The sequence below is a fragment of the Bufo gargarizans genome, chromosome 6 (genome assembly GCF_014858855.1).
Source record: "Bufo gargarizans isolate SCDJY-AF-19 chromosome 6, ASM1485885v1, whole genome shotgun sequence".
Taxonomy (NCBI): domain Eukaryota; kingdom Metazoa; phylum Chordata; class Amphibia; order Anura; family Bufonidae; genus Bufo; species Bufo gargarizans.
Genome location: NC_058085.1, coordinates 254002655 through 254074743, shown reverse-complemented (window position 1 = coordinate 254074743; position 72089 = coordinate 254002655). Strand labels below are relative to the sequence as shown.

The 72089-nt window shown below is 45.7% G+C and overlaps 1 protein-coding gene across 1 annotated transcript; it reads left to right on the top strand.

The window, feature by feature from the left end:
* Nucleotides 1–33397: 33397 nt before the first annotated feature.
* On the top strand, nt 33398–61108 carry PARD6B (par-6 family cell polarity regulator beta). The gene is made up of 3 exons (XM_044297529.1): nt 33398–33547; nt 42216–42438; nt 58119–61108. The coding sequence occupies exons 1-3, from the start codon at nt 33479–33481 to the stop codon at nt 58949–58951; spliced, it is 1125 nt and encodes a 374-aa protein (XP_044153464.1). The 5' UTR covers nt 33398–33478; the 3' UTR covers nt 58952–61108.
* The last annotated feature ends 10981 nt before the right edge of the window (nt 61109–72089 follow it).

The following is a 72089-nucleotide window of genomic DNA, read 5'->3' as shown; positions in this document are numbered from 1 at the left end:
CAATTGAAAATGGGGAGGCGAGCACATGGATGTCTGCAAGCTCCATTCAGGTGAATGGAACGGATTTTCAGACATAATAATATTTGTTAGGTTTAGTAATAGTGACTGTAATAAGCAGCTAAACACCAATGTGTTTCACAAAACGACACTGCACACTATATTATGGGACCTCACACACCTAAATGATGGAACTAGCATCAGGACAATAGGGGTCCTTTACAGCAGTATGCCGGTTTTGGGCATAAAAGAGGTTGTAAGACCCCAATATTTTGTCGTACAGTGGCGTCCTCAAACTGCTGATCGGGGTGCTTGGAGTCGGACCTTGATATTAATGACCTATATTAAAATCTTGAAGAAAAAAAAAAATGTAATAGTGCTGCCTTTGCGCTTGCCCCTAAAAGAAAAAAAACAGCCACTGACATATTCTGGTGTCTTGTAGGCCGCAGGCCTTAACCAGCTTGTGGCCTACTACAGTATATGGCAGAGCATGGAGCCAACGGCTATATGGGCCCCCAGGGTTTTATCTGTACTTGCATCCTGAAAATGCAGATACAGTTGAACCTGGCGCTCTGAGACATGGACCCATGTGTCTCATGCAGCTCAGACCCCTCCATAGATGTAATGGCGCCTGTTGGCGCCATTACATCTGTGAAGTGATATTATGAGGACTACACAGAATTTGAATAACCAAATGAACTGTCATTGTCCCCCAAGTTTAGAATGATGCTGACCCCGTCTCTAACCCAGGGGCGTAGCTAAAGGCTCATGGGCCCTGGTGCAAGAGTTCAGCTTGGGCCCCCCTTCCCTCAGTGCTTTTTGGCCAGGGACAGGGAAACATATAGCTTTTGTGTGCCTGAGACAAAAATTGAAAACGGGACTTCCCCATGCCAAATTCTTGACCTAACCCCTTCCTTCCAGCCAGAGGTGTAACTTGAACAGCATGCACTTTCTATAATACTGGTGTCTTATGTGGCACAAGGGTCTTTGGGCCCCCTCAGGCTACTGGGCCCGGTAGCGACTGCTACCTCTGCACCCCCTATAGCTACGCCCCTGCTCTAACCTCTCCCTCTGCAGTGTTGTTGATCTGTCTGTCACATCTCCCTCTGCAGTGCTGTTGACCCCCATCTATCACCTCTCCCTCTGCAGTGCTGCTGTCCCCGTCTATCACCTCTTCCTCTGCAGTGCTGCTGACCCCATCTATCACCTCTCCTCTGCAGTGTTGTTAATCTGTCTATCACCTCTCCCTCGGCAGTCCTGCTGACCCCATCTATCCCCTCTCCCTCAGCAGTGCTGGTAATCCAGTCTATCACCTCTCCTCTGCAGTGCTGCTGACCCCGTCTATCACCTCTCCTCTGCAGTGTTGTTGATCTGTCTATCACCTCTCCTCTGCAGTGCTACTGACCCCATCTATTACCTATCCCTCTGCAGTGCTGCTGTCCCCGTCTATCACCTCTTCCTCTGCAGTGCTGCTGTCCCTGTCTATCACCTCTCCTCTGCAGTCCTGCTGACCCCATCTATCACCTCTCCCTCAGCAGTGCTGGTAATCCAGTCTATCACCTCTCCTCTGCAGTGCTGCTGACCCCGTCTATCACCTCTCCTCTGCAGTGTTGTTGATCTGTCTATCACCTCTCCTCTGCAGTGCTACTGACCCCATCTATTACCTATCCCTCTGCAGTGCTGCTGACCCCGTCTATCACCTCTCACTCTGCAGTGCTGCTGACCCCGTCTATCACCTCTCCTCTGCAGTGTTGTTGATCTGTCTATCACCTCTCCTCTGCAGTGCTACTGACCCCATCTATTACCTATCCCTCTGCAGTGCTGCTGACCCCGTCTATCACTTCTACTTCTGCACTACTGCTGACCCCCCAGCTATCACCTCTCCCTCTGAAGTGCTGCTGTCCCCGTCTATCACCTCTTCCTCTGCAGTGCTGCTGACCCCATCTATCACCTCTCCTTCGGCAGTGCTGCTGCCCCATCTATCACCTCTCACTCTGCAGTGCTGCTGACCCCGTCTATCACTTCTACTTCTGCAGTGCTGCTGACCCTGTCTACCACCTCTCCCTCTGCAGTGTTGCTGACCCCGTCTATCACTTCTCCTCTGCACTATTGTTTATCTGTCTATCACCTCTCCCTCTGCAGTGCTGCTGATCCAGTCTATCACCTCTCCTCTGCAGTGCTGTTGACCCCGTCTATCACCTCTCCTCTGCAGTGCTACTGACCCCGTCTATCACCTCTTCCTCTTCAGTGCTGCTGACCACGTCTATCACCTCTCCCTCTGCAGTGCTGCTGAACCCATCTATCACTTCAACTTTTGCAGTGCTGCTGACCCCGTCTATCACCTTTTCCTCTGCAGTGCTGATGACCCCGTCTATCACCTCTCCACTGGAGTGCTGCTGACCCCCATCTATCACCTCTCCCTCTGCAGTGCTGCTGACCCCGTCTATCACCTCTCCCTCTGCAGTGCTGATGACCCTGTCTATCACCTCTCCCTCTGCAATGCTGCTGTCTTCGTCTATTACCTCTCCCTCTGCAGTGCTGGTAATCCAGTCTATCACCTCTCCTCTGCAGTGCTGCTGACCCCGTCTATCACCTCTCACTCTGCAGTGCTGCTGACCCCATCTATCACCTCTCCTCTGCAGTGTTGTTGATCTGTCTATCACCTCTCCCTCTGAAGTTTTGTTGATCTGTCTATCACCTCTTCCTCGGCAGTGCTGCTGACCCCATCTATCCCCTCTCCCTCAGCAGTGCTGGTAATCCAGTCTATCACCTCTCCTCTGCAGTGCTGCTGACCCCGTCTATCACCTCTTCTTCTGCAGTGCTGCTGACCCCGTCTATCACCTCTCCTCTGCAGTGTTGTTGATCTGTCTACCACCTCTCCCTGCGCAGTGCTGCTGACGCCATCTATCACCTCTCCCTCTGCAGTGCTGCTGACCCCGTCTATCAAATTTCCTCTGCAGTGCTGCTGACCCCATCTATTACCTTTCACTTTGCAGTGCTGCTGACCCCGTCTATCACTTCTACTTCTGCAGAGCTGCTGACCCCGTCTATCACCTCTTCCTCTGCAGTGATGCTGAACCGTTCTATCACTTCTACTTCTGCAGTGCTGCTGACCTTGTCTATCACCTCTCCTCTACAGTGCTGCTGACCCCGTCTATCACCTCTCCTCTGCAGTACTGCTGACCCCGTGTATCACCTCTTCCTCTGCAGTGCTGCTGACCCCGTGTATCACCTCTTCCTCTGCAGTGCTGCTGACCCCATCTATCATTTCTACTTCTGCAGTGCTGCTGACCCCATCTATCAACTCTCCAGCTGCAGTGATGCTGACCCCGTCTATCACCTCTTCCTCTGCAGTGCTGCTGACCCCATCTATCACTTCTACTTCTGTAGTGCTGCTGACCCTGTCTATCACCTCTCCTCTGCAGTGCTGCTGACCCCGTGTATCACCTCTTCCTCTGCAGTGCTGCTGACCCCGTGTATCAACTCTCCTCTGCAGTGCTGCTGACCCCGTGTATCAACTCTCCTCTGCAGTGCTGCTGACCCCGTGTATCACCTCTTTCTCTGCAGTGCTGCTGACCCCATCTATCATTTCTACTTCTGCAGTGCTGCTGACCCCATCTATCAACTCTCCAGCTGCAGTGATGCTGACACCGTCTATCACCTCTTCCTCTGCAGTGCTGCTGACCCCATCTATCACTTCTACTTCTGCAGTGCTGCTGACCCCGATCTATCACTTCTACTTCTGTAGTGCTGCTGAACCCGTCTATCACCTCTCCCTCTGCAGTGCTGCTGACCCCGTCTATCACCTTTCCTCTGCAGTGCTGCTGACCCCGTCTATCACCTCTCCATCTGCAGTGCTGCTGACCCCGTCTATCACCTCTCCCTCTGCAGTTCTTCTGACCCCCATCTATCACCTCTTTCTCTGCAGTGCTGCTGACCCCGTCTATCACGTCTACTTCTGCAGTGCTGCTGACCCCATCTATTACTTCTACTTCTGCAGTGCTGCTGACCCTGTCTTTCTCCTCTCCATCTGCAGTGCTGATGTTTCCGTCTATCGCCTCTCCCTCTGCAATGCTGCTGTCTTCGTCTATCACCTCTCCTCTGCAGTGCTGCTGACCCCGTCTATCACGTCTACTTCTGCAGTGCTGCTGACCCTGTCTACCACCTCTCCCTCTGCAATGCTGCTGACCTCGTGTATCACCTTTCCACTGCAGTGCTGCTGTCCCCGTCTATCACTTCTTCCTCTGCAGTGCTGCTGACCCCGTCTATCACCTCTCCTCTGCAGTGCTGCTGACCCCGTCTATCACCTCTCCTCTGCAGTGCTGCTGACCCCGTGTCTCACCTCTTCCTCTGCAGTGCTGCTGACCCCGTCTATCACCTCTCCCTCTGCAGTTCTTCTGACCCCCATCTATCACCTCTTTCTCTGCAGTGCTGCTGACCCCGTCTATCACCTCTCCCTCTGCAGTTCTTCTGACCCCCATCTATCACCTCTTTCTCTGCAGTGCTGCTGACCCCGGCTATCACCTCTCCTCTGCAGTGCTGCTGTCCCCGTGTATCACCTCTTCCTCTGCAGTGCTGCTGACCCCGTCTATCACCTCTCCTCTGCAGTGCTGCTGACCCCGTCTATCACCTCTCCTCTGCAGTGCTGCTGACCCCGTCTATCACTTCTTCCTCTGCAGTGCTGCTGACCCCGTGTATCACCTCTTCCTCTGCAGTGCTGCTGACCCCGTCTATCACCTCTCCTCTGCAGTGCTGCTGACCCCGTGTATCACCTCTTCCTCTGCAATGCTGCTGTCCCCGTCTATCACTTCTTCCTCTGTAGTGCTGCTGACCCCCATCTATCACCTCTCCATCTGCAGTACAGTTTGGCACACACTATTGCAGTCTGTTATCAGCCTTTCAGGATGGGGAGAGGCCCTTTATGACTTTATATTGAGACATGAAATGAATTATCATATTGCTGCATCTCTGCAACGTCACATAAACTCACAATTTAATTATCGCTATCAGGGAAGTGAACGCTGACACAGCAGGGGTTTTCCATTCTCTGTCCACGCATACAGATACTACACTACATTTATTTAATTAATGAGAGATGGACGCCTCCCCCACCCCACATATTTTCCCATGCACCAATGCATTAGTATTATAATCAAAACACAACATTGCCAGGCCACATGCTTTCAGGAATGAGAGGAGGGTTGTGTGGGCCCCTTCATATGTATGTCAGGGTTCACTGACTTCCTATACATGGAAGCATTTACCATACAGCTCTGTGGACTATGGCGCACATGAGGTTGTGCTTCGCAGCATTTTTCCTGGCTTAGAAATATTATGCTATGATATTTGTTAGAGTGTTAAGAATGAGCATTTCTATTCACATAGTAGAGGGAGAATTATCAAACTGGTGCAAAAGAAAACTGGTTTAGTTGCCGACAGCAACCAATCAGATTCCACCTTTTATTTTCGAAAGGAGCTCTGAAAAATATAAGGCGGAATCTGATTGGTTGCTATGGGCAACTAAACCAGTTTTTTTTATTTACACCAGTTTTGATAAATCTGCCCGTGTCTAAATACTGTGTGGTTTTGCTGGCACAATAGGCCTACTATCAAAGAGACATGGCAGAAGTACTTGGTAGGGGTGTAGGAGCTGTTTACACCAGCTGGTTGTAGTGACTGTTTGCAGATCCCAAACATAAAGGGAGAGATTTATCAAAACTGGGGTTAAGGAAAACGGGCTTAGTTTCCCAAAGCAACCAATCAGATTCCATCTTTCATTTTTCAGAGCCCCTTTGGAAAATGAAAGTTAGAATCTGATTGGTCACTATGGGCAGCTAATCCAGTTGTACTTTACACCAGTTTTGCTAAATCTTCCCCATGTTTTTTTTCTTTGATAGACAATAAAAACATATCAATTAATGGGAATGTGGGTACCCCGCCCTAAGTTATCAGATTTCTTTATCTGTAATTGAGTCTTCTGGGACACCTATCTCTAGAACGACGCTCCCAAAGTGAACAAACACGCACTGTACACGTGCGGGCACCCTCCATTCATTCATTTCTATGCGAGCACTGGCTTGGCTATTTCCAGCAGTTTCATAGAGGTAAATGGAGCGGTGGCTGTGCTTGCGCTGTGCACTCTACATTCATTTCTATGGGAACTCGGAAAATAGCCGAGCACGCCACTTGGCTACTTTCGGCCCTACCATAGGAATTAATGGAGGGCTGCCGCACGTATGCCGTGAGCTCTTGTTCACTTTGGGAGCTCTGTTCTAGAGAGGCGCACGTCCCAGAGGTGGGACCTGCACCTGTTTGACATTGTTGGCATTTCCTAGAGATATGCCACAAATGTTTGAGGTGAGACAACCCCTTTAATATATAATATTTAAAGTTTCCACAGATTCTGCCTTCACCCAAATCGACTCCTAATGGTACAACCACACAGCATGGCCGTGCTGCAGATGGTCTCTTATTAACTAACAAGGGCCGCATAGTTTAGTGGGCCTGCATTGTTAATGGCTACATGGCACCTGCACAACCGCGCGTCCATTAATAGTGAAGACCAACTAAACAGTGCAGTCCTAATTCGTTAATCAGAGGATGATGTGGCTCATACGGCACGTGGTACTCCGTCGTAACTTGGCCATGTTGTATCTGCGGCACGGCTATGCCGTCTAGTTGTTTCCTAACTCCCACTTCATAGACCTGGCCATCACGTTTGGGGTACGAACGCTACCTCTGCAGTCCCCCAGTAGATGATGTTTAATTACCCTGACGACTGTTTCCAGACAGAGAGGTATTTTGGTAAAGATGAGAGTAGGGGAATCATCCCCATTGTAGCAGAGTAAACTATTCTCCATAATAGACTCTTCCCTTCTGGTCGTCGTTTACACAATGCTATAGTAGTGACAACAGGGATCAGATTGGGGAAGCCTTGTGTCGGTTGGATCATTATGACCCTTTATGTTCGGAAACAAATCTTCTTCCTAAATGCAGGAGACCCAACGAGGGTGGCAGAAGGGACGTCTGTGCAGCACTCAGGGCTCTGTAGTCCAGGAGAAATCATGTGTCTGAGCTGCAGGCTAAGGCTTCCCACATCCGCTCTGCAGATATCACAATCATTCCTATCATTTGTTTGTAAATCAAAGTCATGATCTTGCGGATGATGTGTAGTCAGCGCTATGCAGATGCTACTCACATCAACACGTGTGCAATCATGTCTATTGCCTGACAGGTGCTGAATACAGATGAGAGAGTGTAACATTCCAGCGCTCCCTGCTGCCACTTCATCCTCTGATCTGCGCCAATCACAGCATTTTCTGAACCGGTAAAGGGCGTTTGTTTAATTATTGTATAATGAAAGGTCCTGTAACTTTTGTTTCTGTTTCTCACCATTTTCAAGATTTCTGGTTCTTATTAGTGAATAGAAACAAAATAAGAATAATAATCATAATAATAATAATTGTATCCATTACATAGTAAGTTGATTAAAAAATATCTGTTGTTATAGTTCTACAATCCTGCTCCTTTGGAATAGAATCCGGCCAACTCACACTTTCTTGCACAGGCGTCAAACCTTTGGATATTATGTATTTATTCACTCCTTGCTAGCCTACACTATCTCCCAAACAGCCATGACCAAATGGACAACTGATATCTCACAGTTAGGGCTTGTGCACACGACCGTAGCCTGTTTTGCGGTCTGCAAAACACGTATACCAGCCGTGTATGTTCCACATTTTGCGGAATGTAACTTTCAGGCCATAGGAGAACAGTCCTATCCTAGTCTGTAATGCCAACGAGAATATGACATGTTCTATTTTTTTGCGGGTGCCGTGGATAGAACATATGGAAGCGGACAGTACACGGTGTGCTGTCCGCATCTTTTGAGGCCTCATTGAAGTGAAGGGAACCGCATCCGACCCACAAAAAATGTGGATTGGAGGTGGACAAAAAATAAGTTTGTGTTCATGAGCCCCTATTGATTGTGACACTACTTACTGCTGTAGAATGTAGAGCCGAGTATCTTCCTTCTAGCAGAAACACAGAGGCGGTCTTGCGAATCTACCATAGTGCATGCCTTTCCCTCTTTGGGGATGCAAAATAAATGTGTTCCCTACAGACAAATGTTTTAAGGGTTGTATGGCCATAGACTCCACAGGGCAAATTTCCTGGGGGGCTGATGCCCACCCGGCCACCTGAGCCCTCCACATGGCCACTAGCCAGGTTAGTAAAGATTTGTCTCGCACAGAGTTAATTAACGCTTGGGACATCAAGTAGTTATGTACCTGGCCGGTGTGACCACAGGTGTCCTCCTCATTCCTGAATTCAATTGTATTGCCATCCTGAGGCAACTGGAAAAGGAGGACAGAATGTGGCGGCTGACGCTGGCCACCACAGGGGTCAGCTTTTGTGCTGCTGTCAATTTGAACCCACTTACAACATGGGGCCACTTTAATTTTTTTTCATGGCCACTGGAATGTTTTACATGCCAGTCAGACTCGGCTGACATTTATCACTGTTTCTGGAGCTGTCCACTAGTACAAGTCTTTTGGGAGAGGGTACACACCTTTACCACTACACACCTTATAAATTGTAGCTCCCTCCACAAGACTTTGCCCCATAATTGGCTATATTGATGTTGATACCCCGGGCAGTAGAAAACTACTTTACATGGTCTTGGCAGTGGAACACAAAACAATCTTGGACTCAACATTCACCCCCCCCCCCCCCCCCCCCCCCCCGGGTGAAGGCAGGGTACACCTAGCCTTTCTGCTGCATGAGGCAAAAACTGAAACGCCCCCCCCCCCTCCACGCCAATTTATTAATCTAACTCCTTTGCCAAAATGAAAGCACTCATTGCCCATGGTCCTTATGCTCCCCCCCCCCCTCTTGCCCCTACCTGGTGCTGCCTGAGGCGATCGCCTCACCTGGCCTCATTGGTGGTGCACCCCTGGGTGAAGGCTTTGACTCCATACTTGCTTCCATGAGCTTCTGATCAGTGCCTCCGTTCCATATTCAAGTGAATGGGTCCGTGATTCGGTGCGCATGTGGCCAGTGCCCGTATATTGCGGACCCACAATACGGGCATGGACCTGCTAAGGTCGTGTGCATGAGGCCTGACTGGAGACCCACCAGTTGTCTTGCAGTAGTTTTTATTTTCAATGGTCCTATGCTGTGAGGTCCCATGATCTCCCATTTTCCTACTTTCCTCTTCACTTCTGACAATGGGCAAATTACATTGCCTCATTAGTTGTAGACTGGCATCTTTCAGCATAGATTGGTATGTATTAATGCTTAAAGGGGTTGTCCGAGTTATTTTTTTGTTCTTTCTATGTTCCTAACTATGCAAATGTAACAGCTTTCCAATTAACTTACTTTATCTCCAGTGCCCGGTTTCTCAGATTTCACTGAGGGTCACATGACCTGTGATGGCAGCTTCTCTCCCTGCTCTGATAAAGGTTGTTTACAAGCCTGCGTCACTGTGGCATCACTGTGCTGCCCACCCCTTCAGCTGCACACACTGGGTAGCCACTAGCTGCAGCAGTGACAATTCTGGGCAAAGTAGCTGAAGGACTAGAGAGAGCATTGCACAAGAAGGTAGGGGGAAGATCCTGTGTGTATTAGCAGTGTCATTATACAGCTGGGACTTGTAGTCCTACACTTACAGCATGCTGCAGAGTCTCCAAGCAGGCAGACATGTCACTCAGGGCAGCTCTTGTATTCACTCCCTTAGCAGTGTCATTATACAGCTTGGACTTGTAGTCCTACACATACAACATGCTGCAGAGTCTCCCAGCAAGCAGACATGTCACTCAGGGCAGCTCTTCTATTCACTCCCTTTGCAGAGCAGAGAGGGGGGGGGGGGGGGGGGGGCAGAGATTGTTTTTATTGCATGTAAACAAAGGGCCAGAAAAGAACCAGGGAAATGAGGAAATATATATTTATTTTGCATAAAACTTGCTTAGCTTAGTTATATATTGCTGCCCATCAGGTTTTCAGTGCTATATATTTTTTTTCATAACTCGGACAACCCCGCCTCTTTCACAAGTCCATATCCATGATGATGTCCCTGTCAAGATGGTCAGTCTTTCACCTGTGAAGGGTCCGTTGATAATCTGTGTATCTGATTTTTGTCCTCTGTATCATCAGCATTCCACTTACACTGCTAGGCTGGAAAGGGATTTCCGGAGCGCCATTTATAACAGGGCTCTGTACATATGTACAGGGCCGTCTTTACCAAGGGGCAAAAGGGACAGCTGCCCCGGGCCCAGTTTCTCCTGGGGGGCCCAAGGCAGCTGCCTCTTGAGCCCTGCTAGCCACTGCCCTGGGTGTCAGGCTGTCAGCTACACAGGGGGTGCTGCCATGCCATGCCTGCCGGCACTGAGTCCAGGCATCGTACTGTTAGAGCTGTGAATGTGATCTAGGACCTTAGATGACATTATCACCATGTGACCAGTAACCTAGCAATATTACTGGTCACATGGCTATGAGGTCATCACAGGTCCTAACAGGAGTGTTGCAGTAGAAGTTTGGAGCTTTTTATTGTGAAGATTACATCAGAAAAAGGTGACAGGGGCTGTTATGCTAATATACTGTAAACTACTGTATAGTGGGGTGCTGTATACTGTGTGGGGGCCTGTATACTGTGGGGGGCTGTATACTGTGGGGGGGGGACTGTATACTGTGTGGGGCCTGTATACTGTGGGTGGCCTGTATACTGTGGGTGGCCTGTATACTGTGTGGGGCCTGTATACTGTGGGTGGGGGGTCTGTATACTGTGGGGGGTCTGTATACTGTGGGGGGCCTGTATACTGTGGGGGGCTGTATACTTGTATACTGTGGTGGGCTGTATACTGTGGGGGGGCTGTATACTGTGGGGGGGCTGTATATTGTTTGGGGCTGTATACTGTGGGGGGCCTGTATACTGTGGGGGGCCTGTATACTGTGGGGGGGGGGCTGTATACTGTGGGTGGAGTCTTCAGAACTGGAAGTATTTACAGTCATTCACTGTACTCTACCAGATGTGTGGATTTTTTGTGTGTGTGTTGTGGTGGAGGGCGTGATTGCCTGCTAAGGTGTGGGAAGGTGGGATCCAGGGGGCCCAAGTACATTTTTGCCCAGGGTCCAATCAATATTAAAGACGGCCCTGCATATGTAAAGGGTATAAATTCATAATACAAAAACAAGTACAATAAACAAACTAGTACAGAAAGAGGACGCTGCCCGTGAGGGCTTACAATCTAAGGCTTAATGCACACGGTCATTGTGCGGCCGCTCAGTGCATTTGGGACCACAACTTGCGGTCCCCAATGCACGGACAGCATCTGTGCGGCAGCCGAGATGGATCGAGACCCATTTAACTTGAATGGGTCCGTGATCCGTCTGCACAGTAAAAAAAATAGAACATGTTCTATTTTTTTGCAGTGCAGAGGCACGGACAGAAACACCATGGAAGCACTCCGTAGTGCTTCCGTGGGGGGTTCCGTTCCGCACCGCAGCTCCGGATTGCGGACTGATTCAAGTGAATGGGTCCACATCCGTGATGCGGGGAGCACACGGCCGATGCTTGAATATTGCGGACCCGCTGTTTGCGGCCCGCAATACAGCCATGGCCGGGCAACAGCCGTGTGCATGAGGCCTAAAAGGGATAGGAGAAGAAGATAGTAGGTAGGGGCAAAGCTGCTTATATGGCGGTATAGTGGCAGCACAGTTACAGTAGGTTGTAGGCTTCTCTGAAGAAGTAAGTTTTCAGATCTCTTCTGAAGGTTTCAGTGGTAGGTAAGGCTACTTTCACACCTGCGTTTGATGCGGATCCATCTTGTATCTGCACAGACGGATCCACACTGATAATGCAAACGCTTGTATCTGTTCAGAATGGATCCGTTTGAATTATTCTTTAAAAAAAAAAGTCTAAGGTAAAGCGGATCCGTCTTGACTTACATTGAAAGTCAATGGGGGACGGATCCGTTTTCAATTGCACCATTTTGTGTCAGTGAAAATGGATCCGTCCCCATTGACTTACTGTTATAACACTCAGTTTCCGGGCCGCATTATGGGTACGGGCTGCCTACGCTTCCTTCCCGACAATCACTTGCTCAATCGGCCTGTGTAATACAGGCGTTAGTTACCACAATGTACTTACCGCCTGTCATGTCTGCCTTTGTGAATATGAAGTCAGTGCCATCTGTACCACTCTACCCTTTTATTTAAAAAGTTCAGTAAAAACATTATTATATACAATATAAAAAAAACAAAACACATCCATCATGTTCAGCCTTTTAATACTCAGAAACCCATTCTGTGGCTAAAAACCTGTTCTGGACAGCTACTTGTCACAGCTGAGGGTTTGTTACAATTGTATTAGTCTAGACCAGGGGCCAGCAACCTCCGGCACTCCAGGTGTTGGGAAGCTACATCTCCCAGCATGCACACTTGCTTGACTGCTCCCTAAACTCCCACACAGGTGGAAAGAGCACGCTGGGAGTTGTAGTTGCACAGCAGCTGGAGTGCCGAAGGTTGCTGATCCCTGGTCTAGAGTAGACAATCCTCTGTAAGCTATCAGCAGCCCAAATCTCTCTGTGCCCTGAGGGTTTGGTAAAACGTATTGACTGTAGTCCAAGCTACTTAGCTCACAATAGTTTACCTATACAATTGTAAAAAAAAAACTCAACTGTTTGTACAGATTTATCACCCTCCAGATGTAATGTTACCATTTAGTGACCATTCACTGACAGCAAACAGACATAATCAAAATGGTTAACCCATTAGCACCATAAACAATTGTAATTTTTCTTTATTCTTCGCCTTTCCATAAAGCCTCCTGCACACGAATGTGTGCACCCTGTGGCGGTGCTGTGGCCCGCAAAATGGCCGTGGGGCAGCCGCAGCGGATCGCGGACCCATTCACTTTAATGGGTCCGCGATCCAGCCATTCTGCAAAAAGATAGGACATGTTCTATCTTTTTGCGGAACAGAAGTACGGGACGAAACCCCACAGAAGCACGCCGTAGTGCTTCCGTAGGGTTCTGTTCCGTGCTTTCGTTCCGCACCATTCCGCATCTCCGGATTTGTGGACCCATTGAAGTGAATGGATCTGCATCCGTGATGCGGATTGCACCCGGAACGGTGCCTGTGCAAATGCAGTCCGCAATACAGCAACGGGACACCTACGGTCGTGTGCAGGAGGCCTAACTCTTTTCCTTTTCCATCCACGTGTTTTTTTGCAGGACAAGTTGTTTTTTTTAATAATAATGCCATTTAATGTACTACCTCATGTATTTAAAAACAGGAAAATATTCTTTGTGGGCCGGGTAAGATTTAAAAAAAATTCAATCGTTTTTTTTCTACTTCAGTTTTTATGGTGTTCACTTTGATTTTTATAATTTTTTACTTCTGCTGTACCACTCAAAAAAAGGAAAGAATTTAAAAAGATGCTTTTTGTCACCATTAGAAATGAGCGAAGTTATGGAGAATGCGATTCGGCTGCTTCGCTTCATGGCAAATTACTTAGTCACAAAGAGCTTTTCTTTGTATATAGCAAGTGCAATGACGGGGAACAGCAATCGCACCGCCCTCCATCATTCGACCCCTCAGATGCCGCATTCATCACTGATCGCAGCATCTGAGGCTACCATTTATGCTTTTCAGGGCTTAATCAGGGTAAAAGTTTGATTCGCTCAACACTAGTTGCCATGTTCTGACTCTGTCTACAGAGCTGTGTATTTGTTTTGGTTACGCTGGTTACTGGTACATACACCTTTTATTAAAAAAAAATTCAGGGTGTACTGAGTCTGAGAATAAAAGAATTAGCATTTTGGTATAATGATGTTTCCTGTGACAGTATTCACTGTGCAGGTTAATAATTTAATATTTTAATACTCCAGACATTTTCAGACGCAGCAATACCAATTATGTTTTTTTTATTGTTTATTTTTATATGTAATGTTGGGAAAGGGGGCATTTGAATTATTATTTTATATATATATATATATATTTATTTATTTTTTGTCCTCCTAGGAGACTTGAATAGGAGATCATTTAATACTTATATAGATTCCAATAATTTAGTATTGTAGTCTATGCTAACTTTGACTTCTTCCTATTAAGCCCTGACATAGATTACAATGGCAGACCTGGGGGGCTTCACAAGACCATATGATGCATGACAACTGCAATTTCACTAGAGGGAAGCTAATTGGGGATCAGAGGGTGCCCCCTCCCTCTGACTAAGGGCTCAGTTAGACGATTTTATCCGTTTCGCAGTCCCCAAATTGCGGATCCACATTTTGGGGAACTGACCGTCAGACCTATGATAGAAATGCCTATTCTTGTCCACAATTGTGGACAAGAATAGGACATGTTCTATCTTTTTTGCAGGACCACTGAACGGAAGTACGGATGCGGACGGATTGAAATGAATGGGTCCATATCCATTCAGCAAAATAGAAGAACAGATGCAGACACAAATCTACAAGTCGTGTAATGTGCCCTAAGGGCCGCTTCACACGAGCGGATGCCGTGCGTGGCATCCGTTCCGTGAAAGAGTGCCAAGACCCGCTGCAGACTGCAGAGGCACGGAGCGGTAACATGACTGTTAATGCTCCGTGCCTCTCTGTGATCTCTTTACTACGAAATCACAGTGACAACTGTGATTTCGTAGTAAAGAGATCACAGAGAGGCACGGAGCATTAACAGTCATGTTACCGCTCCGTGCCTCTGCAGTCTGCAGCGGGTCTTGGCACTCTTTCACGGAGCGGATGCCACGCACGGCATCCGCTCGTGTGAAGCGGCCCTAACTACTAACTATTGACCGTGAGAGGTTAAGTCTCCGTAATTGGCGATAACTGTAATACAGCCATCATCCACTCGCTATGATGCTTGCCATACATGTATGTCATATGTCTTCAAGGGGTTAAAGCACAATGAGGCAGATGCATCATTGCTCTAAAGCCACTTTTATTGTATAAAAAAGATGAAAATATGGCGTGTGCCATGTTGGCACCGTAAAGTGTGACTATATACTTTTACCACTGTGAAAAGCAAGCAGGGGTAGCAGGAGGCAGTGTGGCAAAGTCACTAGAACTGACGGAAACCATAGTTCAGATCTCCTGTACCATAGCTCATAGCTGGTGTTAATTTAATTTTTAGGAGCACAGACCACAAACTTTTGACTAATAGTGGCGTACAAAATGTTGATCTTATTGGAAACTGCCCTAAAGTCTGTTAAAAAGTCACAGAAATGTAATTAATATGAAGATTAAACTGGAAAAGCCCTTCATTTGCACAAGTGCCTGGATGAGCCCTGGGTGTTATATATGATGTCATCAGCCTATTCTCATGCAGATGAGCCGGTTAATCTGGGGGTAAATGAATGCACATATCATCACCATAAAGGAGGGGCACCGCAGGAACACAAAACGCTGCATGCCAGGGTGGGAGAAGCGGGCAGGCAGGGTCACCCCGCTGAATGCAGTCTGTATATCATTTGTGCTTCCCACATTGCTCAGAATTCATTTCTACGGTTACTAAAGAGAATGTCCCCCTGAAATGATAAATTCCCAACAATATTCAGTTAATATGTCTATGTACAGTTGGATCCAGAAATATTTGGACAGTGACACAATTTAGCCTCTATACCCCACCACAGTGGAATTGAACCAGTATCATCAAGATATGATAGAAGTGTAGTCTTTTAGCTTTAAAGGGGTAGTGCCAAGTTTTGACGTTATCTCCTATCCAGAGGATAGGGGAGAACTATCTGATCTGTGGGGGAGACGAACCCTGTACTTGGCTATCTCCGTACAGCAGGGTGCGTGCTCGACCTGCTGCTCCATCAGATTGGGGACACGGGTGCCAGGGGTCAGACCCTCACCGATCAGTTAGTTCTCTGATGCCAGGTTAAAGGGACTTTACTGTAACATGTTTTTGTAGCACACATTAACCTTTTCCCTTTCTTATTGATCGGCATTCCAGAAGCAGCACTGTAGATAAGGTGAGCAGCCTCCAGACTCAGTATGGTGACTACAGAGAAAGTGAGGGGTCAGTCAATTACTACATCCAGGTTTAATATCAGCAGATGAGATAAAGGCGAAGCTAGAATCTATGGTGATGTCATGAAAATAATGCTAATTATTGAAAGAATAAGGAACTAAGTACAAAGGGGAGTTCAGAGGTTTACAGTTAAGTCAACTACATATTAGTATGAGGTTTCATGTCATACAAAATATGTACCGACTTTTCGGTTCCTGTTATTCAGGCCAATGAAGGGCGGGTTGATCAGTGCTCATTGAAAGGGCCTTTCACACAGCCCGATACAAAGTGCAAGGGAGACAGACGATCATTATTACCATTGTTTGTCCCCATTCACTTTGCATATTGGCGACAAGTGAGCATTTGCTTGTATGTCAGGTGATTGACGGAACCTTTACATGAGACAGTTATCAGGAACGAGTATTTGGATGAACATTCATTCCCATAAACTGGCATGATCCTAGGCACATCAGGTAGTTATGCACCCAGCCGACAGCGGCAGGTGCCCTCCTGACCTCAACTGTATTACCATACTCAGGACGTCGGTGGTACAGTTGAATACTGTGGCAAGGGCGGCAGTATTTTGTGCCTCACTGTGTTATTTGGTTCTGCTGAAGCAGAATTTTGTGCTGCACTGTGATATTTGGTTCTGCAGGGGCGGAATTTTGTGCTGCACTATGGTATGGCTGACTCCACCTACTTCTGTTGTCCCTGCCTACTTGTGTTGGGCCTCCCCATCTTCTGTCAATCCTGACCTTCCTACAACATGTGGGGCACTGTTAGGTTTTTTCCAGGGCCACTTTAAAGGGATCCTGTCACTGGGATTTTGTGTATAGAGCTGAGGACATGGGTTGCTAGATGGCCGCTAGCACATCCACAATACCTAGTCCCCATAGCTCTGTGTGCTTTTATTCTGTAAAAAAAGAATTATTTGATCCATATGCAAAATAACCTGAGATGAGTCCTGTCCCTGACTCATCTCAGGGACAGGACTCATCTCAGGTTAATTTGCATATGTATCAAATCATGTTTTTTACACAATAAAAGCACACAGAGCTATGGGGACTGGGTATTGCGGATGTGCTAGTGGCCATCTAGCAACCCATGTCCCCAGCTCTATACCAATGCCGGTGACAGGTTCCCTTTAAGTTCCCAGTCTGCCCCTGGCTGATGGCACCACCCACATCATGTCTTCACTTTGCCCCCTTTCTGGAAATAGCCAACAGTGGCAGAAAAACGACATAAAATATTGCACAAATGTAATTTAAAAAGCTGCAATCTCGAGATTTGAGACTTTTTTACACCAGAAAACTGGCGAAGGTTAAATGAGTGCCCAGCACTGGAAGCATGTAAACATCTATTAGCTATTTCATAGTCATGCTTGTCTACTAAGCTTACAGTCTTAAACCCCGAACAGCAGGATCAGCCCATGGGTGACCAGTTTATTTAGTAATCCTCAAAAATCAGTGTGGCTCGGGGTGGTCTAAAGACAGTTGTAAAAATATTCCTAGAACATGGAACTAGATCTTATATGCCCTTACAGATGCATCCACACATGGCTGAGCACAGTGGCGTACATAGAGATGTAAGGGCCCCATAGCAAGGATAAAACCAGGCCCCCCACACAGGACAGAAGGGTTTCTGCCTAAACCCTTTTCAATGACCCTTGGGGCGTTATTCCACTGCCTTATTTCCTTTAGAGGGGTAGAGTCCTGACCAAGTTTTCAACCCCCAGTAGAAGAGGAGACAATTCCAACTAAGACTGGGCCCCCTGTTGCTCTGGGCCCCATAGCAGTCGCATGATCTGCCGCTATGGTAGTTACGCCCCTGGCTGAGCAGTTCCCTGGTTTATGGGGTAAAATGTCAATTTCAGAAATGGTGTTAGAACATTAGAGAATATGGAGCTCCTCCAAGTTCACAGTTATGCCACTTACAATAACACAAGTATAATATATGTCCCCAGCTTTGAGGCTGGAGCAGCCTTATTTGTGCCGTGCATCGGTCAGCAGGGGAGAAGTGAGGTGGAGAAGATAGGAGTGGTGTTGGCTGCAGCAACAAGGGTCCATGTCTTCATGGTGGCTAAACCTGCTCCAGCGCTCCGCCAGGCTGGGTGTGCAATGAATGGAGGGGCGCAACCCTTCTTCCCCCCTGGTCACACTGTGGATTTGGGGTCTCCTGCCTGGTGGGGGTTGGTGCGCCCTTGATGTTAGACGAGCAGCAGGGTGCATGGGAGGAGACCAGGTTATCCAGGTCAGATATGCAGACACATGCACTGTCAGGCCCAGCTGGTTAAAGCAAATTATAGTCTCTCTTTTACTGAGTGGATGCTAGGTGGCACAGCACAAGTAATGGGCACAGTCCTCAGATATATCACAAGGTAGACTTTTTTCCAAAGGCTGTGTATAGGAAGTGAAAATGGTAACAGTCTCTTGCAAGGCATGCAATTTCCTTTTCAATATCTCTGCAATTTCCAACTCCAGGGTGCAATCCTTCAACAGATAGCCAATCTGTCTGAGTAGTATGTCGGGCGACAGAAGCAATATAACCCAAACCATGTGCAGTGAAGTCTAGAGCCGTATGCGTGCATTACCTTTCGTTTGACTTACTTGCCCGCACATTGTCCCTTTTAATGGCCCTAAACCTTCTATAGAAGTCTCTTCTTTCCCTCAGAGGCTGGCTTTTAGTACAGCTGCTTTTCTGGCAGCTTTTCACACACAGAGATGGTATTTCCCTGGATAAGAATTATTTTTGTCTGCTCCAGCGTCTATGGCTTACATCAGCAACTACAACACACTTCTTCTCTCTTGGCCTTCTTGCAAACAACTCACTAGCCAGGAGGACGACCATCTGGCAACTGTCTCTAAGAGCTGCCAGTTAACTATTCCCTTCCAATGCACAGCCTTTAATAAAACGTTTATAATATAGCTATATTAACCATTTATACTACTGGAAGTGCACAGTTGGTACACATTAGCCTTTTTCTCACAGTAAACATTTTGACAACTTTAGCAATGAATCACATTTAAGTATGGCGTTAAACCTTTTAGCAGTGAACCACAGAGTCACTGTATTTGCAGCCAGTGAGAACGTGCTAGAGGAGAGGACTTCACCTTGATGCTGGACGGCTCTCTGAGTCTTGGGCCCATAAATAGCAGGAATGGAGTCTACATTTACATATCGAATGACATTTTAATTTCAGAAAAACAGGATCTTCTACATTTTTGCATAACCAGCCTCCTGTACAATAAAAAGGTGAATTCCTGACTCAGCCGAGTTTCCACAGAATGTGGGGGCAAAGGTTGCATCTCTGCAGCTGTGTATTTATCAGGCCTCTGACAGCGGGCGGTTCATACTGTCGCCTTACTCTTCACGCTACTCACATGTAAGCAGGCTGGGAGCATTCCTCACTGAAACTGACCTAGACAATAAGAGGCACCAGGGCCATAGAGATGCAAAACCAATGGTAGGCTCCTATGTGATCCAGACCTCCAAGAGTTTCTGTTAGAGACGGCCTGTCAACCGTCGGATTCGTGTTGGAGCTTTCTGAACATGGCTGTGCTTAGGCTGCATGCACAGGTTGGAGCTTGAAGATTGACTTTGGAACACAATGTTATCAGTTGCCCTGAACACCATTTTCCAGTTTACTTACAGAATGAGTCTACATTGTAAGCATATTGCATTACTGATCCTGACTTACATCCTGTGTGTACATACTCCAGAGCTGTACTCGCTATGCTGCTGGTAAAGTCACTGTGTAATTCATTAAAGCCATGGCACTCTACATCTAATAAGGGGTATACATAAAATAAAAACATAAGTACAATAGGCAAGATCGTATCAACAGACTGGTACAAAGGGGGAGAGGACCCTGCCCACGAGAGCTTACAAATTGAGGGAAAGGCTAAGGGCACAGTAGTTGGGGGTAAAAGCTGCTTTTACTGAAGAGTTGGGTTTTCAGGTTGCTTCCGAAGGTTTGAATGTTAGGGTAGAGAGCAGTGATGGCCAGTTCGCCGCATTCGCCCGCGAACACATGCGGCCTGCTATCTTAAATCACAAGTCCGGCGAGGCACAGGTAAGTCCTTACCTGTGCCTGCGCCGCGAGCCGGTCTGAAACAAATGCAGTCACCAGGAGCAGGCAGTTCCGAGAACAGCCTGATGAAGGCCCCCAGCGGCTGTTCTCGGAACTGCCTGCTCCCGGTGACCGCATTTGTTTCAGATCACGGCACAGGTAAGGGCTTTTACCTCTGCCTTGCCGGACTTGTGATTTAAGATGGCAGCCCGCTGTCACGCCCATGTTCATGGTCGTGACTCCTTGGGAGCCGCATGCAGTTGCCCGCGGTCTGGGTGTTTTGTCAACCGCAGCCGGGGGCTGTTAGTAGTTTGCCTCTAGTGCGGTTGCCGCTGACAACAGGTGTTTGTTGGCAGTGTAGCAGCCTGAGCTGGCTGCTAGGCGTCTCACTGTTGATGCGTGCGGTTGCCTCTGGCTATGTTGTATGTATGTATGCACTTTCTATGTCTGGTGTGCACGGGGTTTATGTTATGTGTGCTCTGTGACACTTTCCTTCACTTGTGGTTGCCCGTGGCAACGTGTGGTGTTGTGTGCATGTTGTGGCGGTGTCTCGGCCTTATGGCTGATCCCCAGGACATGGTTGCCACACATGCCGTTGCCGGTGGTAACAGGTGAAGTGTGTGCTTCTTTCTGCTTTTCCCCTTTAAGTAGTTTCCATCCCTTGTCTGGTATTGGAAGGGTTAATTCCCTTCCTATTGTGTGAACACTGTGTGTGTGTGTGTCTGTGTGTGGGTGTGGCTACTTGGGGCTATTTAGCTCCTGCTGGATGCTAGTGTCTGGGGGGTACTTCAGCCATGGTTAGCTGGAGTCATCCTCCTGGTTATATACCATCTGCCAGTGAGGGCCACCCTTGTGGTCATAAGTTATACATGATGTTATGAAGATGTTTATATGTGATGTTAAGTTGATGTTGTTTTCCTTTTCATGTTTAATGCAGCTATGGATCTGGGTTCCTGTGTGTGTATGTGTGTAGGCTGTGTCTATTTATGTATGGTGTGGACATCAGCTTGTGAGCACAGGATCCAGTCAGCAAGGCTGTGGAAGGTAGGTTTGAACTAGAGTAGTTCACCTGCCATATCCATATGTCTGTTTATGTATCCCTTCTCCTTGCAGCTTGGCCAGTGAGACTCCTGTTCCTCCGTGCCTAGGAGGAACAGGTAGTCTTACCCTGCTCCTAGTCCAGGGTCACCCTGAGGGCTAGTAGGGACTATAGGTTCCAGTGTATGAGCCCTCCTACCATCAGGGTTGGCTCAAACGGCTAGGAGTCAGGGTCAGAATTAGGGATGTGATAGGAGGTGACCTGCTCCCTGATTCCTGTCCTGGCCTTGCAGCAACCATAATCTTCAGGGCATCGCACGGCTGAGGGTTTTCCCCATCCTCAGCCGCGACACACGCATGTGTTCGCGGGCGAACACTGCGAACTGGCTATCACTGGTAGAAAGTTCCAGAGTATGGGGGATGCACTGAGAAATCTTGTAGATGATTGTGTGAAGAACAGACAAGAGGAGAACAAGAAAGAAGGTCTTGTGAGGAGATGTCAAATATAAGGAGGGCACGGATTGTGGAAGGCCTTATATGTAGTTGTTGTATCTTGAACTGAATTCACTGGGCAGTGGGGAGCCAGAGAAGTGACTGGCAGAGCGGGGAGGCAGAGGAGAAACAGGTGGATTAACCTGGCAGCAGAGTTGAGGATATATTGGAGAGGAGCAAGAGTTCTACATGGGAGGCCACACAGGAGGATGTTGCAGTATTCCAGGTGGGAAATGAAAGGGACATGCACTAATATTCTAGGTACTTATCCTGTATCAAGCCTGAACTGCTGCTTTTCTTATGCTCCAGAGCTGCACTCACTATTCTGCTGGTGGAGTCACTCGAAACATATATTACTTATTCTTTGCTAATCCTGAGTTATATCCTTGTTTATACCCCAGAGCTGTGCTCATTATTCTGCTGGTGAAGTCATCCGATAGATATAGTACATTACTTATCCTTTGCTGATCCTGAGTTACAGCCTTGTTTATACTCCAGAGCTGCACTCAATATTCTGCTGGCGGAGTCACAGTATACATATATTACTAATCCTGAATTATCCACCAGAGCTGCACTCACACAAACGCAATATTATTTATCTAGTATTGACCCTGGGTTACATCCTGTGTTACATTCCAGAGCTGCACTCACTATACTGATGGAGAAGTCATTCTGTACATACATTACATAAGTTAGCGTGTATTGAGCCTGAGTTACTGCTTTTATTATGCTCCTTTATCTGAACTCACTGTTCTGCTGCTGGAGTCACTGTTTATATACATCACTTATCCTATACTGATCCTAAGGTACAGTCTGCATTATACTCCAGAGCTGCACTCACTATTCTGCTGGTATAATTAAAAGAAAAGACAGCACTCGTTCATATCTTGCTAATATCACTTTATTAATTGTAATCCATATAAACAGAATTGTGGTATTCGGTCTTGTGAATTCACTGTGTGTGTACATCATATTACATATCCTGTCTTCGGTTACAGCCTATATTATACTCCAGAGCTGCACTGACTACTGTGTTGGTAAAGTCACTGTATGCATACATTATTTATCCAGTATGCATTCTGAGTTACAGCCTTTATAAGAGTCAAAGTTCAAATTTCCCAGCATTCCCTGTGGGTTCTATGTCTGTGCAGAGCTTGCTCTGGGTATATACATTTTATAAAATGGCGTCTTTATACCAGGCTCTGCGTATCTGATCTGATGTCGAAAGAAAAACTCAGAAAAGCTCAGCTCAGCTGTAGGCAGTGTTGTCTATGTAGGTATCGGACCACGCTGCTGGAGTATCACCTGGAAAGGTTCCTTTCTAGTTCAGAGCCATACACAGCTTCTGATATAGGAACACGTCGATATCCTCACAAATTGCCCTTTAATCCTTGAGCTTCTCTGCGGATTAACAAATTTACAAGGTTTATTATACTCACAAAAGTAGATGAGTTTAAAACATATCATAAAAGGTGTATATCCTCTTCTTAATGCCCGACCCGGGTTTCGCTTGACGCTTCGTCAGGGGTGAATATGCTCCAGAAAGACTGCCCAAAACGTTGGAGCATGTTCGCCCCTGACGAAGCGTCAAGTGAAACCCGGGTCGGGCATGAACAAGAGGATATACACTTTTTATGATCCTTTTTATGATATGTTTAAAACTCATCTACTTTTATGAGTATAATAAACCTTTAAAATGTATTTGTGGCTGACGGTACATCACTATTTGTGCGACCCCTTTGTTAATCCGCAGAGAAGCTCAAGGATTAAAAGGCAATTTGTGAGGATATTGACGTGTTCCTATATCAGAAACTGTGTATGGCTCCGAACTAGAAAATAACCTTTCCAGGCCATACTCCAGCAGCGTGGTCCAATACCTACATAGACTTGTTGTGCGCACTTACCCACTTCACTCCTGGACCTACAGCGCACAACGAACAGGCAACATATTGTTTTATATAGGCAGTTTTGTCTGTCCAAGCTCACTGTTTCCACTAATAGCCAGCAGAATTGTGATTTCAGCTGTGGGGTATAATATAATTTGAAACTGAGGATTAGTATTGGATAAGTAATGTCATCTGAACATAACAAGAACACTTTGTACCCAAAAAAGAGTCTTATAATTAGGAATAACGATTCATACTATAAATCTAGTGATTTACTAGAATAACACTATTTTAAAAGTGTTTTCTAGTATTTTTACTACTGATAGGTCTTTCATATCTGATCGGTGGGGATCCAACACCCGGGACCCCAGCCGATCAGCTGTTCTGAGAAGGCCTTCTCTTTGCTCACCAAGCAGAGCGCCACACATAGTATAGCGGCTGTGCTTGGTATCGCGCTCAGCCCCATTCACTTCTATGGGTCTGAGCTGCTCCTAAGCCATGTGACAGAAGAATGTGTCGTCATTCGGTCTAGGGAAAGCAGAGCGAAGGTTGCAACGCTACTGCGAGCACCAGCTGATCGGTGTCGGACCCCCACCAATCAGATACTGATGACATGTCCAGGGAAAAAATCTCGGAAAACCCCTTTAAATATATCTGAATATCAACTAATGATAAAATTATGTCCCGGTGATATGGCCTTATCCCCACACAATGCACAGTAAAGAGTGCCAGGGACTCGTCCATACCCAATCCAATCAGTGGGGGCCAGTCCTCACATTGTTTGGTTTAATTGGGAAACAGGCGGTTTTTAGGGTTTCAGCTGAGTAGTCACAGTAGGGAAAGGCTTTGATGGCTGAGCCTATAATCAGAGTGATGGACTTACAATTGGTAGTAAAGGCAGAAGACAATTGTGCTGGGCTCTGTTGGTTTAAGGCTTTGTTTTGTTACTAAATTTAGAAGAGGCATTTGTGGACATTCAGGCTGGGCTGTAGAGAGTGGAACTTGTAATGAAAGTGCAGGAAATGATCATTTACACTCATTGTTTGTGCTTTTGGCTCTGGTTTACACGATTGCATGGGAGATATTGGAGGATCTAGGAGAAAGAAGAAACAATGAAGGAGAATAATCCCAATGTTCTTAAAGGGGTTGTCTGGGTTATTTTTTTGTTCTTTGTATGTTTCTAACGAGGCAAATGAAAGGACTTTACAATTCACTTACTTTACCCCCAGTTGCTGCTTTCTCATATTTCACTGAGGGTCACATCAGCCTCTCTCCCTGCTCTAAAGATGTTTAGTGCACAAGCCTGAGAGAGCAAATGTGTCTGTACAGAAGACATCGCTGTGCTGGCCACGCCCCAGTCTGCTGCTTATTGCTCTCTTCCTGGATTTTTGAGGAAAAACATTAACCCCTTCAGCTGCACAGACTCAGGGCTGAAGGCTTTACTGAGTAGCTGCAGACAGTGAGGAGACAAATGCTGGGCACAGGAGCTGACAGATGAGTTCTGAAGAGCATTGCACAAGAACAGATAGTGGGAAGATCCTGTGTGTATCAGCAGTGTCATTGTACAGCTGAGACTTGTAGTCCTACAAATACAACATGCTGCTAAGTCTCCCAGCAGGCAGCACTTGTATTCTCAGGGCAGCACTTGTAGGGGGAGGGGCAGAGACTGTTGTTATTGCAGGTAAACAAAAGGCCAGAAGAGAACCAGGGAAATTAGGAAATAGATATTTTTTTGCCTAAAACTTGCTTAGCTTAGTTATATATTGCTGCCCATCAGATTTACAGTGCTATATATTTTTTTTCATAACTCGGACAAACCCTGTAATGTCACTCTTGTAGGATCACATAGCTGGTGGATTATCAAAAATTCCAGATTATTGGACTGCTTCATTATGGAGTCACGATCTGCTCCAGACATCCATCATGAATTTCCAAGCAAACTCCCTTCAACCTCCAAGTCATACTTGGACTTCTGCCAGGACCCTAGACTCTAGTAGAGCTGAGGCTATTTTATTAGAGGTTACCACTACCAGACGTTTGGCCTAATAAAATAGAACATATAGAATATACATCTGATCCTTTCTTTTCTTTGGGCCTACCCTAGACATCCTAGACATAAGTGAGATGTTCATCCAACTCCTGAACAGGGGCGCAGCATCATTTATCTCAGGGAAATCAATGGGATTGGACAAATGGAAGTTCAACCAAACTGGTCATAGCTTGGTTTGTCAGGTTCTTTTGGGCAGCTTCTATGATGGGACCCTCTAACAAAATTCTCTTCAGTTTAATGGTCACTTGAAGGCCCTTTATTTTGTCTTCTTAAGGCTATACAGGAACAGGTCCTAACATCCAAGTGGACAATAGAGGACACCAGTGCTTTCCAGGTCCCCCTCAGAAGGCATTCCACCAGGACACCTCCAGACCTTGGTCAGTCAAAGCTAAGCAGAACGTACCAGGTGTATAAGTACTCAGTAGAGCACACAGTGATATTCATGGAATGTTCCTGTACATGCAGACTGGCCATTCCTGTTTTTGTCATGCCTGCTCCTCCTTGAGACACCTGGTTATGTAAGTGACACCTGAAGAGTCCTGGATTCCTGAGATATGAGTGGCTCGGTGGCCTGTGAAAGGTATGTGTTTACATTATTCTGTCCATCCAAATATGTCAGAAATCAGAAATTTCCTGCACAGGCTGAGCCTTTCCTGTGTGTGGTGGAACATGGAAACCTGGCTACGCCCTGCTGAGGAACGACAGATATTCTGGCTATTTCACGGAAGAACTTTGCAGCTTATCTTGTATCAATAAAGCAGATAAGAGGTTGACCTCTGCCGCCAAGAGATTCTCTGTATGGAACAGAGCCATCAATGATCCTTGATGACACCTCCACAATTATCACTGCCATAAATTCCATCTTTACATGCCATTCCCCACCTCACCTCAGCTCAGCTGTGCACCACCACAAACATGGTTGCTCAGCCCGGGCCGCTGTCATCATTAGAGAGTGCCTAAGTACATTGCACTTGATAACTCAACTCCAGGCTCTGGATGGTTGCAGACACTTTATCTCTTGATTCTCTTCTGCACTGCTGACAGTATGTAGTAGAGCTGGGCATAGTTTACAAGCCACAGAGAATTGAGGCCTGAGCTGTCGCTGCCATTTAAATAACCATGTGCTCTTAACCACTGAGCCAATAGTATGTATTGCCGTTTACCTTTACAAATAAGATATACAAGAAATGTAATGCATCCAGATTAGAAGAATTAGAGGGGATGTCCTTCCTGATAGTTGGGGGGGGGGGGGGGGGGACAAGGATCTTGTTGAAGATCATCAGGTTGTAATAGGTCATGATTTTGCAGAACCTACATGGTGTCACATGTACAGTGAATAAACACTGCTGTCCTCTCGGATGAAGCCTCTTTGTGACCACCTCCACTTTTGTGACCATGCGAGCTAAGCATACCCTAAGAGGGGAAAGCCCTCTCAACATGGGTTCCTCGTAGATTTCACTGCGTGAACTGCATAGACGACAGTGGGGGATGTCTGCATCTTACATGTAGGTGGATGTCACTATATTGGGAAAGACAAGGTGTTATATACAGGTAGATGTCACTATATGGGGTAAGCCAGGTCTTATATGCACATAGATGTCACTATGTCACTATGTGGGAAGAGACCTAGATTTATATTCATGTCTATATGTCACTATACGTGGGAAGGGGGGGGGGGGTCTCATATGCAGATAGGTGTCACTGCAAGGCTAGGACTTATATACAGGTAGATGTTCCCAGAAAATAAGGGTGCGCTCTAGTCTGTGCTGGTAGATGTCACTATATATAGGGAGGCCCTGTAATATCTGCAGATGTCAGTATATGGGGGAACATCTGCGGAAGCCACCTTGACGCCTGGTAGGTGGGCCCGACACGTATGTGCGCTAAGAGCTTCCATTATTCATGTATACTCATTTGTAGTCGGTATTGTACCACTTTTATCTAGAATGACCCCATTTCTTAGCTCTATTGTTTGTATATATAATGGTGTGCAGCCATTTTGTTTTTTTGTATATGGGGGAGCAGTTATTTTATACAGGTAATAAATGTCACTATATGGAGGGTATAAATGTGTTAGGCGTCGTATGCAAGGTAGATATCAGATCTGCAGATGCCACTATACAGGGGAAGTTGTCCCTATTTGTAGGGCAGGTGTTATATACAGGTAAATGTCACAATACAGGGTTAAGGGTTGTCTTCTATATAGATAGATGTCACTATTAGTAGACAGGTGCTATATACAGGTAACTGTCAATATACAGGGTTAAGTGTTGTCTTATATATAGATAGATGTCACTATTAGTAGACAGGTGCTATATACAGGTAACTGTCAATATACAGGGTTAAGTGTTGTCTTATATATAGATAGATGTCACTATTAGTAGACAGGTGCTATATACAGGTAACTGTCAATATACAGGGTTAAGTGTTGTCTTATATATAGATAGATGTCACTATTAGTAGACAGGTGCTATATACAGGTAAATGTCAATATACAGGGTTAAGTGTTGTCTTATATATAGATAGATGTGACTATGTATAGGACAGCTGTTATATACAGGTAAATGTCTCTATAAGGGTTAGGGGTTGTAATATATACATATATATATATATATATATATATATATATATATATAGATGGAAGTCACTATTAGTAGAGCAGGTGTTATATACAGGTAAATGTCACGATACAGGGTAGCTGTCTTCTGTATAGATAGATATCACTATTAGTAGGGCAGGTATTATATACATGTAAATGTCACTATACAGTGTTAGGGGTTGTCTTCTATATAGATAGATGTCACTATGTATAGTACAGGTGTTATATACAAGCAAATGTCACTATAAAGGGTCAGGGGTTGTCTTCTATATAGATAGATGTTACTATGTATAGACCAGGTGTTATACACAAGTAAATGTCACTATACATGGTTAGGGGTTGTCTTCTGTATAGATAGATATCACTATTAGTAGGCCAGGTGTTATACACAAGTAAATGTCACTATACATGGTTAGGGGTTGTCTTCTGTAGAGATAGATATCACTATTAGTAGGGAAGGTGTTATATACAGGTAAATGTCACAGTGTCAGGGGTTGTCTTCTATATAGATAGATGTCACTATGTATAGGAGAGTTGCTATATACAGGTAAATGTCACTATACAGGGTTAGGTGCTGTATTCTATGTGCATAGATGTCACTATGGGTAGGGTGACCCTTATATACAGGCAGATGTCACTATACAGGATTAGGGATTGTCTTCTATATGGATAGATGTCACTATGGGTAGGGTGGCTCTTATATGCAGGTAAATGTCACTATACAGTGTTAGGGGTTGTCTTCTATATAGATAGATGTCACTATGTATAGGACAGTTGCTATATACAGGTAAATGTCACTATACAGGGTTAGGGGTTGTCTTCTATATAGATAGATGTCACTATGTATAGGGCAGGTGTTATATACAGGTAAATGTCACTATACAGGGTTAGGGGTTGTCTTCTATATAGATAGATGTCACTATGTATAGGGCAGGTGTTATATACAGGTAAATGTCTCTACAAGGGTTAGGGGTTGTAATATATATATATATATATATATATATATATATATATATATGTATGTAGAAATGGACAGCACATCCAGTAGAGAAATGTATTCAAATTTTTTTATTCAGCCACAGTGGCACAAGAGGCGACGTTTCGGCTCAAAATCCTGAGCCTTTCTCAAGCATAAAGACATAAGTGAAACATATCATATAAATAGGTGACATGATTAGGGGGTGGAGTAAAACAATTCATGAGAACAATGTGATAAAAAGAGATGTGCAAACATAATTACAATAATTCATACAACCATATAGATATTGCAGATGATAATACACCACTAAATGTGATACATAATCGAACAATAAAACAGTGGGATAACATAATGTGCATATAAGTGTAAATGCCGCCGATTGCCATCAGCTGTTACATATCAACATAATTATATTAATTTAATAAATTTTTAAAAAGAGAGGGAAATGAGAGGAGCACCAGATGGGAGGGGTGACATACCGCATGTAGACCACGTACTTCACCAAGTCCGCCATAGCCAGCCTTGGCGTCTATCGCTGAGCAATGCGCAAGCGTCAGGATGCGTCTCGGCAGAATGACATCATGCTACGTTCACGTAGTTCTGAGCGGCGCATCTGAAGACCGCATCAGTCCTCCGGTGCGCATGCCCACATGAGGTCTAGTATGGAAGCGCCATTTTAGAAACTGGCAGTGTGGTCCCAAAGTAGAAAACTATTGTAATTTATTATAAATCAGGCTCATATGAGGCGAAAAAGGGAGACGGGTGCCCCTGTCAGGGGGCTCCAGTATCCATATGTTGGGCAAGCAATATAAACATGATCGGCAATGTCATGTCAATCATGTGTACCAATGCCGCCCCAATCACACCTCCTTCTAATGCCTATGAGAGAGGGATTCTCCTCACAACTATGCGGTCAACACATGCATTGTCTAAAACTCTATCGAGACACAGCCTAAAACCAGACCATCGGAAAAAATTAATCAGCTATAGTAAGGCGGACATTTGGGTACGGTGTCATCCAATACGGTAGATCAGCTCCACATCCATTTTGTTCCTCTTCATATATAACATCATATCATCTATAGAAACAGATGAAAAAATACATGAAAAAAGAAAGGTTAGAGACATGAGTTATAACATGTTGAAACACTTATGTCTAACAAACACCACCGACCCCAAGGGAAGAAGACTGGATAGACAGACATACAGGGACATTTGAAAGGCAAACCACCTCTTTATGTATAAACCCCTAGATTGTAATCTACATTGAGACCGTGGGGTCTCAAAGTATTAAGTGTATATATCCAAAAAAGTTCTTTCTTTTTTAATAACATCAACTCATGTCTCTAACCTTTCTTTTTTCATGTAGTTTTTTCATCTGTTTCTATAGATGATATGATGTTATATATGAAGAGGAACAAAATGGATGTGGAGCTGATCTACCGTATTGGATGACACCGTACCCAAATGTCCGCCTTACTATAGCTGATTAATTTTTTCCGATGGTCTGGTTTTAGGCTGTGTCTCGATAGAGTTTTAGACAATGCATGTGTTGACCGCATAGTTGTGAGGAGAATCCCTCTCTCATAGGCATTAGAAGGAGGTGTGATTGGGGCGGCATTGGTACACATGATTGACATGACATTGCCGATCATGTTTATATTGCTTGCCCAACATATGGATACTGGAGCCCCCTGACAGGGGCACCCGTCTCCCTTTTTCGCCTCATATGAGCCTGATTTATAATAAATTACAATAGTTTTCTACTTTGGGACCACACTGCCAGTTTCTAAAATGGCGCTTCCATACTAGACCTCATGTGGGCATACGCACCGGAGGACTGATGCGGTCTTCAGATGCGCCGCTCAGAACTACGTGAACGTAGCATGATGTCATTCTGCCGAGACGCATCCTGACGCTTGCGCATTGCTCAGCGATAGACGCCAAGGCTGGCTATGGCGGACTTGGTGAAGTACGTGGTCTACATGCGGTATGTCACCCCTCCCATCTGGTGCTCCTCTCATTTCCCTCTCTTTTTAAAAATTTATTAAATTAATATAATTATGTTGATATGTAACAGCTGATGGCAATCGGCGGCATTTACACTTATATGCACATTATGTTATCCCACTGTTTTATTGTTCGATTATGTATCACATTAAGGCTACTTTCACACTAGCGTTCGGGCGGATCCGTTCTGAACGGATCCGCTCATAATAATGCAGACGGAGGCTCCGTTCAGAACGGATCCGTCTGCATTATATTAGCAAAAAAAAGCTAAGTGTGAAAATAGCCTGGGACGGATCCGTCCAGACTTTCAATGTAAAGTCAATGGGGGACGGATCCGCTTGAAGATTGAGCCACATTGTGGCATCTTCAAACGGATCCGTCCCCATTGACTTACATTTAACGTCTGGACGGATCCGCACGGATCCGCACGCCTCCGAACGGCCAGGCGGACACCCGAACGCTGCAAGCAGCGTTCAGCTGTCCGCCTGTCCGTGCGGAGGCGAGCGGAGCGGAGGCTGAACGCCGCCAGACTGATGCAGTCTGAGCGGATCCGCCTCCATTCAGACTGCATCAGGGCTGGACGGCTGCGTTCGGGTCCGCTCGTGAGCTCCTTCAAACGGAGCTCACGAACGGAAACCCGAACGCTAGTGTGAAAGTAGCCTTAGTGGTGTATTATCATCTGCAATATCTATATGGTTGTATGAATTATTGTAATTATGTTTGCACATCTCTTTTTATCACATTGTTCTCATGAATTGTTTTACTCCACCCCCTAATCATGTCACCTATTTATATGATATGTTTCACTTATGTCTTTATGCTTGAGAAAGGCTCAGGATTTTGAGCCGAAACGTCGCCTCTTGTGCCACTGTGGCTGAATAAAAAATTTTGAATACATTTCTCTACTGGATGTGCTGTCCATTTCTACATACAAATGTTGGGTAAGCAGTGATAACCCTGGACATAGCACCCGCTGTACTGTTATGTTTTGGTGCTGCCACATTTTTCCATTTTTATATATATATATATATATAGAGATGGAAGTCACTATTAGTAGAGCAGGTGTTATATACAGGTGAATGTCACTATACAGGGTTAGCTGTCATCTATTATATAGATGTCACTATGTATAGGGCAGGTGTTATATACAAGTAAATGTCACTATACAGGGTTAGGGGTTGTCTTCTATATAGATAGATGTCACTATGTATTGCACAGGTGCTATATACAAGTAAATGTCACTATACAGTGTTAGGGGTTGTCTTCTATATAGATAGATGTCACTATGTATTGCACAGGTGCTATATACAAGTAAATGTCACTATACAGTGTTAGGGGTTGTCTTCTATATAGATAGATGTCACTATGTATTGCACAGGTGCTATATACAAGTAAATGTCACTATACAGTGTTAGGGGTTGTCTTCTATATAGATAGATGTCACTATGTATTGCACAGGTGCTATATACAAGTAAATGTCACTATACAGTGTTAGGGGTTGTCTTCTATATAGATAGATGTCACTATGTATTGCACAGGTGCTATATACAAGTAAATGTCACTATACAGTGTTAGGGGTTGTCTTATATATAGATAGATGTCACTATGTATAGCACAGGTGCTATATACAAGTAAATGTCACTATACAGTGGTAGGGGTTGTCTTCTATATAGATAGATGTCACTATGTATAGGAGAGTTGCTATATACAGGTAACTGTCACTATACAGGGTTAGGTGCTGTATTCTATGCGCATAGATGTCACTATGGGTAGGGTGGCCCTTATTATACAGGTAAATGTCACTATACCGGATTAGGGGTCGTCTTCTATATGGATAGATGTCACTTTTAGTAGGGCAGGTGTTATATACAGGTAAATGTCACTATACAGGGTAAGTTGTTATCTTCTATGTACATAGATGTCACTAAGTGTGGGGTGGCTCTTATATACAGGTAGATGTTCCTATATAAGGGGAGGATTTTTCCTATATTCCGATATATGTCACCTATACCTATACAAGACTCCCCTCAGTCTTGTACACACATTGCGCTCCCCTTCTACAATCACTTGGTTGTTACAATTGTTTCTGTTTCCATGGTAGCCGGCCGCGGTGACGTCATTACGCAGCGCAGCGTCCCTATACAGGTGTCCTGCTTCCCGTGTGATGGGTGTGGTCTGTGGTTGGGGCAGTAGGCGGGGTGCTGACGCAGCCGACCGGGAGGCGGGGCGATGACGTAGACGGCCCCGGTCTCCGTGTCACACGGGAATACCTTCTAGGCGCAAGGTGGACGACGAGGCAGGAGGATAGAGAGCTCAGAGCGGCAACATGAACCGGAGCCACCGGACTGTGGGCACCAGCAGCAGGTCCCTGGGCACCGTGGAGGTGAAGAGCAAGGTACGTGCTTGAGGAGAAGGAGGGTACACGGATGGGCACCTGTCGCGGGTGAGGGAGGGGAAAGAGACGGGTATATGTTGGGCACATCTGCTGGAGAAGAGGAAGGGCGTCATTGGGGCACCTGCCGGATAATGTGTGCAGGAGGGGGGTTCATATTGGGGGCACCTGCTGAAGGGGAGAGGGTCAAATGCTGGGGTATCTACCAGGAGAAGAGGGGGGCATAAAGGTGAGGGCACTGGGCATATAGTAGGGGGGCATAAAGGTGAGGTGAGGGCACTGGGCATATAGTAGGGGGGGGCATAAAGGTGAGGTGAGGGCACTGGGCATATAGTAGGGGGGGGGGGGGAATAAAGGTGAGGTGAGGGCACTGGGCATATAGTATGGGAGCCACTAGCTGAAGAGAATCCCTGTGGGCACCTGAAGGGTAGGACTGGAAATGTGACAATCACCTGCTAGGTGCAGCGGGTTTCTGATGGTGGGCACCACCTAGTGACAGGAAGGCACATTCCTGAGGCTTACCAGGGAAGGGAGGGCTTTGCCAGGGCTACTCTAGAGCAGTGGTGGGCACTGTGGTAAAGTAGGGTATGTCCTGTGGGTGGTGTGTCCTGCTCTGGAGAGAAGTGTTGATGTAGGGGATGGATATGCGGTGGAGTATTGCAGGTTGTGTATGGTATGTGGCGGGCGCCTCCCTACACCCTTTTATGCCCGTCTGGCTGTTGTGTGATTGTATACAGCGCGCCAGTCTCCTCGGTGCATGCCCCCCCCCCCGCTCCTCCTAAGTTTTATGTAGTACGCCTTGTCATCTCCTGCTCTTATCTGTACCTGTTACGTAACACCAAGCTCTAGGTGTGTGGATTGTGAGAGCTAAAAATAGAATAGAGAGCAGCGGCGCCCGTGGCTAGAAAGTCGCCCAGGGCTTGCATAATAGGGCGAGAACTGCCGTGTACACCTTGTCCGGAGGGATCTGTGCGGTGACAATGAGCCCCTGACGTCACTCCTACTGTACACAGCTAAGGGCGCATATCAGCCGCTCTGTAAATACACCTTCTGCGGCGCCTCCCGTACAGTTGCAGCGGGATGTATTGTCCACTCTCTTCCAGCTAAAATTACTGGGAAAGATGGGTGACGTCCAGTTGGGCCAGCGGCAAGATTGTAATCCAGCTTTCCAACAACATATGTGCCTACTTAGTGAAGTGGCATATCCATCTCTCTATACCGTAACTAGGCAGGTTTGCCACTCAGGAGCCTGGGAAAGCTGGCAGATCTTGCCCATGGCGATGAAGGCCATGCTGGCTGTCACCCAGTGTCAGATCTGGGTGGGCGTCCAAACTGCCTAGCGAGACACAATTATGAAATCCATCACTGCATGACTACGCAGATTTGCCATTCACGAGCCTGGCAAAGCTTTTTGTACAGGCAGCCGCTAGACCTGGATGGCAAACCCATGGTGCACGGGCGGCGATGTATCCCTATGGAAACTGCGGAAGCCATATTGGTTGTCACCCAGCTTTCCCAGAGTGATAAATCTGCTTCACAATATGAATTTGCAGATCTGGAAAGCTGGTTGACAACTTTTGTTGCGGCAGTAATGGAGGGTATATTGGTTGTCAGTCGGTTTTGTTCCCGAAGATCCTTGTTGCCCCAGCAGGTGTCCTGCAGAACCCCCCCCCCCCCCCCCCCCCCCCAAGGGTTATATTTAGTATCCGGTGTCTTGCTGTGCCCTGACCTGCTGACGTCACCTCCTGCACAGTTCTTAATCCAGTGCAGCCAGACCCAGGACTTTACTATCCCGTGTGGACATTGTACTGTATACCAGCCCTGGATCTACAGGTGGATGTCATGGACTCCGCACCTGCTGTGAAGCTGAGGGGGCTTTAGGGCATCAGCCGTGCATACATTTTTTTTGGTATTTTGTGTGGTTTCTTGCGTAGACCGCTATCGATCGTTAGGAGCATCTTTTACACTTTTCCCTACTTATAGCGAGTGAGTCTCCTCTAATATTTGTAGTAACTGTCCTTAAATCTTCTGTGCCACTGCTGCCAGACTTATCATTTGCAGCATCCCTAGCCACTTCTTCTCCAGGTGATCCCTATGGGGGGGGGTCCTGACATGAAAGCCCTAAGGCAAATTTCATATGAGCGTGTTCAGTCCGGGGGACGCCCCGTGGAATGGCTCTCTTTCTGGGCACAAACTCTCAGCATCATCATTTCTTATGGCGCACTGATTTCCTGCCTGGTCTGTACTGTACGCATGTGATGCTGTGAGTACAGTACAAGAAGCCCTGCAGTAAAGAACTCACAGCATCACAAACCACGATGAAGCTGTGCGTTCGGGTCAGAGGAGCAGCGTTTGGTCCAGGAAATTCGGCCGACACAGACAGTGCTTCCTGGACTGAACGGGGCAATGAGACACTGGCAAACGAAGGCGGACATGCGATAGAGCAGGGATGCCCAATCTGCGGCCCTCCAGCTGTTGCAAAACTACAATTCTCAGCATGCCTGCACAGCCTACAGCTATTAGGGCATGCTGGGAGTTGTAGTTTTGCGGCAGCTGTAGGGCCGCAGGTTGAGCATCCCTGCCATAGAGGCTAATGTTTGGGTCCTGGTCATGTCGGCACTTTACCCTGATTCCCCACAATCACAGCAACACTGACCAGGAGCCGAAATTGCTGGATGGGTCCATCCTACCTCGTAGACCGAGCCCGCAATCCTGCCCATAGCGCTCATCTCCCCACCATATGCAGCACCCTGTGCGGGAAGACGGGTGCTGGGGGAAAATCTCACATGTGACAGTTTTCCTGCTATGGATCGTTAGGAGCATCTTTTCCACTTTTCCCTACTTATAGCAAGTGAGTCTCCTAATATTTGTAGTAACTGTCCTTAAATCCTCTGTGCCACTGTAAGGCTACTTTCACACTAGCGTTTTATTTTTCCGGTATTGAGATCCGTCCTAGGAGCTCAATACCGGAAATAAACGCTTCAGTTTTGTCCCCATTCATTGTCAATGGGGACAAAACTGAACAGAACGTAATGCTCCAAAATGCATTCCGTTCAGTTTAGTTGCATTTCCATACCGGAGAGCAAACGGCAACATGTTGTATTTTGCTTTCCGTCCTGGGATGTGGAGCAAGACGGATCCGGCATGACCCTAATGCAAGTCAATGGGGACGGATCCGTTTTCTCTGACACAATAGGAAACGGATCCGTCCCCCATTGACTTTCAGTGGAGTTCATGACTGATCCGTCTTGGCTATGGTAAAGATAATACAACCGGATGCGTTCATAACGGATGCAGATGGTTGTATTATCAGTAACGGAAGCTTTTTTGCTTATCCCTGCCGGATCCAGTAAAAAACGCTATTGTGAAAGTAGCCTAACTGTACCACTTGGAACCGAAGCAGAGTTCGCAAAGTTTTTGTTTTTTTTGTCAGTAGAAATAAATTTTTGAAGTTATTACCCGAAGTATCGTGAGACTTTGCAAAGTAACTTGCGCCGTGTATGGTATTCTAACGAAGTCTAATGCGAATCGACTTCGCATGTTTCATCGCTCATCCCTAGTTATAATTAATGTGTTGGCTCATCCCTTGCTGCCTACTTTTTTGAAAAGCGGCAAGCGTGGCACAACCAGTCAAGAAAGTTGTACATTTTCATGCAAGTAAATTTTGCGCCCAAATCAGTGACTTTTGTGGCCCAGCTTTCTGCCATCATCCAATGCTAAATTCCGCCTCTGGCATTTTAAGACCAAGAGAATTATAAGGAACCCTACGCTATAAGAATGATTAGGGTTGGAGTTTTCTTTAGGCTTGGGAATGTTTCCATGGGGCGCACATGTTCATGTGCAAGAGGCCTAATGGCATGGAAACGCAACATCAAATCCTACAGCATCCCATAGCAGGGTCAGGGTGGATGCAGTATATCTGCGATGTAGCACAGGGCACGGGCACCGCCGTAGTGGCACCTGCTGCTGGTGGATTGGGGACGGCTTTGACTTGTATAGCAGGAGCTGCTGCCGACCATGTAGAGGCTACTAATGCTATCAGATTGTCTTCTGACCCCCAGGGCACAGGAAGAGTTTACTTTACCATAATTAAATGGGTTTCTCTGAAGGTAAACAGATTAAACCCCACGCACCACGAGTGGATTATGGGGTCCACGGGGAAAGCTCTCAATCACAGCAAATACAAATAGCTAAAGTCCGTAACATACATTCTTAGATATACTCACAGAACACGCGCCACACATTTCTAGTAACCTACACACGGCTGCTCCCAGAATCGCATGTAGAAACATGTAGGAGTAAAGCCTTATTGTAAGGGGAGAATCAGATCAATGCTGTACATATAGTACACACATCCGCAGGTAGGCGCAAGCATACACGGATGACTACGCGCACAATCGGGTACATAGATTCATAAACAGACGCACAGATAAGTACATGCATGAATACACACATGCACAGGTCCGTACGTGCAAGCATACACTGATGCTCAGGTACATGCATAACTGCGCGCATGCGCAGGTACGGCCAGGCACGGCTGCGCGCACACGCAGGTACGTACAGGTATGAATACACAGTCACGAGTACATGCATGTATGCACATACTCGTGTGTCATTATCAGCTCTGTCTGTAACAAGCGGCTCTTTTTACAGCACATTATCCATTCTAGTAAATCTCTTACAATGTGGTTTTTCCGCTCCCTCGGCAGCTCGCTTGCTCATACGATAACCAGCATGTTTCATGAGCAGCTTAGTAACCTTTGCTGCAGTCACTCGGCGCACTTCGGGAAGTCTCAGGGTTCAGCAGAGATAGGCATTAAGCCAGCAAATACCTGGTATTTTTTTAAAATTTTCCCAGATCCACTTTGGTCGCCGTTTTTGTTTTTCTCATTCCGTGCTTTTCTGCAGTGTCTAGGCTAAAGAAAGCCCCTTACGGTTTGGGCGCATTTCCAAAACGAAAGGGTTCACGCCGCATATACCTGGGAACAGTATGCTTTAAATGCTTACAGTGTGTACTGTATTAACGCAGTGTTCCCTGCCAATAATCGGGCCGCCTGTTATTACTCTGAGGAGCTGAAGGGGTTAATTAGTGCTTGCAAGCCGCATACCTGCAGTAGTGAGTGTGCAGCAGATGAGGCACAGAGAGGTATTTGGCTTAAGCCTCGGTGCATGGTGTTTATCTGCCTGACTCAGGCTCTCGGCATTGTCCTTCGCCCAGCCGCCAGAATGTGTGCGCTGACCTCTTAGTCACACATAGGTGTGTCCGATCCAAGTGGAACAAGGTTTCGGGACGCAGGCAGCTGACGACAGACCCAGGGATGTCTCCAGCAAAACAATGGGATTGTGACATTTCCACAAAAACTGAAAAACGGAGCCAACGGGATCTGTACTAGTGTTAGGTGGCCTGATTGGATACTTTTGGGGAACTGCTCTGCACCTATGCCATTTGTTACAGATGAACTGTGATTAGTTGTTGCTGGCGGCAATGTCACAGTTTTCATAAATCCCCCCCCCCCCCTCATTTTGTTGGTCCCACGAGTCTGTGAGCTGCTGAGCCTCCCCTCTGGGTGAGCAGGATTTATGACTGTGTTCATCCAGTACCTCCTGGTTCAGCCATAGAATGCCAGAAGTTGAGACTGACACTTAAAAGCGTTGCCTCACTTCAGCAAATAGCATTTATCATGTAGAGAAAGTGAATACAATGTATTATTACCCATATTGCTTCCTTTGCTGGTTTGTTTCATTTTTCCAGCACATTATGCTTATTTCCATGGTTACGACCACCCTGCAGTCCATCAGCAGTGGATGTGTTTGAACCCTATAGGAAAAGCACCAGCTTATGTGCAGTCCCATGATCCCGGCCACCAGAGAAGCCTGTGCTTTTTCCTATAGTGTGTAAGCAAGACCACCAGTGATAGACTGCAGGGTGGTCGTAACCATGGAAACAAGCAGTGTATAATGTGATGGAAAAATGAGTCAAACCAGCAAAGGAGGCAATATGGGTAATAACAATACATTAGTAAGTGGATTGTATTAAAGGGATTTTGTCACCAAGTTTTGGGCTATAGAGCCGCAATATACCTGTCCTATAGGGCTGTGTGCTTTTATTTTCTTTAAAAAAAGGATTTTAGAGATGTGTAAATGAGACTTGTAAGGTACCCAAGGGGCTGTACGAACCTTCCTGGGGCCAGCCACGCCCCCCTGTGAAGGAGCCCAGCACCGCCTATGTCCTCCGAATCTCCTCCTTTCGTCACCGATAGATTGCCGCATGCGCAGTGCCGGTATAGTATTCCTTCCCTGTGCTGGCATCAGCCTCAGGGAAAGAACTGCGCATCGCGAGATTACGGCAATCTATCGTTGATGAAAGGAGGACATGGGTGGTGCTGGGCTCCTCCACATGCGGGCGTGGCTGGGCACCAGGAAGGTTCGTACAGCCCCTTGGACACCTACAAGACTAATTTACATATCTCTAAAATCCTTTTTTAAAGAAAATACAAGCACACAGCCCTATAGGACAGGTATATTGCGGAGATGCTAGCGGCGATCTAGCAGTGCATGTCCGCATCTCTATAGCCCAAAATGACACAGAATCCCTTTAACGTTCTCTACATGATAAATGCCACTTGCTGAAGTGAGACAACCCCTTTAAGGGTGCCATACATATCCAACAGCTATAGGCCAAACTACTATCTCCCCTGACTCCCCCATACACGTTCGGTTTGTTCAAACATGTACAGTGGATATAAAATGTCAGGTTTCTGTGATGTAAAAAAAAAAAAAGAGAAACAAAGATAAATCATTTCAGAACTTTTTCCACCTTTAATGTGACCTATAAACTGTACAACTCAATTGAAAAACAAACTGAAATCTTTTAGGTAGAGGGAAGAAAAAATATAAAAATAAAATAATATGGTTGCATAACCCTTAAACTAATACTTTGTTAAAGCACCTTTCAATTTTATTGCAGCACTTTATCGCAGTCTTTTGGGGTATGAGTCTATCAGCATGGCACATTTTGACTCTGGCAAGATATTGCCCACTCTTCTTTGCAAAAACACTCCAAATCTGTCAGATTGGAAGGGCATCTCCTGTGCACAGCCCTCTTCAGATCACCCCACAGATTTTCAATCGGATTCAGGTCTGGGCTCTGGCTGGGCCATTCCAAAACTTTAATCTTCTTCTGGTGAAGCCATTCCTTTGTTGATTTGGATGTATGCTTTGGGTCGTTGTCATGCTGAAAGATGAAGTTCCTCTTCATGTTCAGCTTTCTAGCAGAAGCCTGAAGGTTTTGTGCCAATATTGACTGGTTCTTGGAACTGTTCATAATTCCCTCTAGCTTAACTAAGGCCCCAGTTCCAGCTGAAGAAAAACAGCCCCTTGGCATGAGACTGCCACCACCATGCTTCACTGTGGGTATGGTGTTCTTTTGGTGATGTGCAGTGTTGTTTTTGCGCCAAACATATCTTTTGGAATTATAGCCAAAAAGTTCAACCTTGGTTTCATCAGACCATAACACCTTTTCCCACATTCTTTTGGGAGACTTCAGATGTGTTTTTGCAAAATGTAGCCTGGCTTGGATGTTTTTCTTCGTAAGAAAAGGCTTTCGTCTTGCCACTCTACCCCATAGCCCAGACATATGAAGAATGTGGGAGATTGTTGTCACATGTACCACACAGCGAGTTCTTGCCAGATATTCCTGCAGCTCCTTTAATGTTGCTCTAGGCCTTTTGGTAGCCTCCCAGACCAGTTTTTTTTCTAGTCTTTTGATCAATTTTGGAGGGACGTCCAGTTCTTGGTAATGTCACTGTTGTGCCATATTTTCTCCACTTGATGATGACTGTCTTCACTGTGCTCCATGGTATATCTAATGCCTTGGAAATTCTTTTGTACCCTTCTCCTGACTGATACCTTTTAACAATGAGATCCCTCTGATGCTTTGGAAGCTCTCTGTGGACCATGGCTTTTGCTGTGGGATGCGACTAAGAAAATTTCAGGAAAGACCAACTAGAGCAGCTGAACTTTATTTGGGGTTAATCAGAGGCACTTTAATGATGGCAGGTGTATGCTGACTCCTATTTAACAGGATTTTGAATGTGATTGCTTAATTCTGAACACAGCTTCATCCCCAGTTATAAGAGGGTGTGCACACTTATGCAACCACATTATTTTAGTTTTTTTTTGTTTTCTTCCCTCCACCTAAAAAGATTTCAGTTTGGTTTTCAATTGAGTTGTACAGTTTATAGGTCACATTAAAGGTGGAAAAAGTTCTGAAATTATTTATCTCTGTCTCATAATTTTTTTTTTTTTTTTTTTTTACAGCACCGAAACCTGACATTTTAACAGGGGTGTGTAGACTTTTTATATCCACTGTATGTGTATCAAAAAGGGAGAGGGGGGAAAAAAGGCTAGGTCATCAGTAAAAATAACAAAAGCAAATCTCGGATCTCCCCTTTAAATCTCGGTAGTAGTCACCCACCTGGATAGAAGGCTTGAATAGCGAGAGTTTATCTTCTGGTTTTAGGAAGAAATGTTTAATCTGTGCTTGCCTTCACTGCCCACCATTTGCATAGCCCCATGGCGGTACTGATTGGTAGCCTTCTGGCCAAGAGGTGTGACACATTTATGGCCTAATAGTTCCCTGATTCACATTTGTGTTATTTTGCCTTTACAGTTTGGCGCAGAATTCCGGCGGTTTGCCTTGGAACGGTCTAAGCCAGGAAAGTTCGAAGAGTTCTATGGATTACTTCAACATGTGCATAAAATTCCCAATGTGGATGTGTTGGTGGGGTACGCCGATATCCACGGAGACCTGCTGCCCATTAACAACGATGACAATTACCACAAAGCGATAACCACGGCCAACCCATTACTGCGGATATTTCTACAGCGAAAAGGTAATGCCTCGTTCCTGCATCTTTACCTGTTTAGCCCACCATAGACAGATCCCTTTCTCCAGACCTTCCCTGTCTCAGACTAACTGGATTCCTGGGTGTGAAATGGGGCTCCATTCGATGACTGTACAGTGCCTGCTGTAAAGATGACGCATCCCATACTGTAAATTGTCCTCCCTGAGCAGACTGAACGAGCAGAGAATCCTGGAAGGTTTCGGCTTTATATACACACAGTTGCTTGCTTACATGCTGGGGGTTAACCTGGGGCAGAGGAGGAAGGAGATGATGCTCTTCGCCTACACCGCTCTTCCATTGCTTCCTGTCAAGGTTACAGCCTAATATATGTTCTATTAAGATGGTAGGTCGTTTGGGCAGACATGGGCCCCCAAGAAGGGTCAGGCACGGGGCTACTGCCCAAAACGATCACATTATATTCCGCCATGGGTGACTGTAAATAGTAACGCTGAGTGAAAGTGAATACTACTCGCATTTGATATTAACCCCCTCTGCCAGCTATGGGAATTGCATTAATAACAGTTTCCTGATTTTTGTGTGTTATTGGAATCCGAGGCGCAGATTCCCTCTTGTTGCAGTTATAAAGGAAGTAGTGATTCCAGTTGTAAACAATAGAAGGAAATTATTATTGAAGTGTTAAGCCGGCCATGAGATATATGTCTGCAGATTATTGCCAGATCCAGTTTTTTAGTAGGATCCTTCCTTAATCTTCTGTGTGTCGACCTCCCCAAATGTATTGTCTGCTGGTCTAAGGCCCCTTGCAGACGAGCGTGTGTCACGCTGCGTGCCCGCAGCGCAGCTCCCGACCTAAGGTCAGACACGCAGCACGACGAACGCTCGTCTGCAAGGGGCCTAATTCTCATGTCTATGGTCCACTTTAGGCCGACGTAACCTGAAATGGCTGTCAGCCAAAGGGTTTGTTCAGCTGACACCTGTTCCTCCCATACACATGCATACTTAGTCTGGCCAAGCGTGAATGTATTCTGAATGTGGAGGCTTAGGGTAATTTTCACATGGAGTTTTCCATATCATCACCATGATGGCCAGAAGGAGATTGACCTCTGTAGGGGCAGGAACAGAGAAAGGGTAAAACAGCCCCTTCCTCCACCATACACCAGTGTTTCCTGCCCTACAGAGGCCAGGGCAGAGAAAGGTCTCCCTGTTTGTCAGGGAGATGAAGGAAGAAGATTTTCTTATTTTTACATGGAACGTGGAACTCCCGGTGGGGAAGTGTTGCTGGCACTTATCTGACTAAGTGTCGTCCCCCTGCTCGCTGGTTGTCCAGTACCAATGATGAGCAGGAGAGAGACTGGAGGGCTCGCTCTGGTTGATTCGGAGCCTGCTTCCAGGGTTGCGTCTTCCTCCTTGCCCCTGGTGGGTTGAAGCTGGAGTGAGTGCCCGTCGCTCAATGCGCTTGGAGTACGTCCCTTCCGGCATGGCCAGGAAGTGAGGTGGGCGGTGCGCAGCAGTGGCATCCAGGTTTGAAAATGCTGGTGAGCATAGCAGTATAGCCACGTGTCATGTTGGATCTGATCTGTGGTCTGGAACAAGGTGTTGGGTCCTGAGCTGCACTCCCCCAGAGATCTTGATGCTCCAACTATGCCTCAGGTAAGTTCCCTGCAGGGATTACTTATTATACTGCCGGTTTTGTTTAATCACCATTCGGTTAATATGAGGCCACGCTTGTGGAGAGGGGTCTTTTCCCACTCCCCTAATCAATATATATATATAATATATATATAATATTTTTATATAGAGTATCCCCATCCTCCTAATTTTGGTCTGTTCTCGCCTCATAGGTAATTAAAGAGGCACAGAATAAATTAAAGAAACCCGCAAAGTGCATCTCCTGTTTCAAAAAATTACCGGAAGGTTACCCTAGAAAGATCTGCAGGGATTGTATCTCTAACATTGTCTGGGAGGAACTGGTCTCTCTAAGGGACGAGTTCCATTCCATGATTCAAGAGAAGGTCAAGGCTACATTATCCCAGAGGTCAGAGTCTTTTTGATTCAGAATGCATGGGTGACGATGCTTCCTCTTCCAGGCAGTGGGAGGAGGACCCCTTTTAAGAAGGCGAGATCACTGATCTGCCACTGATATGTCGGACCTCCTAAAAGCCGTAAGAGCCACCATCGGGGTGGAGGACGTTCAAAAACCTCACTCTATTCAGGAGAAGATGTTTGCGCGTCTAAGAACAAAAAGAGCCAGAGTATTCCCAATTAGCGAGAGATGTGATCTTGGAAGAATGGTCAGACCCTGAGAGGAGGCTAGGGGTGTCCAGAGAATACAAGAACCGCCTGTTGTTTGATCTGGCAAACGAGATCCCCAAGATAGATGTACAAGTGGCCAAGGTCATAAAAAAAAAACTCGTTACCCTTCGAGGACGTATCACAATTGAGAGACCCCATGGAGAGGAAAGCTGATGGCTTATTACGCAAATCTTGGGAGGCGTCTATGTTTAATCTCAAATCTAACATCACTACGACCTCAGTAGTGAGATCTATGTACCTTTTGGCTGAACAAGTTAGAATCCCATTTGAGGAATAAGACCCCCAGGGAGAAAATAATAAACTCTATCCCTCTCCTTAAATCAGCAATGGCCTTTTTAGCGGATGCTTCTGCGGAGTCCATCATAATTTCTGCCAAGGATGCAGGTCTTTCTAATGTGGCATGTCGTGCCCTCTGGATGAAATCCTGGTCTAGGAACAAAACTTCGAAAATGAAGTTATGTTCTATCCTTTTTTCAGGTGAGTATGTCTTCGGGCCAGTCTTAGACAAGATCCCGGAAAAGGCTTCAGATAAAAAGAAGGGATTTCCGGAGGATAGACCTTTTTTACAGGAGGCAAATTCCCTTTCTTTCCTTTCAGGGCCAAGAGAGATCCTACAGAGGGAAAGGGAAGTCAGGCCGCTGGAGTTACCCCAAAGGAGGGAAAGGGTTCCTGCTTAACCTTCAGAGTAAATCCAGCGATAAACAATGACGCCAGAGTGGGGGGAAGACTGAACAATTTATTTGCCTGGGAAAAGATGACATCAAACCTCGAGGCCCAGGAGGTATTCAGAGCGTACTATCACATCCTGATCCACCACAACTCTCAAAAATTGCTAAGATTCGCCATAAAAGACCAGCATGGCAACACTTGCCATTTTCAATTTACGGCTCTTCCGTTTGGAATTTCCTCGGCTCCCAGAATATTCACAAAATTGGTGATGGAGATGGTCGCATTCTTGAGACAGAAGGAGCTGAATCTGATGCCCTATCTAGACTATTTCCTACTAGTGGAAGATACGGTAGATCAATTACTAACAGATCTAGACACATTTTTATCCACGCTTAGAGGAGCTGGGCTGGATTGACAGTCCTCAGAAATCCTGTCTACATCAATCGACCAGAGTACGGTTCCTGGATGTCTTCCTGGACTCGCAGTAACAGGCCACCTTCCTGCCCACAGACAAGATTCAGGCTTTGGGGGGGAAAAGCTAACAGCCTGGATCCTGAAGGCGAAATACTGAGGCATCAAAGACTTTCAGATAAGGTCATAGTTACTCTCTGGGCCAGTGGGAAAAAGGTAACATCGGCTATATACCTGAAAATCTGGAAGAGGTTCTGCTCTTGGTCAGGGGAATCTTTTCCTAACCTTGTTAGACCAAAGATTCAACAAATAGATTTTCTCCAGCAGGGCATAGGGTTAGGTCTTAAGCCATCTACTCTAAAAGTACAGGTATCTGCACTAAGCTGTTTCTTTGATGCGGACTTAACAGGCCCACAGGTGGATCAGAAGATTCATGAGAGCGGCAGAAAGACTGAGACCCACACTAAAATCACAAGTTCCTTCCTGGATCCTTTAATACTGTTTTTAAACGCTCTAACCATGAGTCCCTTCGAACCTCTGGAAGACTGCTCAAATTTCTATCTTTTAAGACAGCCTTTCTGATTGCGATAACATCTGCTAGGAGGCTGGGTGAGATGCAGGCGATATCTTAGAATCCTGGAAGATAGGCTGGTACTCAGACTAGACCCAGGGTTCCTACCCAAGGTGGTATCTGACTTCCACAGAGATCAAGAGATCATTCTCGCGTCATTTTGCAATAAACCAAAAAATAGCAGGGGGGAGTTCTTCTCACTCCTTAGACGTTAGAGATACGGTTTTAAAATACTTGGAGGTCACAAAAAATTTCAGGAAGTCCGATAGTCTTTTGGTTTCAGTTCTCAGGAAAGAACAAAGGGAAGAAGTTATCTAGGCCTTCCATTGCTAGGTGGATTAAGTGCACAATTTCCCATTGCTTTACCGCTCAAGGAGTTTCTTGTCCAGCTATGTCCTCTTCTCAGGCGGAAAGAGCAGGTGCCTTCCTGGAAGACATTTGTAGAGCGGCAACCTGGTCCAGTGTACATACCTTTTTTAAAGCATTACCGCCTAGATTTTTCTAATATTGCTGATCTGTCTTTTGGACATAAAGTCCTTTAGACAGTTGCTCCCCCTCCCTACCCCACCCTTGATATTATAATTTTGGATATCTCCTTGTGGCCGTCATGGTGATATAGAAAATCGGAATTGGACTTAACGGTAATTCGGTTTCCATGAGATCACCATGACTGCCTGTTATTCCCTCCCCAATTTATTTTTTCTTTTGAGTACTGGTGAGAGTCAATACCTGCTAATCAGATAATAAGAATACTATAGATTGTCTCCACTTTCACTCTGATAATTTTGGAGAGCACTGGTGTATGGTGGAGGAAGGGGGTGTTTTTTCCTGCCCCCACAGAGGTTAGGGGTCAATCTCCTTGTGGCCATCATGGTGATCTCATGGAAACCAAATTACTGGTAAGGTAAGGAGGTTTTAAGGCAGGTTTTTCAGCTAAAGCCAGAAGTGAATTTTAAAGGAATCGGACCTATAAAGGAAGGACTTGTATTTCTTGAATCCACGTCTTGTTTTGGAAAAAACGTGCAGGAAAATCTGCCTCAAAACCTCCTCCAAACAACTGTGTTCACCTACCTTAACCTCCCTGAGAACAAAAGCTTTCTTTGGTGGGGGAAAAGTCAGCATCTCTCCATACACATAAGGGCATGTTCACATGGAGGACTTTTTCTATTCCTCTAAGAAAGCAGACTCGCGAATGGACACCAAACAGACCCCATTATAGTCACAGGGGTCCGTTTGGCTCCATTAGTTTCAGTTATGTGCCGATATTGGAACCTCAGTTATTTTCGTTGTTCTGCTTTTCTAACGGAACAGAGCAACAGAAATAGCGGTGATGTGAACATGGCCTTGGATGGATAGCTCGTCTCAGGTTTAGGACCTGTCCTCAATAGGACACACACAAATCTCTGCGTTCATGTTGTCATATAAAGCACTACATTGGTAACAGTGTACTTTAGTTCACATTTAATGGCCGTCGATTTGTTACGTTACGTTTTGTGTGGTGGCGCTGGGGACGGAGCAGTAATCTAGCGCTGTGGTATTTTGTGCACTGGACCCTGCTGTAACTCTGTTTTGATTCTAGACAGAAAATATTAAGTAACTTTTTTCTTTTTTTTTCTTTTAATTTCATTCCTTTGGTAGAAAAACACCTCCCACGTGTGCATCCTGCGGAGCTCAGCATTTCCTTGGGCTCCTGTGATGTGCGGACATCAGATACTTTGTGTTTTCTGATGTTCTCCCCGCTTTTGGTTTTTTTTTCTGTTACATTCACTTGTCTTTGTGTTTACTTATGGTTCAGGTCAGCAGCCCTAGATTTAAAAAAACATTTTGGGGGTTGATAAAGGGATACTCATCAGGAAGTGGTATTTTTTTAAAGGGCATCTGTCAGCAGATTTGTACCTATGACACTGGCTGACCTGTTACATGTGCCCTTGGCAGCTGAAGACATCTGTGTTGGTCCCATGTTAATATGTGACCGCATTGCTGAGAAAAATTAAGTTTTAATATATGCAAATGAGCCTCTAGGAGCAATGGGGGCACTTCCGTTACACCTAGAGGCTCAGTTCTCTCTACAACTGCTGAGGGGGGGGGGGGGAGCTGCTGGCACAAGGGGAGGGGGGAGAGATGCTGGAACAAGGGGGGTGGGGACTACTGGCAAAAGGGGCGGAGAACTGCTGGCTTTGGGGTAGGGGAGAGCTGATGGCACTGGGGGAACGAAGGGTGTTTGGGACTGATGGCAGAGGGTCTGATGAGTTTTTATAAAGGGAAAGCAGTCTATTAATTCACTTTTTCTTATTAGCGTACTTGATTTCTAAAAAACTTGTTTACTGCAGCTCTAGTCTGGACGATTCTGGGCATATTTGCTGCCAGATCTCCGCTGCTCCCCATTGTAGTTAATAAGGCCGGAGGGCATTCAGGTAGCTTCTGTCAATGTCAGATACAACTAGCCTTCCTTATTTGCTAATTTGAGGAAGCAGGGTGATTACCACTGTTGGGCACTTATGGTGGCCATATTGGTTTTCCCCTAAATGGCTCTAAGGGCTCATGCCCACGAACCTAAGGGCTCCGTGCCGCAGATTGCAACTAGGGGTAGGCAATGCACAGGCCCTGGCCGTGTGCACTCCATGCTGCAGATGCAGCCTTGTTGATTGGAAGGGGTCCATGCTCCGCGAGATACGGCAAAAAATAGAACATGTCTTGTCTTTTGTGGAGCGGAGGCACAGACCCGAAAAGCACTACGAAGCGCTTCCGATCCGTGACTCCGCTCTGTAAAACATAGGACATGTCCTATTTTATGACTTACCTTGGAGATCGCAACACTGAGTGCACACTGCCGGTGCCCGTATATTGCAGACCTGCGGTTTGCGGTCCGCAAAATGGGCACGGAGCCTTTACATTCCTGGGCATGAGCCCTAAGAAAGTGAAAGCAGTTTATTTTGGTTTCTAGGGAAGTCGGTGACAACCAATATGTCCACCATTTCTTCTGCAGCAGGAGCGGTCGGCCAGCTTTTCCCGGATCAGGAGGATTGATACATATACAGATATTGCTTTGTGACGTGCATTTGTCTGCTCGGTTTCTGTCCCTTTCATTAAGCGCTGCCGCCGTATAATGGACTGATTGTATTAGATGTCGCAGTCGGCTCCATAGTTCAGTTTCTTTCACACGGCAGGTTCCAGATGCCGCCCTGGGGCGATTCCGGCAGATTGGCGCTTTGCATATATTCCGTTTTTTCAAAGTTTCAGTACATAATTGACTTCTAGAATTGGATTTTGTGTTCAGTTCGTAAGAAATTGATTGTCTGAAGCCTCCATTTGTGAGCTCCACCCTGAATGTATTACTCTGGCTAGTGATGGGTGACTGATGGCCACTATTACCGTACTGGTGGGGGTTGTCACTCATCCTTCCACTGACCCTGAGGATTAATATACAGTTACGTGCTCCCTCTCTTCTAGCTCTGCCATTGTTTTTACTGTAGCTCTGTTTGTGAACCAGGAAGCTCAGGATGAAATGTATAAATGAGCATATAGATCCCACCCTCACAGGGAAATGCGGCAGAGGATGGAACAGAGACACATAAATGTGTGGGATATAACGATAAGAACCAATAGAAATGTTTGTGCAGAAGTAAACTCTGGCTGTGAGGAGAGCGGGTGTCCGCAGCAAGGTCCCATGGGTGCGAGGGAGGGGAGTGTGGTGTTTGTCTAGTGTTGCCTGGTGACTCTTCCCCTATGTATGTAGATGATACACAGATGCCATAACACGGCCTTGGTGATCACCTGGCCACGGACAGCAACAGAGCGGCCCCGCTGGCACTGTATAGCGGTGTGCTATAGACGGACAGGTTTTTATATATTATATGTAATGAAGCTCCATCGTTGTAGAATGAAAAGTTCTGCAACTTTGTAATAGACTTTGAGTTTCACTTCTACACCATTTTAAAAAAAATTGTTTTGCTTGGTGTCAGTGAATGGAAACATTCTTATTTGTATGCAGTGGCCAAAAGCTTTGTGCATACAGCTGATAGAACTAAACCACGATCTTTACTGGCAATAAAGGGGTATTCCATCTGGACATTTATGGATAGATGGGACCAGAGAGAGGTCTCATCTCCCACCCCACTCAATCCCTGCCACCGTGTCCATAACTGCGATAGGTTGTATTATCCCCTTAAATGGCACAGTCAATAGAGACCACACATGTAAGGAGTTTGACTTAAAGGGGTTGTCTCACTTTAGCAAATGTCATTTATCATGTAGATAAAGTTAATACAAAGCACTTACTAATGTATTGTGACTGTCCATATTGCTTCCTTTGCTGGCTGGATTCATTTTTCCATCATATTATACACTGCTCGTTTCCAGGGGTCACAACCATCCTGCAATCCATCATTGGTGGTTGTTCTTGCATTTTGTAGGAAAAGGCCTATGTGAGCTCCCAGCCACCAGAGAGGTCAGCTCTTTTTCCTATAGTGTGCAAGCACGACCACCACTGTTGGATTACAGGGTGGTCGTAACCCTTGGATACAGGAAATGTTTAACAATGAATGAAGCCAGCAAAGGAGGCAATATGGACAATTGCAATACATTAGTAAGGGCCTTGTATTCGCTTTCTCTACATGAAAAATGTAATTTGCTGAAATGAGACAGTCCTTTTAAGGAGGTGGGGTCCCTCTGTCAGCTCGTAGGCACCCCTCAATATGACTATGGGATTCAGTGGCATTTGGATTCTTGACAGAGGCCCCAGATCTGGCATCTATAAGAGCATGATGGGCAGTAATGCATTGGAATACGATGTATTCTAAAGCATTATATAAGCCATCAGTGGATCACAGCTTCTAGTCCCCTGGGAGATGGAATTAAGCTACGTTTAATAAAATCTTCTGAGAATTCAGTTTAAATGGATTTTTATGACCCCTCGGGAAAGCAGATAAGGGATAGAGAGGGAGTCATGAGATGGCTCCTCCGATGGATTTCACGGTGACGGCGGGAGCCGCCTGCACTGTGTGTGAAAAGATGCAGAGGGCGAACTGTCAAACCTTTCTAATTGGAAAATTTTTCTAGTCCCAAATAAATAAGAGGCAATAATACAAAATGCATTCAAAGGTGTCAATAGCCTTTAACCCCTTCCCGACATCCATAGTGCATGTATGGCAGACGTCCGATCTTTAAGCCCCTTTCACACGAGCGAGTTTTCCTCGCCGTTGCAATGCGTGACGTGAACGCATAGCACCCGCACTGAATCCTGACCCATTCATTTCAATGGGTCTGTGTACAGGAGCGTCAGTTCTGCGTTGCGTAAAAAAAACGCAGCATGTTCTATATTCTGCGTTTTTTTACGCAGCCCTGGCCCCATAGAAGTGAATGGGGCTTCAGTGAAAAAACGCATTGCATCCGAAAGCAGGTGCGGATGCAATGTGTTTTTCACGGATGGTTGATAGAAGGTGTTTGCAAACCTCGTGAAAAACGCACCAAAACGCATTGCACCTGCGCAGAAAAAACTAAACGCAATCGCAGACAAAACTGACTGAACTTGCTTGCAAAATAGTGCGAGTTTCACTGAACGCATCCGGACCTAATCCGTCACATCCATGACCTATCCTGCTTCCAGAGTGCTGTGGCCTCCTCACAGTTTACCAAAAACGGCACGGCACCGAATGTGCATGTGTTCTCAGTGGGGAGAGGGGAGGAATCCACTGCCAGACACTTCTGGCGGCACCTTATCTTCCTTAAAGGAACTGGCCTATTGAAGTCCAACAGACATCTGCTGATGGGGAGAGTCGGGACACCCCCATACATATTAGATGTAATTAAAGGAAATGGTGATATCATGTGAGGGGGTGAAGTCTGGTGTGGAGAAATGAGTGTTACTGAGGGTAGAAGCATTACATTGTACTGATGATATAGCCTTTGCGTTGTATGCGCCCCTGTAGGTCCCTGTGCACATGGTACCATGTTGTCTGAAGTGGGTCAAGGGCTGAGTGTGGATTTCCTAGTTGTAGGGGCAGCCACTGAATAAAAGATGAGCGTCGGGGTCCAGGTGTTCCTGTCCTTCTATTCATTGCAGTAATCATATCCAATGCGGGGTGACCCTTGCATGGACTGGTACAGCTCCGTCCAGCAGGGTAATGCCACATATTCCAAGTCCAATGGCACAAGGATACGGCCAGTGGTTATTCCTGGTGATCTGCACAGCTTGGATACTATGTGTGTGTATGTATATATGTGTATATAAATATATATATATTTTTTCAAAGACTATGAAAATTGTAGATTCACACTGAAGGCATCAAAACTATCAATTAACACATATGGAATTATATACATAACAAAAAAGTGTGAAACAACTGAAAATATGTCATATTCTAGGTTCTTCAAAGTAGCCACCTTTTGCTTTGATTACTGCTTTGCACACTCTTGGCATTCTCTTGATGAGCTTCAAGAGGTAGTCACCTGAAATGGTTTTCACTTCACAGGTGTGCCCTGTCAGGTTTAATAAGTGAGATTTCTTGCCTTATAAATGGGGTTGGGACCATCAGTTGCGTTGTGGAGAAGTCAGGTGGATACACAGCTGATAGTCCTACTGAATAGACTGTTAGAATTTGTATTATGGCAAGAAAAAAGCAGCTAAGTAAAGAAAAACGAGTGGCCATCATTACTTTAAGAAATGAAGGTCAGTCAGTCCGAAAAATTGGGAAAACTTTGAAAGTGTCCCCAAGTGCAGTCACAAAAACCATCAAGCGCTCCAAAGAAACTGGCTCACATGCGGACTGCCCCAGGAAAGGAAGACCAAGAGTCACCTCTGCTGCGGAGGATAAGTTCATCCGAGTCACCAGCCTCAGAAATCGCAGGTTAACAGCAGCTCAGATTAAAGACCAGGTCAATGCCACACAGAGTTCTAGCAGCAGACACATCTCTAGAACAACTGTTAGGAGGAGACTGTGTGAATCAGGTCTTTATGGTAGAATATGGCTACTTTGAAGAACCTAGAATATGACATATTTTCAGTTGTTTCACACGTTTTTGTTATGTATATAATTCCACTTGTGTTAATTCATAGTTTTGATGCCTTCAGTGTGAATCTACAATTTTCATAGTCATGAAAATAAAGAAAACTCTTTGAATGGGAAGGCACTTGGTTTGAGAAGGATCCCGGAAGGGGATTGAAATGTTGCCTATTTTTGGGTCACATGTGTGAATAAAGACACTGTTTTTTTTTTACAAGAAGAGTGCTGCGTTTTTTCCTTGAATATGAAATTATATATAGTCATCATTGAAAGTATTTGCATGTGCATGTATACAGTGTTTGTACACATTCTGTCTGCGTATATTTGTGTCTACAGGTATATTGTATATGTATGTCGTGTGTGCATGTATGTATGTGTTATGTATGTACAGGTCATTTCTGTATATGTATATTGAGTGTGTGTGTGTGTGTGTGTGTGTGTGTGTATATTGTATAAGTAAGTGGCTCAGATTTACATGGTTTTCCTCTCCTTCCTGTTAATCTTTGACTTTCCTCCAAGTTCTATACCCAGCCTTTGCTGCCCCTGAGTCTATAATACTTTAACCTGCGGAGTGGGGAGGCGGAGGAGATTGCTTTCTGTAATGATTTTGTCATTTGTTCAGCAGCTCGGTCAGGAGGCCTCATGTGCTGGAATTTGGCAGAGGGCACAGGCGGGCTCTGCTTCATTGTAGACCAGGCCGCATTTCCCCTCTTCGCTCTCAAACTCAGCAGTCCTTGAACCGTCCTTTTCTGTTAATCTATTCAGCCATTCCTTATTCGTGCCTGTGACCGGGAGTGCTGGGTGACAACCCATGGACGCCATTACAGCCATGGCCTCCCGTGTCATTTAACTCCTCTTGTGCCATGCCGCATGGATATATAAATTTAATAAGACAGCTGACTGCTGTTTCAGCTCGGCATAATAAGAGCCATTGTTCCTGAAGCAGATAATGGAGTGTACTAGAACTCATGGGCTGGGACGTACAATGAAATTGATTTAATGGGGTGTAGTTGGCAGGTGCCCAGCAGGTATTAATGTTTCCTTTCATGGTAAAGGGCACATAAGGACAAGCTAATTGCCCGGCAGAGGTTGCCCCATCCCCGCTGCATATTCCTTCCTGTGCTTTGATATTGATTTTATTTTTCTGGACACAAGCTGCGGTTATTGTTATCAGTGGCAGACATTTGTCCTTGCGCTGCTATATGACGCATTGGTGCCAGTTGTCCGGGTTTCCCCGTCCTTTTCCTGGCAAGCCAATTATCTTGTCTGTGGGTAAATTTGGTTGTATCTGGGATTACGTTATTGGATTATCATTCACAGAGTAAGATCTTTTAGTGGCTAGGGAGAGGACTGTTCCGGTTCTAATGCTTTGCAGTGCGTTGTGCTGCTTTACGCAGACGCCGAACCCAAAGGGAGGGTGTGATCTTGCAGTCTGAGAGCTGACGGAGAATGGCGATTGCAGCTCCTGAGGTAAATGGAGTACAAAGCAAGGGATTTCCAAGATGAACTAATGTTATTGGGTGATCCAGACTTATCCTGCATGATTCTGCCCAGTATACAGTCACCTGTATGGAGCCGGCCTGGATTTGAGACAACATAGAGTCCATAGTTGTTTTTCCTGGACACTGGCCAGTCCAGTATGCTTCTCACTGGGTGCCCATATACCCATATAGTCATAAGAGTGCACGCTTTGGGTGTCCCCATAGTTGTGGTCATATAGTCCCATACATATATATTCAGTGCTTTTACTGCCTATGTAAGCAAAAGTCAGAGCAAAAATTGATGTTTCTTCCCTGCCAAGCACATACATGAAGGGTCGGGTGGGCGGCCCGGGGGCCGTCAGGTTGCAGCCAGTGCACAGAATGTAAGACTTTGAGGAATGTCTGGTTCCTGGTACAGCCCTGCACGATGGATAACATTCCCCACACCGGGCGATAAACCCTCAGCTGAGCATGTTCCCTGCCTATTTCCAGTGTTCCTTCTCGGGTGATTCATATGTGCAGGCTGATGGGGGTTGTTGTGCCACATACTTCTCTCATTACTAGTGAAGAATGCGAGCAACAGACGTAAGCCTGCCATAAAGTATTGTATGTATGAAATGCGCCTCTCTGCCGGATGACTCCCTCCCAGCACTCCGCGCTCCTGAGGTATCTACTGAATGCAACCGCAAATATTTGTATCGGTTGCGACAAAAGAATGTTGTGGGACCCGTATGTGTAGTTGTTCTATTCGGTTGTGTGCACTTTATGTACCAGGTTGTAGTTCGAGTCTGGGCACTACCCAGCAACGCAATCATACTTGAGCATGAAATGTGGAAGTGTTAAAGAGGACCTTTCTTCAGAAAATGGTACGTTAAATTCTTATACGACCTTATGGGGCTGCTCTCACTGATGTCCGGACATTTATTTCTTTTTTTCAAATGGGCCCACCGTTCGGCCGCTACGCGCTCTTAGTTTCGTCGCCTCATTAGCATAGAAGTTATAGTAGGCGTTGTTCTCTATGTTCTGGTGGGCGCGGTTATGCTCTCCCTGGCAGCGAGCGCATCCAATCGCAGCACCCCTCTGTTAGCCAGGGAGAAGGAGCTCCAAGATGGCGCTCAATCCGGATGTCTAGAAGCTCAAGTTCTTGCGAATCTCGTGAGAACTTGAGCTCCTTCTTCCTGGCTAAGAGCAGGGCGCTGCGATTGGATGCGCTCGCTGCCAGGGAGAGCATAACCGCACCCACCAGAACTTAGAGAACAACGCCTACTATAACTTCATCGCCTCATTTGCATATGAGGTGGCGAAACTAACGGAGAGCGTAGAGGCCGACAGGGGGGGTCCATTTGAAAAAAAAAAAAAGTGTCCGGACATCAGTGAGAGCAGCCCCATAGGGTTGTATAAGAATTTAACACCATTTTCTGATGGAAGGTCCTCTTTAAACTCTTAGGATGTTCACTGCTGTGATTTTAAAAATCCTCTTAATTATTATTTTTATTTTTCTTTCAATCTCAATTATCGCTTTTGATCTTGCTCATGCCGCAATGCTTGTGAACGATATTTGCAATGATCTTTAAAAAGTCATATCCATTGTGGTGCATACCCCTTTAAGAGCGTCCTATAGGGGAGAATATCGGGGCACTGCTTGGCTCAGGGCTAGATGAACAGTGATGACGTTATAATGTGGCATCTAACACCATTTTTGGGAAGATTGGTGCATTTCCTACATGGGTGGGGAGGTCAGGTGACGGTGCTGGGCATACGCCATGCCTATTGGTGAGGTTTGTGTGTCACTCCTGCAGAAACTGGAGAAGGGGGGGGGGGGGGGCACAGTATGCCCGTTACTGGATAGTTGATTCACCTCCTCATGGTGATGTCATTGCCTGGTCATGTAGGGTAAAGGTAAGCGGTGATTAAACTTGCACTCACGGGCTAATTATATTATTTTACGGTGTGTAAATGACTTATGTGTAAGCCTGACCTCGATGTGCTGCCCCAGAAATACAGCCCTCAGGCGTCGGCAGCGCGGCCCCTGCATACCTGTCAGGTGTGTACGTAACAACCCGTCCATCCAGATTCTGTTTACCCGCAGCCTCCACAGTAAATGGGTCTCCACAGCAGCGTCATCGCCTGAACAGGATTCTGGGATCACCTTGTGTTAATTACTTAATTACTGTAAAATAGGTATTTCTGACCAGGTGTATGCATGATGCCGATCTTCTGCAGCTTGTCTTTCTATCACCTGCTACCAGTCCTGCTCACACAACTGACGGATTGCAAAAATGGGGGAAATGTTCCAGTGCCACACTGGTACACAGGCTATTGAGTTAGAGCATGTTTTTTAGCCTCTGAATATAAAAATGAACTAGCACAGAGCTCCAGCCTGGAGCGCTTGTCTTGTTGGGTCAGGTTTACGTATTCAGCCTCTAATTTCACCTTCGTTTGTAGAGCTGTAATGGTCTCACTGAGCATATATAATTTATATTACAGATCGTGCGGCTTGAAAATAAAACAAATTATCCTGAAACCAATCACGCCACCCGGCGGTGTCTGTTACAAGCTCCTTATAAAGACCGTGCTGTCTATATCCACAGTACACATCTCAATGCCCTAGAAGTCCTGATAGCGCTGTGTTCACATCTGTTCTGACGGAGCACCTGCAGCAGATTTTATGGGCTCATGCCGTGTGCGGCCCGCAAACAGCAGGTCTGCAATATACGTGCATCAGTCGTGTGCGCGCCAAATCAAAGATGAAGACCCATTCACTTGAATGGGTCTGCAATCCGCAAGATATGGACCGGAAGCACTACAAAGCGCTTCTGTGGGATTTTGGTCAGTGCCTCCGCACCGCAAAAAAAATACAACATGGCCATCGCTGGCCAATCGCAGCGCTCAGCTCATAGCCTGAGAGAATAAAAAGCCTCTCAGGCTATGAGCTGAGCGTTGCGATTGGCCAGAGCTACAGCATGGGAGAATGAGATGCCGGCAGGTTCCCCTGGGTGGAGCCTGACAATGAAGATACCGGAGGCTATACCGGGAGAACGGAGCGGCGCCCAGGTATAACAATAAGTGCAGGGAGATCCCTGGGCGCCGCTCTCAATGTCTGTATAGTTAGTGTAGATGTTTTATTCTAGTGAAAGGTCCTCTTTAAATGAGTAGGTTTCTGTTTTGGTTCTAGGACTTTGTTTTGTTCACATTAATCTTAATGATCTTTTGTCTGTTCTTATTGGAATATTCTAATTTTCCTTCTTTTTTTTTCTTCTACAGAAGAAGCGGACTACAGTGCCTTTGGTACTGATACTTTGACCAAAAAGAAGAATGTACTTACAACAGTTCTTCGCCCAGACATCATCAAAAAGAAGCCTCATCTTGTCATTGGGATGCCCAGCGACTTCAGGCCAGTTTCCTCCATTATTGACGTTGACATTCTCCCTGAAACTCACCGAAGAGTGCGACTCTACAAACATGGCATGGAGAAACCTCTGGGATTCTACATCCGGGATGGCTCCAGCGTCCGCGTTACGCCGCATGGCTTGGAGAAAGTGCCAGGCATCTTTATCTCCAGGCTCGTTCCCGGAGGACTCGCCCAAAGCACTGGATTATTAGCTGTCAACGACGAGGTTCTCGAAGTCAATGGCATTGAAGTTTCCGGGAAGAGCCTGGACCAGGTCACCGATATGATGATAGCTAACAGCCACAACCTCATCATAACCGTCAGGCCGGCCAACCAGCGGAACAACGTGGTACGTAACAGCAGGAACTCTGGCAGCTCTGGGCAGTCGACGGACAGCAGCACGAGCATGTACAACAGCCTTCCCCAACAACAGATCATCCAGAACTACCATCCCGAGGAGGCACAGAGCGACGATGAGGACATTATCATAGAGGAGGGTGGCACCTCGGTCATCCCCAGGGCGGCACAATCAACTGAGAGTCTGGAGTCCTTAACTCAACACAGTTCTTATCATGATTCCCCACAGAACGGATTTATATCCACGTATCGCACACACTTATCTGCCAGCTCCGGCAGCCTGGACCACATTGGCCATAACCACAGCACAAAGATCTTGGAAGAAGATGGCACCGTTATTACACTGTGAACGCCAGATCGGACGTGGCGAATGGCGCTGCCTCGTTGCACATTATTATTATTTTATTTTTTAGTCTTTAGCCTTTTGATTCGTGTGACATTCTACTTGCGAAATCATTTTTTTATATTATTAAGAAAATATATTGTATAGTTTATCTCATCTGCAGTTCTTGTATCTCTGGAGAGCTTGCAATTCTATTTTTGTGAAATGAAGGAAAGGAAAAAAAAATCTTTTTTTTTTTTTTTTTTTTTTTTTTTAAATGTTGGTTTTACATTCCATAGGCGAACAAAAGGCCCCTTCCCCTATAGCACAGTCATCAAGGAGACGAGGTGCCTGGATCTATATATACAATATCCTGGATTTTGTATTTTCATATCTTTGTTTCTAATTCGAGCAAAAAATGAAGTGTTCCGTTTGGAGAGGGCTTGGCCGCCATGATACGTGGCGTCCGTGTACAATGAACAGACTTGTTGGTTTTCTACACTGGAATTGTATTCAAAACCCAGTTAATGGGAAGTTGTAATCAAACCTGTGGACCCCCAAAGTTTTCGACCTGCAGACCATGCTGCTGGTTGTCACTGGCTTCTTATCCCTGTCGGGTGCCCTCTGCCTGGAGTCTCTGGTTTTTAGCATTTATTGTATATGGCTATGTATACTGGATTTGTTTGCACATCTAGGCAGTTTGCTGTTCGGAAGCAGATCTGTTTTTATTTTGTACATGTCAGGAAGGAAAGCAATGATTGGTGGAGTACCTGTCGATCCCCAGACACTCTTCCAATCATAGCTACCTTTCAGCAACTGGAAGAGAGGTGTGAGTGACCATAGTTTCCCACTGGCAGGGGGACAAGATGCTTTGGGGGTGGGCAAAAGCATCTTCTCCTGCCCATAGTGTATCAGTCTAAGATGGCCTGCAAGCCAATGACCCACTGGCTCCTTATTAGTGTGCCCCCCAGCATGGCCCCAGTGTGTAGGCGACAGGTCAGTCTTGGCTAATAATTCCCAGCACCCGATGTACATGACATGTAATGCTGGATCTGTTGCATTAATGTGTTATTTCTACTGTGACCCCCTATATGTCCCCGTATGCGCCCGCCCAAGTTTCCTGTGTTGTGTTAATATGGCTGCTGTGTGGACAGTGACACATGGAGAACACTCATCATAAAAGGATTCAGTGACTTCTGGGTACAGGCCGGACTCTTCCTCTACTCCCTACCCGCATGGCACCTGTGCATAGTCTAACACCATACTACAAATGTATATATTAAATAAGTCTGATGCTGCTATAACAGATGGGTTATGATTTTACACAAAGCCGTTTTATGAAAGGGTTAATTGATAACTCCGTCGCCTTTTGGTCACCGACCCAGAGCTCTGCTCCGAAGAATCCCTGCAGGACAGAGCTTGGTTAAAGGGGCCGTCAAGTTTGTGTTCTCTCAAATCACCTGCCTCTCCAGTACGGGGAGCTGCGCTGGACGCGGCCCTCTGTTCTGACCACTATTTTGTAAGTGGGTCACCAACAACAGAGCACCCCCAGTCTTTCTGTTGGCTGAATGACTTGTATGTGGGATGTGGACCTCTACATATCTTGTATCGGACTCTCTACCTCTTTTAATCTCCTGTTAAACACTGGACGCCATCACCTCGGGCATCCTGTCAGTCCGGCCATCTTTGTTCTGTGCAGTTTCCAGCTTCAATCTCGTTCACATCTCCATTAGGAGATCCGGCAGGCTGTTCTGGCACAGAGCACCCTGCCAGATCCCCATTGACTGCAATGAGGTACGGCGAAAATCCAGCTGATTTCCGGCATACATGGCGGGATGAGTCCAGACAAAAGCAGTTGCTTGCAAAAAAAAAAATTGTCCAGCCAGGATTTGCGCCGAATGTCCAAAACGGAGATGTGAATGTAGCCTTACTGAGTTTATGTTCCTGTTTACTATATATATATATATATATATATATATATATATATATATATATATATAATGCTTGATTGGGGCTAATATTCAGCCGGTATTATACGCCAGGGCTGCACTCTGTATTCTGATGATTTTTTACTGGAAACTGTCAGTAAGCTATGCTATAAGCTATACAGACATCCCCAGCCCTGAAAAAAAAAAATCTGCAGAAAGCAAATCAGGGGGTCATTTATCAAACTGGAGTAAAGTAGAACTGGCTTAGTTGCCCATAGCAACCAATCAGATTCCACCTTTCATTTTCCGAAGGAGTTGTCCAAAATGAAAGGTGGAATCTAATTGGTTGCTATGGGCGACTAAGCCAGTTCTACTTTACACCAGTTTGATAAATGATCCCCTTACATTAGATGACTGTATAGAGCCTGGCCTAAAGATAACTCTTCCCAGAATGCAAACCACTACAGCAAGCTCTATGTAGGTGCTGAACAAGCAGCTCTGAAGTTTAATGCAGGCCGGAAGTCAGAGTCAGAAGAAATAATGTATTATATATAACTCTGTGTAAAATGGGATTCATATGTAACCTGACTGAATCAATATGAATCAAACCCCCCTTTCTCTTTTTTTAATACTCTGGTACAGTCACAGGCAGTCATCATGTTTCGGAGGTGGAGCTCATGATTTGCATTGACTTTGATAAACCTATATAATTTATTACTGTGTATATAATCTCCATATCTGACTGTTCAAATAGAAGAGAATCCTGTGTAATTATCTAATGCTGAACATATAGGAATAACCCGAAGCACAAGATTACCCAGAATCCCCAGTTTTTTTAATACCCCACCCCTAATCTGCAAGGAGCAGTGCACAAGTAAATGGGAGGGTCGGACTGATGGGGCGGTTGTAGGTACTCGGAATACGAACAATATTGCAGCACTAACCACTATTACTCTAGCGATTCCCATATGTTTCCCATTAGCGAAATAATTTATTGAAATAAGATTGGAGGCGAACATACGCTGCCATCTTATCTCTGTGTATTAATGGATTTAACCCCGGAGAGCACAGGATGTTACCGGTACGGTACAGGGCCCGGCCCAAGGGCATAAAATGGGCAGACGCTGCCTCGGCCCGAACTGTAGGTGCCACTGGAGCGAGAGGTTACTACATAGCCTCAAACCTGACTAAAATATTTAGTAGTAATCCCCCCACCCCCGTCCCCCGGTGTGTCTTACTTGATGCAGCTGTAATGAAGCCCTTTGTATAGGACAACTGTGAAAACCTAGTGTAAGACTACATTTCCTTCAAAGAGACATTCCACTTTATAGGATAACGTGGATATTGCAAGAAAAATGAGGCCATCAAATGCTAATTCATGGTGGCGTTCCCCTTTAAGAAGTTTCTTTTATATTTTTGTGGGCGTTAGATCTTTGTTATTCTGTTTTTAATTTCCTTTATTTTGAAACTGGTACTAGTAGAGCGATTGGCGCATTGAAGGCAATGAAGTCGGGGGACTCTACGGCCCTCAGACCCTGCAGGGTTGTGGGATCTCCCTCAGTTGAGGTGTTTGTCATGTACTCCACATATAGGGGAAGATTTATCAAAACTAGTGGAAAGCTGGAAAAGTGGCTTAGTTGCCCATAGCAACCTATGGGATTCCACCTTTCATTTTCAGGATCTCTGAAAGGTGAATTCTGATTGGTTGCTATGGACAACTAAGCCAGTTTTCCTTTACACCAGTTTTTATAGATCTCCCCCATAATGTCTAGCAACTGCCTATCGTTTGTTTCCCTGTATTGATTTCAGGTTACCTCATCTCTTGTACACTAGTCACAACTAAAGCTGCATTCATAGATCTGGAGGCTGCACAAACCTTACATCTTCCAGTTGGTGCTGTACATGTGGAGAGCATCCTCTGCGGTGCTGCATGGTAGGTGATGTGGTTAAAAGAAATCCCCCAAATTGCACTGCAATAGTGTAGCCAGCAGATCTGTGAGCGTGGTTTACATTGTACTCCAGTCACAATCGGAGCTGCATTTATGTCTTTGCTGGTTGGCTGGGATTGCTTTATCTGCACTGTACGGTCATGTGACCTAAAATCTGAACTTCCACAATGCACTGCTGTCTGTCAACAGTAAACCAGCAGGGTTGTGACCTCCGCTTTGGATGTGACTACAGTATGGGACCTGATCGGAGTTCCTTCAGTGCACTGTTCCTTGGTCTGCAGCTCTGGAAGTGACTGGAGACCAGATACAACTCTGGATCAACAATAAAGTAATGGACAAAATATTACGTGTAGATTATAACCATATATCACGGTAAAGTTCTGTTCATCAAGCTGCCCATGCGGTGTCCGTAATACCTGGTGTATGCCCCACCCCCGCTGTGTTATTACCTGGCCTATGTCCACCATGTCGCGTGGCGTTGCTCTCTCTCTACGGCGCTAGAAAAATGTGATTTTTACACAAATTCTGAATGTTTTAACGTCAGATGTCAGTATTTTTACTACGATCCTGTAAAATATGCATTTGTATCACTAAATGAAGTTTTAATTTTTCAACAATCAGATGAGATCAGATCATTGCTTCTGCAGTATGTCATGTCTTATATTTTTACAAATGGAAAAATAAACCAATAGATTCTGACACTTTTTGGCTGTGTTATTAGAGGTCTCCGTGGTGGGGGGCTGACATGCACAATCCTAAAGCTAGGTTCACATGAGCCTCCGTCGCAGATTCCGGCAAAAAGGCGGGACAATTAAAGTGCTGGACGCAGAGCTATGTGGTCCGGGAGAACGACGGAAACCTGATGGAATCCATTATAGTCGGTGCGGTCTGTCGGATGCAGTTGGTCGAAAAAAACTGAAAGATGGCAAACGCACTGCAGATGTGAACCTAGCCTAACAGGAAAACATTTTTTTTTTTTTTTTTTTTTCAGTTTTTCTTTTTGTTTCTTTAGTTAGGATTGGGTGTATTTGTTTATTTGTCACTTATTATATTTGTAAGGAAAACATTATTGGTGACGCAGCTTTTTGTACACCAGACTGCGACTAAAGTGCCAAGTGTGAACAAAACATCTCCCACAAGAAGACTTGCCGAGTGTGAATACTGAACCAGCTGGACAGCCGCAGCTTGTAGATCACTGCTCTAGGGATCATGCACATGGCCGTATCCGTTTTCCGCAATACAGAGATCCTGGCCGTGTGTATCCCACCATTTATTAGATTTTTCTTTAACTACTGTAGAATTGTCCTATCCGTGTAGGTGAAACGGACAAGAATAGGACATGTTCCAGCTTTTTTTTTATTTTTGCAGGGCTGCGGAACGGACACATGGTACAAAACACTGTAAAATCCACACGAGTTAGGCTACATGCACCGTATGTGTTTTGCGGTCTGCAAATGGCAGATTCGCAAAAAAAATAAAAAATCCGTATGCCATCCCTTTTTTTTTTTTTTTTTTTTTTTTTTTTTTTTGCAGATCCATTGTAACAATGCCTAAAACGGACAAGAATAGGACATGTTCTATATATGCGGGGCTACGGAACGGACATACTGATGCGGACAGCACACGGTGTGCTTTCTGCATTTTTTGCAGACCCATTGAAATGAATGGGTCTGCATCCTATCCGCAAAGAAAAATGGAACGGACACGGAAACAAACAATGTTCATGTAGCCTTACATGCAGATTTGTCACAGATTTCACGCTATGCATTGCATATATTGATGTACCGTGGATTTTAAAGTTCTCAAATGGTAACTTAGATTCCGCGTGGATTTTGTGCAGATTTGTTCTGCAGCGGGTGGATAAAATTTGGTAAATCTCTTCCACTTTGCTATTGTAATATGCTACAGATAAATCTGCCATTTATCTGCTCCATGTGAACATACTCTAAGTTCACCGTTTTTGGTTTCCATCCATGTGTAGAACGGACAGCACCAAGGCTGAATATTCAGACCTTATTCACCTTTCCATATCTATAGGTCCAGTTTGGTCCGTGTCCATTTTTTGCCCTCCGTCAGTCATCTGTATTCCATGTGCACTGCTAGGCTGAAAATTGGTTTCCCGAGGATCTCCTAGCAATGGTCAGTGAAAAATCACTGACAGAGCAGGGTAAGGCCTCATGCACACGACCATTGTTTTGGTCCGCATCCGAGCCGCAGTTTTGGTGGGTTGGATGCGGACCCATTCACTTTAATAAGGCCACAAAAGATGCGGATAGCACACGGATTTCCGTGGTCCACCCAACAAAAATATAACCTGTCCTATTCTTGTACGTTTTGCGGACAAGAATAGGCAGTTATATTGGCTGTCCATGCCGTTCTGCAAATTGCGGAACGCACGCGGACACCATCCGTGTTTTGCAGACCGCAAAACACACAACATTCGTGTGCATGAGGCCTAAGCCATCCGTAGTCTGTCTGGTTTTTCACTCAATGGGCATGTTTGGTCCACATCATGAACCGATGCAGTACATGCCTCTATTGGTTTTCCACTGAAACCACCAATGGATCCGAAGTGCGAACAAGGATTAAAACATAAATAAAAAATCAATTCGCAGCAGTGATTTTCCATTCTTCTCCAATTTTCCCATGAGATTTTTCACTTAAGTAAATGGATCTACAAAAAAAAAAAAACCTGAACCCTCACGGATGCAATCTGTTTCAAAACTTTTCTGTCTTCAGCATCGGAACGCGGATGTGTTTCCTGACGTCTTGAAGAAGCCTTAAAGTTTATAAGTAGCCTGCAGTGTTTCCTAATGAACATTAGGACAATATAACGGTATAGCTCACCGTGACATTGATGGGGGTGGAGGCGGACGTGGTTTTGTCACAGGTAACAGGTATGAGCTGGCACTGCTGCCCTCCGGTGATCATATGGTTTTTGCCCCCCTGGGGCTTTTACCCTGCTGCTCTGCATTCACCATTTTTCCTGACTCATGTCTGACCTTGAATGTAGCAGCTTAGAAATCACATGCTGGAAGTTTTGTCCTGTCTGGAGCTGAGCATTAACCGTGCAGGAGCCTGGCACGGCTCACAGAAGTCTAAACCAGTCATGCCCAGGCAATTCCTTCATGTTCAGCCGCCGTTTCAGTAAGAGGTGGCTGCGTCGGGTAATGCACGAGGCCAAGAAATGGATTACATTGGATTATTCCTCCTGGTCCGCACACTGGGTCTCTATTGTTAACCCTATATGCTGGTGACTGGCAGAAGGGATTATCCAGACTAGATCCTTTTGTAACAACCCCTCAGCTGTGAGAAGTCTTGGATCAGGACAGGCTTCTTTCCCCCTCCTGGATGTAAACAAGCAGGCTTCCACTCACTCAGTGGTGTAACTAGAACTGACTGGGCCCTGCAGCAAATTTTTGAACGTCCTCCAACCCAGCAACTTCTTCACATCCCCCCAATCCTGTGACTAGTCGAGATCGCTCTCTCAGACGAGGCCCTTCAACCGCTCCATCTGTATATAATGTCATTGAATAATACTGTTGAAAGGGTGCTGACTATATGAATGGGCCACTCCTGAGTTCGGGCCCCAAAGCCCCCTATAGCTACACCCCTGCACTCACTGACTGCAAACAGAGATGTTGAAAATGGTGAGGAAATGGAACACAAGGGGATAAGGGGAGACTGGGTACTTAAAGTAGCCCTGGAAAAAAAAAAGTGGCCCCATGTTGTAGGCAGGTTCAAATTGACAGATACAACAGAAGTAGGCGGGGCCAGCAATACTGTAGCGCAGAACAAAATACCGCCACGGCATAACCAGATACCACAGTGCAGCACACAATACTCGCACCACAGTATGGAACTAGATCATTGTCCTGAGAATAGCAATGCAGTTGAACTCAGGAGGGCACCTGCAGACACTGGCCAGGTACATAAGTGCCCGATGCTCCTACATTAATTAGTGCTGACCGCATCTTTATGTACCTGGCTGGTGGCCAAGTGGAGGGTTTGGGTGACCCTCTGGGTATCGGTCCACCAGGAAATTTCCCTGTAGAGTCTAGGGCCAGTCTGCTCATGCAAAGAGGGGAATTTATCATGAGGGTCACATTTTAAGTCCGTTTTTTCTCGAGTCTTGGAATGCTCTGCGCTAAATTTATCAAATCGCACAATGTTTGTTAAATTTGGCCCATCTTCAAACCTAACACTTTTTGTCTAGAAATTCTACTCTGGTTTCCTACACCACCTCCTTATTGGAGTGGCTTTGGGACTTTTTAAAATGTCTCAGTGATAGATCTGCAATGCCTCATTAACATGGCTAATCGCACTGCTCTTTCCACCCACTTTTAGTGTCCTATTTTGTGAGTTTTTGAAGACCAGATTTGGGAGTGCAGGTCATGATAAATAACCCCCCCCCCCCCCTCCCCCTCCCCATGTCTAGTAAAAGGTTACAGTTCTTTTGATGCTTATGCACACAACCATATGGAGACGCAAAAGATGGAGACGGCACACTTTATGTCCGTTCTGCGGTCCCGCAAAAAAGATGGAACGTCCTATTTTTGTCTGTTTTACGGACAAGGATAGGACATTTCTATTGAAGCGAAAAAGAAAATGGCGGCATGCACCCGGCAAGGATCCGCGATTTGCAGACTGCAAAACTGATATGGTCGTGTGCAAGATGGGCTTAGATAAAAGCAAGATACCCCTTTAGGGTACGGCCACAAGTAGAGAAACAGATTTATCCCAGTGTGGAAATTCTGCATCATTTACAGAGGCAGCAAAGAGAATGAGCTGAGCTCTCTTCTGCACGTGGTGGAGAGTGTTCTCAATGATTGGTCATAACTTGTAGATATCAGCCAGATAGGGACAATCCATAGGGGACCCAATGAGGCAGTACCCAAAAAGTAAGCTCTAGAGGTATGCTACAGGGTCAACTCCCCTGCTCCACCTGTAACCACGTCCTATGGAGTCCTATATGCAGCAGCTTCTGACCCTTCACCCGTTGATGTATTACCACTTGCCCACTCACGAGGTAATCTACAACTGACCGTCTCATCACCCCAGATAGGAGGGGTCAATCCATGGTGCCAGGCGGTCAGTAGAGGAGACAGTGGGCCTCTGGCAGGTCAGCCCGAAGTGGGTTAAGCTGCTTTGCCTGGAATGTAGGGCACAGATTACTGCAGGCGAGGATTAGGACCCCCATGGTGCAGTCAGGTAGTGATTTCCTGCGTCTTGCAGAGCTGGAATAGTTATGGGGGTGGACATAGCTATGCACCGCACGCACACAGTATATACTCCAGTGTCATCGTATATAATGAGGGATGGTCCAATAGCAAAAATCACATTCACCACCATCAGGATCACACACGTACAGGCCAGTTACTGGCCGCTGTTACATGTTGTATAAGGTATATTCATAGGCGGCAGACTTGTTGGAGACATTTCTGTAAATCAGGGGCTTACTTGGGATGGGTGTCGGGGGTTTTCTGGTGGCCCAGAATTCCCCCTGATCATCAGTCCCAACTTAACCCTACAGCAGTAGTGACGCTGCTGTACAGGCGCCTTCCCGCTTCTCTCCAGAGAGGCGCAGGGAGGCCGGCTGTACAGGAGCATCGCTACTATTTGGAGAAGGGCAGGAACTCAAGGCCCACCATATTGATGTAAGCAACGCTTACAACGTTAAAACATCTTTGGCGACGGGACTTAGGGACTAGAGAGACAGAGGTGGCGGGCAGGCAGCTATTTTCTTGTGATGGTCCACAGTAGAGGCATCGGGGCCCATTTACTATAGTGCAGGAATGGCTAACCTGTGGCTCTCCAGCTGTTGTAAAACTACAACCCTCACCATGCCCTGCGGTAGGCTGATAGCTGTAGGCAGTCTGGGAATGCTGGGAGTTGTAGTTTTGCAACAGCTGGAGAGCCATAGGTTGGCCATTCCTGCTATAGTGTCTGCGCCTGTTTCCATGAGTAAAAAGCCTATTTTTGACAGTCTTATTTACCAACTGATTTTGCGCCTGTTTTGCAGGCATTTGCGTCTGTTTTACATTTTAAGATTTATTCAGAAGTTTTCAAACTTTTGTGCCTATATTCCCGCATTTATGTAGGTGTGCCTTATTTTGTGCCTGATTTAGTCATGAAAACAAATTTACCGTAATCTAATTTCCACTCCACTCCAGGGATGGCGCACTTTTCTGCCTCTGTTTTGAGTGATGAGTTGTGCCACAATTTTTCTACTTTCATGGAGACGTGCGCCTAACTTCTGCTCACTTGTGCCACATTTCCATGCGCATACTAATTAGACCAGTCTTAGTGAATATGAACCCGTCTAGATAACCACTGTCAGACTTAAACCAAAAAAAAGAAAACCCCGATTTAAAAATAAGGGTGGATTCACATTTGCGTTCTGGATTTTGTTATGGCTTTCCGTTATAAAATGGTTATAACGGAATCCATAAGACAGAAGTCAAAACGGAAACCTTTACAGGCATTCCGTTTTAAAACCGCCATAATAGAAGTCCATGGGAATCATAACGGATCCGTCTGGTTCCCGTTATGTAAGATGGAAAACAAAGTCCTGTCGACAGGACTTTTTTGTCCGTTCTGCATAACGGAAAACCAGACGGATCCGTTATGCTTCCCCATAGACTTCTATTATGACGGAAAGCAAAACGGAATGCCCTTTAAAGCTTCCGTTTTGCATTCTGTCAATAATAGAAGTCTATGGGGAAGCATAACGGATCCGTCCTTCTGTCTTATGGATTCCGTTATTTTCCGTTATAACCATTTAATAACGGAATCCAGAACGCAGATGTGAACCCACCCTTAGACTTAAACAGATTTTGCCAATACGCTCTCTGTTTTCACTGACTGGCCTTCAGCCTCTCTTTTATTTTGTTTGGCAGGGTGACTGCTAGTGTGAATTTAGGGTACTAGGAACAGGTTCCTAAACATGCAAAGCATACCTCAAACTGGCTCTACACCGTAAATGTACACTGCCATGCATGACGGAGTTAAACAGTTTGCGTTTGGAAACCACCTTTTTCAAAATCCTGCATTTACCGTGTAACTTCCCCATTTAGCTGAGTAGAGCTTGCTCGAGTCCATGCACCTTCTGCAGAAATAACCCCATTTAGAGGAATGGAATTGATTTTCAGTTGCACAAATATCAGCAACAAATCTGGTGATTGTGAATATACCCTTACGGTTCTCTGGTTCTGTCCAGTAAAATCATGCAGTCAGTGTGATGCAGCCTTTATATGGTGTCCTTATCTGTTTCTATTCTTGTTTAGTAGACACTAATCCTGAATTGTGACCCCGAGAACCCTACAGAATACAGTTAGGGCTCATGCACACAAACGTTTTTTGCGTATACGGAACCATTCATTTCAAAGGGTCCGCAAGAGATGCGGACAGCACTCTGTGTGCTGTCCGCATCCGTTGCTCCGTTCCGTGACCCCGCAAAAATGATGAGACCTGTCCTATTCTTATATATAGGCATCTCTATAATGGGCCTCCTGTTCCATTCCGCAAATTGCAGAAGGCACACGGGCGGCATCCGTTTTTTGCAGAACCGCAATTTGTAGACTGCAAAAAACGGCATGGTCGTGTGCATGAGCCCTAAACGGGATGTCAGAAAATCCGAGCTGTAAACGAATACATTTCTACATTGGGGCTTGAATATTTGCTTGCTTGTAGCACCACCTTGTGGCAACGTGATGCATTGCTTCAATTTTAATATTCAGGGAAACATTGGGCGGGGTTTATGTAAATAAAATCAATGTTAATATAAGGAATTTTAGTAGACATTGGGGGATTTTCAGTGCACTCCCTTAGGCTGCCCTCTTGTGTTTTAACATGAAGCGGTTTAAGGGCCCGTACACACGATTTTTCTCTGGTACTTAGAAACCACTTGCATTTTTATGACAGTTTTTTTCCGCAGCATTTGTTTTTGTGAATAAGGCGCAAAACACAGATCCACAAAAAATACGGATGATATCTGTGTGACGTCTTTGCTGCATCCATTTTTACTTTAATGTGGACCCATTGTAACAATGTCTATTCTTGTCTGCAAAATGGATAATATTAGGACATGTTCTATCTTATTCATTCAGTGTGTTGTCTGTTTTTATGGTGACCTATAGAAATGAGTCCTTGTGCGGTCCACAAAAAATGCGCATTGAGTGTGGACCAAAAATATGATCATGTGAATAGGGCCTAACTGTGTGAACACCAGTCCTGTGCTTCACATTTCCTATAGGTTTTCAGCTAACCTCTGGAGTCGGCATTTTTAATTGTAAAAAGTCCCACTCAAACTGCAAAGGTGCATAATAACCGTACTAAAAACCTATGTGTGAACCCGACCATAGAGAGGTTCGGTTCGAAGCTGTAAAGTGTTCACTGACAGAGATGAGTCTGATCATTATGCTTTGCCAACCTAAAAGTAATCAAAACCACACATAGATAAATACAAAAATAACATCTTTATTAGTCAATACAACAATGTGTAAAAAATGCAGGGAGTGTTGAATAGTAGAGAAAACAGGCATCTAACCATAACTTGAGACATATTGTATCACCAGTTAATCCAACACAAAAAGTACTGATCAATAAGATAAAATACAGTAACAGTAGTGTGGGGATACCAGGTATTGATAGTGGGGTGACAATAATCATAAATCATCTACCACATAAATGGATCATCCCTTATCCCAGGAAAAATTTCCCTTTGCAACTGAATGTGAACAGCAAAATTCACTGTGTGAAAAACGGGGTATAGCAGGGTATATGTGGTGGCATGGCCGACACCCAAACACACCCTGAACATAAATACAAGAGGCAAAATACCTGTAATGATGAATACCAACCAGTTTGGGGAGAGCCGATAGCCCGACGTACGTTTCGCAAGGTGCGCTTCTTCCGGGAGAAGCTCTATGAGCTACTTCCCTCTGGAGAGACTCCTCCCGCAGCCAGAGAACTTTTTCCCCTTGCTGCTACATCTTCCACACATCTGCCTCCATCGCAAGCTTAGCTTAGACCAGGGGCGTAACGATCGCGGTCGCAGAGCGTGCGACCGGGCCCGGCAGCAGGGGGGGTGCCGCAAGTGTTTTAAGCCAATCCCCTCTGCTTTGCATTATAAAAGCCAATGTGACTGCGCATTTCCCCATACCCTCTCCTGCGCCACCGCCACATTGTCATGTCATGTCGGCGAGACCTGGTGCTGGAGTTCATGGGTCTTGCGGGATGACGTGATGACTCAGCACGGCAGAGGGTATGACGGGATGTGTTCGCAAC

What these genes read in the sequence shown, in the direction of transcription:
- PARD6B (XM_044297529.1), top strand. Translation starts at nt 33,479, where the DNA reads ATGAACCGGAGCCACCGGACTGTGGGCACCAGCAGCAGGTCCCTGGGC. An exon ending in CCGTGGAGGTGAAGAGCAAG is followed by an intron (nt 33,548 to 42,215) that starts GTACGTGCTTGA and finishes TTGCCTTTACAG; the next exon opens with TTTGGCGCAGAATTCCGGCG. An exon ending in GATATTTCTACAGCGAAAAG is followed by an intron (nt 42,439 to 58,118) that starts GTAATGCCTCGT and finishes TTTCTTCTACAG; the next exon opens with AAGAAGCGGACTACAGTGCC.